At 40.2% G+C, this 72,089-nt stretch overlaps 2 protein-coding genes and 1 long non-coding RNA gene across 4 annotated transcripts in view; all 3 read left to right on the forward strand.

Annotated features, from left to right (window-relative positions):
- Positions 1 to 13,869, forward strand: part of RGS13 (regulator of G protein signaling 13) — a 14,517-nt gene extending 648 nt beyond the window's left edge. The window contains exons 2-7 of the mRNA XM_030032785.2: positions 6,271 to 6,314; positions 6,678 to 6,758; positions 9,381 to 9,431; positions 10,199 to 10,219; positions 11,148 to 11,316; positions 13,675 to 13,869. Coding sequence (XP_029888645.2) covers positions 6,271 to 6,314; positions 6,678 to 6,758; positions 9,381 to 9,431; positions 10,199 to 10,219; positions 11,148 to 11,316; positions 13,675 to 13,869 — 561 coding nt within the window. The remainder of the gene's footprint in view (positions 1 to 6,270; positions 6,315 to 6,677; positions 6,759 to 9,380; positions 9,432 to 10,198; positions 10,220 to 11,147; positions 11,317 to 13,674) is intronic.
- Positions 13,870 to 34,632: 20,763 nt separating this feature from the next.
- LOC115349508 lies at positions 34,633 to 51,926 on the forward strand. The gene is made up of 3 exons (XR_003926124.1): positions 34,633 to 34,769; positions 51,029 to 51,033; positions 51,916 to 51,926. It is a non-coding gene; the product is annotated as an uncharacterized LOC115349508 (long non-coding RNA).
- A 10,537-nt stretch (positions 51,927 to 62,463) lies between these two features.
- On the forward strand, positions 62,464 to 65,709 carry RGS2 (regulator of G protein signaling 2). Of its 2 annotated transcripts, none has more exons than XM_030033881.2 (5): positions 62,464 to 62,592; positions 62,934 to 63,035; positions 63,136 to 63,197; positions 64,084 to 64,250; positions 64,710 to 65,709. In XM_030033881.2, the coding sequence occupies exons 1-5, from the start codon at positions 62,489 to 62,491 to the stop codon at positions 64,902 to 64,904; spliced, it is 630 nt and encodes a 209-aa protein (XP_029889741.1). In that variant the 5' UTR covers positions 62,464 to 62,488; the 3' UTR covers positions 64,905 to 65,709. The 2 variants fall into 2 exon arrangements, with proteins under 2 accessions (XP_029889741.1, XP_029889742.1); XM_030033882.2 differs by lacking the exon at positions 62,464 to 62,592 and adding an exon at positions 62,701 to 62,837.
- The last annotated feature ends 6,380 nt before the right edge of the window (positions 65,710 to 72,089 follow it).

A 72,089-nucleotide genomic window follows, 5' to 3' on the forward strand; every position in this document is an offset into this window, starting at 1 on the left:
CTGAGAAACAGTCACCTCCTTTCTCCCCAGTCCTTTTCCAAAAATTGCACCTGCCCCTGCACCAACAAGTCTCTGCTACTGGGAGCCCGTCTGGGCAGGTGGGGTTTTGGGGTTGGCTGCTGTTGGGCTGTTTTCAAGAGATGGGATTGAAGGCCTGTGGGATAAAACAGCCCCTCCCATGTTACCGAACACTCCCTGCTTTGTGTCACTCTCATGGTAGGAGCAGCACATGCTTCACTGCACTGGTTTTGGCTGGCATGCAGTTAGTTTTCTTCATAGCAGGCCACAGGGTGCTGTGTTTTGGTTTTATGACCAAACCAGTCCTGATAAACCACTCATGTTTCAGCTGTTGCTGAACAGTGCTTGCACAGTGTCAAGGGCTTCTCTGTTCCTCACTCTTTCCCACCAGCAAGTAGGCTGGGGGTGAGCAAGAAGCTGTGAGGGGACATAGCCGGGACAGCTGACCCTAGGAGACCAAAGGGATATTCCATACCTTATGATGTCATGCTTAGCAATAAAAGCTGGGGCAAGAAGGATTAAGGCAGTGGGACAGGTATGTTCCAGGCTGTGGCATTTGTCTTCACAGCTAATTCCCTCAGATACTGGATATGTCCCTCAGCAGTGGTTCACTTGTCCTGGTCATTTGCATGGTCTTCTTTGAAGGGATACCTTTCCTTTAGGCTCAACTGGAGCCGATTATAGAGGTAACTGATATAGCTGGGGGTTGTGTCTCTTGTTTAGCCACAGTGTCTGTGTGTCTTCAGATCCAGAGACCCTCTCTTCTCCCTGAGGGTGCTGAATAGTCATGAATAGTACTCAGTAGGCACAGGCTAGGCCCCAGAACAGTGTGACAACTTCTGTCTCTTTGGCATAGCCAGGGCCAGGACATCCTCTTTTCAAACACATGGCAACGTCAGGAATTCAAAGGAACAAGGCCATATCAGAAGCCATGTTAACCAGCCTGTTCAATGTATGCCTCAGTTACCTGCTCGTCTCGGTGTGTCACCCATCTGGGCAAGGAGTCTCTTTCAGGATAGATGAGACCACTCATTACAATGAAACTGCAGTGTTTCCCCAGAGCCTACACCCACATCCACCCTCATGAGACCACAGTTGCACACAGAACTGATGTACACACGTTATACCTTCTCCTTCAGGGTAATACCAGATGACATCTAGTGGAATATCTATGTAATAAGAGGAAGGGTATGATTTAGGTTCAATCACAGTTTTTCAGTGAAGCAGCATACCTTGTTAATGACTAAACCTTCCACCCCTATGTGCTCTAAATATTCTGGAAAGGGAAGTAGAAAGGTAACATTCTGGGTATCAAGCTATGAAAGAATGGTAGTGGAAAGCAGCTGACTCTGAGAAACAAGTTGTAAAATCGTATTTGCAACAAGTTTAATGAAATAGCAACAAGCTTGAATGCTAGCAGTCCTGTTGAGAGTAAGAAGGTAAGAGTCCTTGCAGTGGCTGGGTGGCATGGTGATGACAGGCAGGAATATATCCATAGCCTTTTGGCATCCCTCAAGTCTTTGAGGGCTTCCCAGCCAGCCACATTCTCTGGTTTTACAGTTCCTCTGCACTGATCCAAGGACAGATTTGCCAGCAAGTCAACCACCCAATGCTAAGGCAATTGGGCAATCCTAAGTACCTGCAGATACCCATTAAATTTCAAACGGTGCTTTAGAGCATGGTCAAGGATACAACAAAACTGCAGACATGAAATTAGCAACAAATCCTGCACCTAAATATCCTCCCACTGTACAAGTCAAGAGGAGGTTTGGAGAAGTATTTTCTTCAGCTTAATAGCAAAAATAATCTTATGGGAAAAAAAAAAAGGTTTATTTCAATTCTAAGCAATATTACAGTATTTTTTAATGTCTGTAATATGTAAAAGAAAATATTTGAACACAAAGTCACTGGTTACTGATACTCAGTCACTGCACAATTTAAATTTACAAAGAGATGGTATGTCATATAATTAACAGCATCCTGATAATGAACATCAGTTGATGACAGTTAATGCCAATAAAATTTACTGCAAAAATAAGATATATTTAAGTTTTTGCAAAAGAACTTGCATATGTACATATGTATTCACATATATGTAAATCAAATAGTTAAATACTGGTTCAAATCACTAGCAGAGACTATCAGCATAATTGGAATTTTCATTATGTAACTTTTCCAGAGTCACACTTATTCATATGGTGCCTTTTTTTTTTTTTTAAATTTAAGTAGTTCTACAAGTAAGATCCTTTAAAGCCATTTTTAGCTTCTCAAGTTCAGGCCAAAGTTAATTCCCTCAGAAGCTTTTAGTATATAACTGCCTGTATGTGCAAGCATTAGAGGTATTATTTTTGAGGAGGTATGTGGGAAAGTTGGATCATCTCACTATTGTGATTATTTGAATAATCAACTCAAGTTACATTACATAGGTATTTGCCTCTGCCTATTCCTATTATAGAAATGGAACAAAATACTCCAAAAACATGTGTGAAGGTACGAAGAATATAAAATAAGATTTAATGAAATAACAATCCACAGAAAATAGAACACATTGTGATATTTGTCCCTCCCTTTCCATAAGCACAGGCCAGGTGCCATGGTGAGTTCCTTACAGGCAGGCTCTTATGCTGTCCTGCTCACACACCAGGTTCTGCTGTAGGTGTGCACACCACACACGTTTCCTCCCTAGCAGAATCATTACTGTTGGAAAATGTATGTACAACCTTCTACACTAGGCCTGTATACCAGTAGGATGAGCTGCAATAAAATAAATGAGTGTACTATATTATTGTAGGCTCAAACTTCAATTTAAGTTCAAATACTACACAGTTCATGCTTTGCCTAGGAGGCATTGTAAGAGAAAAAGAAAGATGAGTCAAAACAGAGAGAGAAGATTGAAAGAATCATCGCACACTGCACACAGCTGGGCTGTCAGATAGAGCAGGGAGAAGACCAACCTTTCCCTCCTGACACAATCAGTACATGCCTTGTAGACACTGGCAAATCCCCAGAGATCACAACTCACAACTACCTCCAAAAAGGACAGAAAGACCTCTAGAAAGATTCTCCCGCCACCCTGTGACTGATTTACAACAACTAGTTGAGCTAGTGCTTCCCAAAGCCCCAGTGTATCACTAAAAAAACCAGTCTACTACTGGCATGAACAGAGCAACTTCAGTACTATCGCACTGCACAGCTGCTTTGAAACACTTGGCTAGAGAAGAATAAGTGAAATGTAGATAACTTGAGTCTCAATTTAAAATGAGGCCATAACCTTTGCAACAGGTATGAGAAAAATGACAGAGGACCTCATACAAGTTTAAAGAAAGTTCCGCTCTAACATCACTCAGATGGTGTGCAACACCAAGTTGACCAGTTAGAAGCACAAAAAAGCCTCACACTAATGGGTCACAGCACAAAATAAAGGCTCTCCCATGGCAATCCAAAGTACTTCATAATGCTACCTGTAAGAGGATGAAACTTGGTTTTAGTGCAAGGGTACTTTTTGCCTTTCATCTCATTTCAGCATGGACTTTAGATTTCATAAAAAGAACTTTGATAAAGGGATGGAAAATATTAGTCACAAAACTTGGACAATACATGCAAAATTTCAGTGAAGTAAAACACAGCTTCATTTCATTACAGCTGATCAGTAGAGATGTCAAGATAATTTTGGAGCAAACAGCCTCTATCAGTGGTGCATCAGAGTCCAGCTGAACTTTTTCTGATAGAAACCACAGCCACTCTTTGCCTATGGTATATATAAGAAAGGAGTTAGGCACTAATATGATCAGCATAGACACAGCCAAAGGGCAGTAAGATCTTCTACGCTAAAAGAAAATAATGAAGCAAAAAAAAAGTCAAGGAATTTGGAAAATTATCCCTACAACTGTAACTACTAAACAAAACTCTTTAACCAAGAGAAACAATCCAAGAAGAGTTTCTGTAAGTATGAAGTTTTGTACTTCAAAATATTAAGAGAAAAGTATAGCATATGCAGGGAAACACCTCTTTTTCTCTTGGCATGTAAAGTTATCTCAGCATAGCAAAGGCATTCATTTTAGAATGTTTCTGATGTATAAACAACTTTATCCCTATTTATATATGAATATTTTGTGTAATACTCTTAGTACAAACTAAGCTGAGTGACATCACAGAAGACAATTAATTAGAACTTTTGTATGGCGGTTTCTCTCTGAAGGCTCTGCTGAAACCTACGCTGTGTACTAAAAACTGTGACATTAGGTAGTTCACAGATTCACTGGCACAGCATAAAGGTGCTGAAAAAATCAAAATGTATGTTGTAGTTTGAAAAATAGAGAGATCGTGTTCTTTGATCTACCAAAGCAGTTTTCCTGATATTTTTCCAATATAAAATATAGTAGCAGTTAAACAGTCATTTCCAGATCAGTACTGCTTATATCTTTTACAGACGTGAATAACTTCAGGACTTAGATTCATTTATTATCAGACAGGCAATTCCTTCTCTGAAAGTGTTGTAACGATGTGACTTTCTTTTTGATTACAAGACCTGCAGGAAGCACAGATCCTACACATTAAGGAACTTGTAGCCTTGTTGCAATAAAGTCTTATAATGAGCAAACAAAAAGGATACTACATGTTATTTATATGTATCAGGTGAAAATAGCTCCCATGATCCAAATCTAGTTAGCTGAACACTGCAAAGCTGTATTAAGTAGTTAAGATGTAGATGGGCTACCATTTACCATAGAAGATAGGACACTAATATAGGTAAAGTCACAGGTTGCACTTGTGAAGATTAGCCAAGTCAAAACTGACACAAATTGCTCAAGGGCATGTTGTAGTTTTGTGATATACCTGTCTTATTTTAGGACTAAGACTATTGCCAGCAGAAACAAGCAACATTAGACTAATGAAGCATAGACTATGCTTCAGTGGAAAGAAGACATTCCAAAGAAGCACTGAAAAAGATAAAATCAGCATGATCTGTTCCTCGGTCTATTAGGAAATATTTCTAATATAAAAAGAAAAGAGAACCACAAAACCCTGGATGTGTGTTTGGCAAATGTGTGTACTGAAAAAGGCCTGGGAAACAATATTTGCTTAAAGTCTCTAACTCAAAATGGTTCCTCAGAACAATAACATTTCCTTATACAAATGTGACTTCATGCAGCAACCACCTGAAGAAAAAAGTTACTGACTGACACTTTTAATTTAGATGGAAGTAGCTGAATTAGATCACTTAATATTGCTTCATCTAATATTGCTTGAGCATTTCTGTATAGTAGGCAACCTACATAAGCTTCTTCAGGTTTCAAAAAAGCCACAAAGGCTGTATTTTGTTTATATTTCAGTGAATAGAAGACTGATGATTGCAACATGAAAACACCCAAAATAGAGGACATTGGGTAAAATAGTCTAAAATCAGATGATAAGTGATAACCGTATGCCAGAATTTAAATGCATTACTTTATCTTAAATAGGGAATATAGCGTAGTTTTAAAAGATTGCTTTTAGGCAGCAGGTGAGATGAGTAAATACTAGTGAAATGAATAGGCAAGTGTAGAGGAAGTCATACAGTTGACAGAAGTCAAGCAGAGAGTGTATTTCAGAGAATTCCACGAAAGTAGGAAACAGGCAATGGCCCCTGGCAGTCCTACAGGGCTGCAGGGAGGGTGAGCAGCAGGAGTTCCAGTATAGCAGTTGGACAGAGTTATGAAGTTTCAATATCGTGTAGGAAATCTTCCAGGTAAGACTCTGGTATAATGCAAATTTGGATATAGATGTCAGGGAAACAAGGAAAATAAGACTAAAGGTAAATGCAATCATTTCACAGATTCAGAATGCTGGGAGACACAGCCTTGTTCTGTGTTTTACTGTGTGTTTCATTTTGAAGGAAAAAATTGGTTGTAGGAATAGTATGTACCAGTCAAATCCAAACCTGAAAGAAATTGTGAGTTTAAATAAATAATGTATGAGACTAATGTTTTGATTTCAGGCAGGTCTATACAAACTTACCCACTGTCCTATGTAAACTTTGCAAAGAATTTAGAATCTCTTGAAAGCCAAAGGGGAAGAAACAAACATACTCCAGGTCACAGGATTATTTTGTTTGGTTTTTTTTTTAGACAAACTTATTCTTGACTGTCTCATTCCTAATAAAAAACTGTACCCTTTCTTATAGAAATTATTTCTTCTCTATACAAAAGCAAGTTTAATACAGATTTTTACTGATTGAGATATTTGCTGGACAAATATCAATGTTAATCTCAGACACTTAAGTTACTCAGCATTGTCCAGTTTACATTGAGCTCTGATCCCTGATCTGGGTCACCCTGAACTTTCAGGGAAAAGATTCCTGGTTTCCTTCTGCTTTGGGTCAGGCTCAAACTTGTAATCTCTTTTCACAATTGGAGATTCAAAGAGGGAGAATTATTAACAATTCTATTTTTCCCTAAGATATATCCACTGGACTGCTTGATTTTTTTAAATTTTTTTTTTTTAAGTTCTTGCATGTTACAAAAATATATGTTGGTCTAATGCTTCAGCCATGACTCAAAGATTAGATGCATAAAATAAGAATATTGCTAGGACTGGTTGCACTGCTATATGGAGACTGAATTATAAGTGGAATTGGAGATAGCCAGAACTGAGCACAGCAAGTTTAAAACTCACATATTTTCCATGTTTAAGAGAATGAGTTCAAATACTTGTTGGCTTTGCAAGATATTCAGAGCAGAAGAAAATGGGATCAGTTCTAAGTAAGTAACGATAAGATTCTCATGTTCTGCAGTACATGCAGCTGTCTGAGTAGGAGACACAAAAATCTCAAAATTCACAGTGGAAGTTTTCTTTGCAAGCTTAAGATCATGCAAAAGAGTGCAAAATCTTCACAACTGCCCCAGCTGACCACCTTCATATAGCCAATTCCTTTACAGTGCATGAAGTGTAAACTGGCACTTCTCTAGTGGAAGGAGGGTATATCCCAGTGGGAACTACTTTTATATTAAATAGGCATAGGCCTAAACTAATCCCTGGGTTAAGTCCAGATTTGGGCCTGTGAAAAATTTGTAAGCCCAATATTTTGGGTCAATCCTTTAACAGAATTCAGACTGCTGGCAAAGGTTGAATACACATGTGGTGGATAAGAGACATGGCCAAGTGCCTCCTGCAAGTCCTCAGCTGCCACCAACCTCGATGGAGGCCAAACATAGCTAGAACTTTGGTCAGCATGTGACATCGAAGTGGTGAAATGCTTCCATCCAACATGCCTGCCAACTGGTATCAGATCATATATGGTATTGATTTATTGATTAGAGAAAAACATGTCCTCTACAGCAATACTGAGGTGTGTCTGATGACTCCTGAAACTGCCATTTGGGTGAGGTTAAGTGGCAGAAATCCAGACAACATTTCCAAAAGTGCCTCCTGGATGAGGACTTCCCTCCCACACAGCAGTGGCCAGGGGAGCCCCTCACACTGGAGATGGTACAATAAGTGAACAATAGCTCCCACAAGACACTACAACAGTATTTTCCAATTTAAACTTTGGAGTCCCAGCTATAAAGCCCTTGTTATTTTTGGAGAATATTCAATTTTTTTTCAGTGTAATATATGTTCTTCAGCAAATTAACCATGTTGCAAATCAGTGCAGCAAGAAGTGTCCTACCAACACAGCAGCTATGAAAGTGGCATCAATACAGATCCTAATAACCCATGTTCATATTTCCCTTACTGCCTTTCGTATTTTACTGATTTTAAAAGGAAAGTTAAAAGGTAAAAAGGTTTTCCTCTGTGTCAGCTGCCCCATCAGGCAGCGTTCTTTCTGCTTCACAGATTAATGTTAAAGACAAATAATCAGAAATGGAAATAAAATGACCCTACTGATGATGCTTAGCGAGACAGACAAGCTTGTCACTCGTTCTATATACAACTGCTATTGCTGACAGAGGTGAAAAATTATCTGCGTCAGTAACAGTGAATATGACTCAGAAGCAGCTCTTAAGGAAAAAAAAACATTCCAAGGGCTAGAGATTCTCACTCCCCATAACCACATGCTTCATGAGTTTACACAGAGAGGAGGCCAGTAGCTCATGAGAAGGAAAAAAAAAAAATCTTTTACTGGCAAGAGTTACTAGAGAATTATCAACACCACAACTTGATAGTGGTAAAATTTCTTTTACTATATATTTCTCTGATCAGGTCAGACTGATCAGGAAAGCTTGACGAAAGAATCAGTGAGTCACAGCATGTACTCTTTCAGAGAAAGAGAGAATTATATCAAGTTAAAAATAAATGGATGATCACCAATTAAAAAAGCTACAAAGCTACTAATGGCTGTTGTGTAGCAGAAATTTATGAAGCATCATGCAGCACTCATACCAAAGCCAATTTTGCTTTTAATTTATATTAAAAAAACATTCTATGATACTAAGTAGCGTTTGTCAAAATTGTAGCTCATACGAAAACAAAATACTCAATGAGAAAGGATCCCCTCCCAGGTTTGGCTCATGCATAATAGAAAGCACCCACTAGAATACATCCCTTGTGTTTTCTTGTACTAATATAAGCATAAGCATTTTTTCAAAGTTACCTGTGATGTGCTGTAACTGCAATGCTTAAAAATCGGTTGGTGTAAATGCAGCTACATGCACTTAACTGGAGCTATTGACCCTCAAACATTTGTTTTTCCTTAAATTGTTTAGTCTCTCACCTCACCACTTCCATACTCTTTCCCAGAATCAGGCAGGAGACTCCTACAAGCTTAAGAAATTATTGCTTAAGAATAGCAAACATGAAAGAAAGAAATCTAATTTTAGTCACCTCCAACAACTGTCTAGATTAGTAATAATGTGTCATGCTGCATTGTAAACAACTGGAGAGAGATCGAAGTCCCTTACAGTTAAGATTGTATTAACCTTTCATTATTTACCTTATGTTCAGAGCTTATATTCAGCTCTCAGCTAATAAGTCAACATAGATGTTAAAGGCCTTCAAATATTACAATAAGATCTTGAGCATTTAATACTTTGCTACTAAATACAAACATCAACATTTCATAACCTATATAATGATTCCTGTCCTAGAAAGCTAGTACTTCCCTTGTGCTTCTTCTAAGCACAATTTAAATAAGTGAACGCCTTTTCTAGAGGAATTACATGGGAGCATCTTGTGATGGAACTGTATTTGTTAGAGCAAGAAGAATATTTGCTTCAGTATAGCAAGCACAAGATCTAGGACACACAGAAAAACCTTTTTAAATATAAGTTTCATACAGATCTTATTTAGATTAGGGGACAGATTTTCAATAATGTAATTTCATTTAATTTTTCATACTTTGAACCACAGCTAATCCTACAATAATCTCCTCCTTTTTTCTAAAGATTGTCTTTGGAGGAAGTGCTACAATGGTCCCAGTCTTTTGCTGGTAACAAGTAAATGTAAGTAATTGTATGTTTGTATCCCAGACGGATTACTGAAAAAAGTTCCCACGAAGCAAAATCAATGTCATGCAGTATAATGTATGCTGTCTTATAAGCAACTAATGAAAAACAACTTTGTGTTACATGCTTAGTATGCATCACGCTGAAAATAAATGTAGCATGCTGTAAATGCTTTCCCAAACTTGCCATATCTGCAAGCACTTAAGGATCCGTGATAAGGGCAGGTTTATCTGCCATATCCCCACTTAAAGCACTGTATAGCAATATATATTAGAAGAAGGTGAAAAAGGTTGACTTGGGAAATCCTGTGTATGGCAAAGACACCATACCTAATGGTACATCTATACAGTGTAATGCCATGGAAAGTAACTCAGACCCTCATCGCAGGTATGGAAGAACTGTAGCTGCAGTAGCAAATCTGAACTTTCCCACTCCAGCATCCCCTGCCTCATTCACGGCTCAGAGCTCTCCCACATTTCTCGTACGACTGGCAGTCTGGAACATCATTGCTGAAATACTTTTTTTAAAATATTGATGAGAAAGTCATGTACAGAGTTACATCACAGCACAAAGCTCTAAAAATTATTCCTAAGGACTGGCATTTTTCAAACTGCAGACAAACTACAAAGAGCAAGAAAATTAACAGGCAGAATTTGTAACAACTATAAAGAAAAAGATTTGTCACTGAAATCTTTAACAGCAAACCACCCAGTATGTTACAGTTTGCAGGGAAAGCACAGGGAGAAAATGCACAACAGAAAAAATTTAAAAGAGACAAAATTATAGCACAAGCAGTAGACATGCATGCTATCACCATTACTGCTTAATGACATCAGAAAATGCAAAGGTGTACTCACATGAAAAGCCAGAAACTCTAAAGCCAATGGATCTGCAGCTCTTTATGAAAGGTAGGCAAAGTATTTGCCTATCTTAGGTTTTACTCTGAAAGTACATCTTACAACTGCAAGCACCATTCCTGTTCAAGTGCTAGCACTGAGTGAAGCCTCATAAATGTTCTCCTGGCTAGAAGCATTTTAGCAACTCTGTCACCTAATTCTGTACAAAGTATGACATGACATGACAAAAGGCAGCCTCAGGAATTTAATCTTTGCCAAGACCCCACCGATTACTGCTGTCAAACTCCATTGACAGGTGTTTCAAAGACATCCTCAGGTGCAGAACCACTTATTTGCTGAAGAGAGTACTCTTAACTGCTTTACTTCTCTTGATTACAGCAGCAAGAAAAAAGTTATTTCCTTTTTTTGCTAATTGCTTTTTTGCCAAATTCTTACACCAAGAAAAGGTGGTCTTATTTTTTCCACTCAGACTATGATTATTTGATAATATTTAGATATCTTCTGTACAAAACTAGAAATGGAATTTAAAAATACTTGTCAGTCTTTGGATATGTTTGATAGTGTTCACAGAGACCAGGAAGAACAAAGTTTTCAGAGCTCTGTCCTCACATAGTGAAATGCCACTGAGGTTAAAGGAAGCTCTGCATGTGCAGGAAAATGCAATATTGAAGTGTAGGGCTCCAGGGTGAGTTAGTGTGTTTAATTCCCCACTTTGACATAATCTAGTAAGAATATTTATAGGTGTACAATCAAGAATTATATTGCCTTGTAAACATCCCTATTGCTTTCAAAGGACTCTAAACGTAATGCATATATACATGGTATATAAATTTGGCTTCTGAAATATTACATATGGGCCTATGATCTACAAGGCCTACTTGAAGACAGAGCACAGCGATGAAAACATAGAATTCTGGCTTGCTTGTGAAGCTTATAAGAAGATCACATCACAGAGGAAAAGGATTTCTGTAGCCAGGAAACTTTTTACAAGTTACATTCAACCCCAGGCTCCCAACGAGGTGACATACAATAACATGAGCTCTTTATTTCCTCTAATAGAAATGCCTGATGTGTAATGTAGCTTACAAAAAGCAACGACGAATGCCTAGCACTTCTTGTATTAAAGTGAGTGAAAACTGTTGCTATTCATCCTCCCCAAACTCTTTTGCACCCAGAATTTTAATACTTGCCTTCACATATTGTTTATAGGCAGATCTTCGAGCTACATCCACCAAGGATATAAACAAAAGGCACAACTAGATTAAGAACCAAGTTTTTTGATCTGTTCTGATCTTTTTAGTGTCTGATCCAGAGGCCATTGGTATCACTTCAATAGATTTTTGGATTATGCCACTGCTACATGTATGTATTACTCTGGTCTCTGCAACAGCAAATATAAATGAACGACACAAAAACTCTACCCAGTGCTGTCCCCTTTCTAAAATGGGCTAAAAGAAATGTTCCAAGACAGATTAATTATTTCCTGCTTCCAGCAGCACAAGATTTAGGGAAAACAGAACAGATTTGTATGTAAAATGTTTCAGAATTTTTTTCTAACAAGTGGCTATACAAAAAAAAAGTCATTCCTGCTCAGCCAGTCGTGCTTTACGACCTTTAACTATTCCTGCTTATTACTCTCCTTGCAAAAATAAACTAATACTGGCTTTTACTGCCACTGCCTCTGGCAGACTGACATAACTGAAAAATCAGGCTAGATTATTTTCTGGTTTATGTATAACAATAAAACTATTATAGTCTCAAAATGCAGCCTCCCTGTTGACACTGAAAGGCAAGCCAAAACCAACTCAGCTGGATTCCCAAGTGTTGGCCAAGAGCATTTGCTGCTTTAAATGACTAAACCACTCCCACTAATCTAAAAGTTGAGGAAATCTGAAAGTTCCCTCTGTTGGTTTTAAACACCAATTGGCAAGACAATGCATTTTTCTGTCTTTTTCTGATTTATTTTATTTTTAGCATGTGCAGCTATAGGAAACTCAGCAAGATATTTGCATTTCCAAAAAAGAAATGTCAGTATTGCCAACCACAAATTCATTAATCAAAAGTAAGGGCTTAAATCAGGAAAGTTAAAAATAGCCATGTAATTTTTTTTTTTCTTTTTCTAAAATAGTATGTATTTGAATCTTGCTCTTGGCTCTCTGGTTTCTAGGTCTTCAGCACACACTGATTTCACATTTTCTTGATATTCACTATTAACACAAGAACTAGGTACCACCCTAAAAATGTAGATGCTCAAGAGGATTTTAAATATAGTTTATATTCAAATTTCAGCAGCATTTTAAAAGGTGCAACTCAAATGACTCCTCTGGAAGAGCAAGATCCCAATCTATGAAAGACATCAGCACTAACTTCACATTTTAGAGCTCTCCTCTCAACACGAACAAAATCAAGGTGAAAAAAAGCAATGTAATTCATCATGAGCTAAGAGATTATCAAAAGTTCCCATTTTATGTGGTATATTTTCCTATCACTAGACCTTTCTACTCTTACACACCCACAGAGCTTCAACTTATCTGCTACAAACCCTGGATTGCAGCAGAAGAGCTCTAGGAATCAAAACTTTTCCTAAACAAGATTGATATATGGGCTCAGTTTTATCTTATCTCAGAGGTCATAATAATTTTAGCAATTGTTTTTCACAAGTACTGTGCACCTCCAGCCACTTGGACTCGTTAGAAATCAAAAGTCAGGCTTCCTCTTCAGGGATCTAATCCTAGTTCTAAGAACAATTCTTAGCAAAAGAAGCAGGGGTGGACGTCAGCACCTTTCATCTACTCCTTCCACTGCAGCCACTCCATGCAAACCATGTCCGCAGGACTTCTTCCTCTGCCTAAATCATACACACGGTCTTATTCTTTCTAAAAATAGCAAGAAAATCAAACATATACCACTTAACCTCTGTAATGCTGGAAGCCTTGGGCCCATGTTCTACATATGGGCCCAGCAATAGTGACTTTACCACTGCTCTTGACCTCCACTGATCACAATATTCAGTATTAAACTGGCTTTTCCATTAAGGATGTGGGGTAGACTGGGAAATGCAGACAGCTCCCAGTCTTCGAGGCTTCTTGTCCCCAAGGGAGCAAGATCCCCATCCAGCCACTAACATACCTCTTACTAAATCAAACACCAAAAGAGGAGCAAATTGGTCAACTAATAAGATGGGTTTTTCTGGCATTATAAGGAGAAATCCACTCTGCTAGAATTGATGTTTTTGTTTAGGTGCTGATTTTAGATTACAGGGTATATAAAAAAATATACATAAAAGGCATTCAGTACAGGTCCCCTAAATTCAATCTTCCTTACCCACCCTTTGCATATATTCAGTAATACTTTAGTAATGCTGTTTTCTCTTTCAGCTTATTGACAATCCTACAAGGAAAGCAATTATAAAGAATATTCAAGAGCCAACACAGTCCTGTTTTGATGAAGCACTGAAAATAATTTACACGCACATGGAAAGAGATTCTTATCCACAATTTCTTGAATCAAAGTTCTATCAAAAACTCAAACACAGCCTTCAAACTAATGGCAATAATTCAATGGTAAATTAAAGAGAAAGGTTGAAAATTTAGAAAGGTTTCTTCTGTCATGCAAGTGTTTAAAGTAGACAGGAGAAATCAGGCAGTAGACAAATATTAGTAATAATCTGCTAAACTGTTCTGTTGATGTTAGAATTGATGAGGCACTATATTCCCCATCCCCTTTCTTTTCCCATGGAAGAGTTCTGGTTTTGTTTTCCTCTCCCCTCAATAAAACCCTAAAAACTAGCAGAAACTAAGCATAAAAAAGTTTCAGCCAAAAATTATAGCCTAAGGTTCTAGTCTTTTATAGATATTTGACAACTCTAACAACAATAACAATATTTTCAGTATTCTTGTTTTGAGAGATCTGAAATAAAAAACCAGTTTTGCTGCTAGGAAATAAATGTATATTTGGCTACACATAACACAGAAGAAAATGTATCTGCATTGCTGCATTTACTCTTTTGTTGTTGTTTTATTCTTATATTCTTTCAAAGTAAAAGAAGATAAATTGTAAGGTACAGCTATTTGCTTAATCTTAAGCTATGAAGAGCAGTATTCATATGGTATAGAGTTGATTTTATGCTGAATTACGATGTACAATATGTGCTATAAAGGTACTTGGTCTACAGTATACTATAATACTACCAGTGTTTCCTGAACTTCTCTCCAGTGATAAAACTCATTAGTATTTTGTCTGTTTTTCTGGGTATAGACACATAAATATATTGCTTTCCCTTTAGATGCCCTAATCATTAGATACAAGCAGACCTGACATTTGAACATCGTACTGTAACACAAACAGGTCTCTTTGTCATGCATAAACTGTAAAAGACAACTTGCTGATTCATTGATCAAGTATCAAAGCACTCTGGTTTACATTCAAAAACCAGTCTGACTTCTCAAGTCTCATTAAAACTGGAATCTCTTAATATTTTTAATAGACTTCAGCATAGACACTAAAAGCCATAGGAAATCAGGGACCTTTCCAGCATCCTCTCAAGCTGCATTATTCTAAGAAATACAAAGAACAAGTCATTCTGACAGCAGCCCCATAAACCCCAATGGTGTCACACTGATCCTATGGGATGATTTCACAGGAGAAACGAAGTATTCAGTTGGATACATTTATTTGGCTGAGGTTACTTCAATCATGTTGCCAGTTCATACTTTTTAAGTTTACTTTAAGCTGTAACTTGGCTGCCTAGTTATAAAAGGCAATTTTTGTGACAATGTAATAAATCATTGTCTAACCTCTGTTGGGAAAGCCTAGTCTTTCTAAGGGAGCCTCACAGCAGTTCATTGTGCTGCTTGCCTAACCACAGTAAGTTTTTGTTCTCACTGACAACCTCCCTTATTTTTTTAACGTGAATGTATAAGCCTTTTCCTTACAAGGCAAGCATGAAAACACAGGTCAGTGCAGACAGTGAACAAACAACTGGGTTTCACTTCTGTGGCATCTATCTTGTAGTGAGGAGAAACTATAGCTGTTCTTTTAAGATCTTCCTCTTGCCAATGTAATAAGATATTATAGGTGAATATACTTTCAGGCAAAGTCTCAATCCCTTCTAAAAAAAAAAAATAATCATTGCTTAGGGCCTCTGAGCTGTGGTATTATTGTGGTGTGCAATATAGGTTACATTTGGGAAGAGGGAGACAGTGATTTATTGATGACAGATAAATATGTTTATCAACAGCTACCAAATGCATAATATGATGTCTGGCTTTGTACAAAGTTATATTGGTAAATTGTAACTGTGTATGTGTGCTCTAATGACAACACATGAATTACAGTATGAGTGATCATGTTGTAACTTATCATCAATTACCTAAGGCTCCATAGATTTTTATTCATCATTGTCATTACATTCTCGAACTAGAATTTATGCACGTCTAAAGCAGAATACAAAGCAAGTCTGAGCGTAATCTACACTAGTACAGAAAGCTTTAAGATTACTTCAGTGTTGTAAGAAAAGAGATTGTTAGTATAGGAGATAATCCTTTCCTTTTGCACTGACCCCATATAAAAGGATTATCATATGAATGTGTGAATATTCAGCTCATAAAACCACTCTCAGCAAGCAAGGACTCCATAGGAAATCCAGCTAGGGATAGTATAGCTTTTGCTGCTGTTAACTTTGGATGTAGGTACAGTGCATTGGACTTTGGCTTGACGGATCCTGCAGATGACACAGCCTCACAGCACAGAAAAACTGTAGGAACTACTAAAAAGCAATTCCTGCAGGGAAGCAGATCTGTGACAAAAGCCAGCCTGAGCAGAGGAAAAAACAAATAAGCAAGTGACTACACTATGAAAAGCCTTCCCATTTCTGTTAGGATTAGAAATTCAGAAGACCTAGATATTGCTCTCTGAGTGAGAGAGGCTTGTAATGACCAAGGATAACAGCTCTCTGTATCCAAATGGGCTTAGCATGCAGTCTTCTGAAGGGGTTACACAAAGAGGCTGGTCAGGTAGTATGTTGACAGACAGAACCTTTCTCCCTGCAGAAAGGAGATTATCCAGAAGGAGGGGAAAAAAAAAAATCATCCACAGAGAATGCTCAGAGAACTCAGAGGGACATTTTTATGGCATGAAACATTTAGCATTTATTTTGCTAACAGGTCATGAGTTAAGCAATCCTTATTGCTGGCAGGCTTATTAACTTTATATTTCCTTCTAGAACTAACTAAAAGGTTGTGGGTTTTGGTGGCTTTGTTTTGGTTTGCTTTTTAAGTCGGAAGAAGAGAGGGTGCTTTTCCCAAAACAGATTTATTAACTGGTAGAGATCTTTCTCTTGCTTTTTCTTTTGTGTTACCAGATGCGTGACAATAACAATATATTTAATCAGATCACATGATTCATAAAACAGTAACTAATGGCAGCAGCAATAACAAATCACTGCTTTTAACATTTTCATTAACAGCACTTGAATGAGCTCAGGTATACTTTCCACTGGTAGACAACACTAAAAGGCATTTGCTCTCATTAATCATTCAAAGCTACTGTTAAGAAAGATAAAAAACTTTACAATAGCTAAATCGGCAGAATTCTCTCTCATTCTTCCCTCATTTATCTAACAAGAATAAAAAAAAATCAAAACAATGGCAATTCTTCAAACACATTAAATTTGGCAAGATAAAAATGTAGATTAATAAAAACACTATAGCAATTAACTGTATCCAACCTTGGAAACTGTTGACCTATTGAGGCTCCCTAAAAAAGCCAACCCATACTGGACAGATGGTCTGGGAGTTTTTTGGTTTGGGGTGGTTTTTTTGTTTTAAAAAGAGCTGACAATTAGATAATTTTTACTTTGTAAATATAAGCTTTGTTGGTCTACTCACTTGATAAAAGTGATGAAATTCATACTCTATTGTTATACTGCTGTTTTCACGAGTTTTAAAACCACTCTTGGTGTCTAGGTGATGATAAGTATAAAATAACAAATGCAGATTACATATCAGGTCTAAAAAACAACGTAAAAATCTGCTTATAATTAAAGTCAGTCGGAACAAACCTGTAAGAATAGCATAGCCTAATCTTTTCTGTACAGATGGGTGGTAAATGAGAATATATAACGTCTCTCCATTGTACAATCAAAAGCCTTCAGAGAATAAGTTGTTAGGAGGCTTTTCTCTCAAGTTCTCTCAATTATTTTGTACTTCCATATTAACTCTAGACATGTCTGCTTTTAAATCCCAAGAAATAAATTATAGGCACTCTCGCTCTAAGCGTAGTAATGAAGTACTATCCAGAACTTGGTACTGTAGACAACTGATTTAAACAAATACTATGAGCAGAGATGTTCATCACCAATTACAGCGCAGATAAGGATGTTTAGGAGCCTACGACCTCAGAGGAAAGGGAAATGACTGTAGCATTTCCAAGTATTGCTAAATATGTGGTACTGTTGCAATCACAGGTCCCTTCAGAAACTGATGTTTGGTCTATTGCTCACTAAACACAGAGGAAAGAGCGCAATGGAAGAAGTCTTCCAAAAAGAACATTTTGCTGCACATGCCAATTAGCTGGATTATGTGGCTACAGACCATAGCCTTTTCTGGGCAAAGTCTGCATTCTAACACAGGCTTGCCTACAGTCTCCTACAACAAAGCTTCACAGAGGTGGTAAACTCTCTCAGTAGAATTATCCATTTAATAATTTGTCAGTAGCACTGAGTAACTCCAGAGCTTTGAGATGCTTTGATTTCAAAAATCTTAAATTTCAAACTCTAAAAAATTTTAGAAAAATAAAAAACTTTTTAAAATTCAAATTTAAAATAGCAGTCCCAATTCAGGGTCTGATTAAAATACACAAAGAATTCTAACTTTAAGTGAAAGAAAAAAGAAATAGGTGCAACAATGTAGAAAGCAAAATAAAAAATACAAGAGGAGCAAATTATATATTGGGGAAGCGAATCACGTAGCCAAGCACTCTTTTAGAAATCATAGGTGCGCAGATTCTAAGAACTATGAATTCTCATCACACCAGCAATAAGATAGCCACTGCAGCCAAATTGTGCAATGGTTCTTTAGCCAGGAATGCAAATTGGTAAGAGCATGATAGCACCATATTATGGATTCCAGGGAGTGTCTTTTCATTGATTTTTATGTGTCTGCATATCCTTATAGAAACAGTGACATGGAATGAGACATCTTGAAGTATGCTGCAAATGGTCAGAATGAAGTACATATACATTCTGCCTTGACTCAGTTGCATAAACACCTTATAGTATGTAGTGCCCTTGGGCTAAGACTTCCCCTGGGGCTGGTAGATCTGACACAGGTAGGTGGACATACTGCCGTTCCCTGCTGCAGTGGCAAATGGACACCACAGGGTATCCTAGAGCATCTCAGTAGGACTAGATGCCTGTGTTTACACAGCTGAATCAAGCCTGCTTTTTTAACTATATTAGTTAAAGGTTTCACATTTGCTAGCTTTTTTTTTACCTACCCCTGGCATCTTAAACCATTTCCTGAAAAGCCATTTTATCTATAACTTTATTTTCCCTCCAAAACTGCTATGACAATTATCTCAAGGTGACCTTGCTTATACAGAAATCTTTGTGTCCTGTACCTCAGCTTTTGCTCAACTAAAAGTACAATGCAACTATCCAGGGACTAAGAGCAGCTCCTTACTGCAAGGACATGCACCTCACAAAATGGGAAATGGGGTAGGTCCACCTTGAGATGTTTATGCGAGTGGGGATTTTTAACCATGGCAAACCCCCACTGATGGGCTACAGACCTCCTTCACAACCCTAGCTCCTCAATGCTATGTCCTCTCTCTGGATTTCTGCATCAAGTGCACACATCTGAGGATAAGGGGAAAAACCTGAGGCTTTATAGCATGAGGGCAGGAGACAGGGCTGCATTTCCTCTTCCGCAACCCCATCTGCCTGTAAGTCATTTTTACAGGACCCCACAGATCCATAGCCTGTACTTCTCAGTGACAAAGAAGTCAGTGAGCCAAAACCTAAAAATCACAGCAAAGCCTTTATATAAGCATTGACTTCCTGTCCAGCTGCAAAGAGCAGAAGCTTTGTAATGGTGGCAAGAGTGTGCTCTGTTAGGCTGGTAATAAGGCCTGAGGTATAATGTGAAACCACAGCTGAAAGACTGCATTTCATAAACATCAGAAGTGCCAATAATCAGAAATGACAAATTGTCACTGTATTTACCAAGTCCTGAAGGAACATGGCATTCATCTAATGACAGATTTAAATTGTTACCTCTGTTTTGTGTCCTGGCTTGCCTATCTTACTAGTCTCAGACTGATAAGTCAAAAATTTCCCAGAACATCCATCACTAGGGCTGTTGCTACATACAGCACCAGCCAAGGCAAATGTTTTTTTCTCCCACACATCTTGTCTGCAAACCATGATTCCAGTAATCACCTCAGTAACAACAGGTGAGTAAATAAGATTTTTTTTTTTTCCTGAAGAAATGGTTACCTATTCAATTGTTTCATGGAGTTACTTCCTTCCTACCGTGCCATGATCCACTTTGCCTTTGCTTAGAGCAAAAGAGTACAGGACTGTAACTTTACTTGCATAAATACACAGGGAAAGAACTTTCCAGTCAAAGTTCTAAAGGCAGTTTTCAGCCATCTGCAGTTATAAAGATTTGTCATTCACAACACATGATCCAATCAGTTATTAATGAGTCATTCAGTACTATGGCAGATTACATCACTTCTCAACAGTGGCAACCATCAATATTTTCTATTAATTACTCTCTACCAATGAAGACATACTTAGTTTTTGGTCTCATAATTCAAGAAGTCCACAATTTAAAAAATTCGAAAGGAAGAAATATCTAGAAAAACTTCTAACCTGTGAATCATTGCCCATGTTGTTCCTTCACTCAATTTAGTCTGCTGCTGAAATAATCTTATAATAACGAAAGAGGACTTTGTAACTAATATTTGTAATCTCATTTCAGTTCAGATACTAATACAAAATTTACTTGTTTATTCCTCATTATGTTCTTTGCTTTCTCACTACTTTTCATTTTAGCTGTGTTTTTGCAGCAGTTTCTGTTGGTGGTCACCCTGCTCTTTTTTTCTAGATCACATTTTTCTATGTATATTTATCTCAGTAGCTCTCCAAATTCCTTCCCTTTCTATCTCCCTCCCATTTCTCTTTACATTCAGTACTGATTTTTTTTTTTTAAAGCATATTTAACACTCACATATTTTAGGATATTTTAAAGGGTCTGTTGTTTATTTGTTTTAAATAACTCAGGACTTAGATCCCATAAATTGTATTGGTTCTAGATTAACATCTATCACTTAGAGCCCTTTTGGACATGTTCATACTCTCTCAGGAGTAACCTTGATGCTACTTTAAAGACCTCTCTCCACTCTATACATACTGAGCCTTCCAGCACGGTCTCCATCACCACCAGTTTGTCACCATAATCAGACCAGATAACATGTCCCAAAGCACCACTTATATGTCAGCACACAACGAAGCCTTCCCAGAAATATGGTTCACAGACAGGTTTCCTACAGGCCCACTCAAACCACAGCAAGGTAAAACTTAGTTTGCTTGTGGCAGCTCTCTGCTGCTCTGAAGGAATGCCACCCATCTAGCCCACAAGTTGAATGGGCCTGTTGATTGACTCAGAGTCTACTCACATGGATTAATTAAAAGACTGAGATGATGAATACCACATTATCAAATGCAATTCCAGAATATAAACACAGAAACAGTTCCACAGAACAAGTTACAGTGGGACAACTCCAGTTAAACTTTTATTGCTGCTACATCAGCATGCCAATTACTTCCTAGCAACATGATTAGTGCTAAAACAGGAAAAAATTGCTCGGAGGATAAGCCCGTATTGTCTTTGCAATTGTAGTACACTGGATGAACAGTTCACTGACATTTAAAACCAGATAGTTATGCATTGCTAAGTATTGAAGAGTGGGAGAAATCCACCTCTAGCATCAGTTATAAAAGTAATATAAGTTGCTGTAAAAATCTGAACAGTTGCTGAGATAATTATGTTCTGTCTAGCTCTGCTTCTCTAATAAATTTGCTAAGGTATAGGATTAGAAAAAGCTTCAGGGACCTTTTTCCAGCATGATCAGAAATGAGATCAAACAGTGAAGATGAAATCTAGCAAACAAATTACCTGTTCTAACAGGTGAAAGTTTAATAGAACATGCTAATCATTTTGCCTCTAGCAACTTAGTCTGGACTTACTGATTACTGTGCAGTGGTACATGAAGCTAATAGTCCAAATAATCCAGTTATTTTTCCACAGCTTTTGAAAGAATTCTTCTACTTTCTGTATCTGCACTGGGTCTGCCAGCCATTTTGGCTATAAAAATAGCTTTTCTACCCAGCATCTAACGGTTTACAAGTAAAGTTGGCTAGCTGGAATACATCTACAGCATTTGTAGAAAGGCGTTAATCTAGTCTGCCTGCACTTCACATCAGCAGAAGGAAGATCAGTTCCAGTGCCAAGAACTACCTGACCTTACTAGCACAAGTTTATAACCATTGCTGAGAAACTGGTTTGATAAAAGCACATCGTGTGACTTTGAGGCAGTTAGGCTTTAGCAAAGATGTAACTTGGAAGGATTTCTGGACAGAGAGGACTAGACTGTCATATATTTACATTATGTTAATACTGGTAGCCCTTATCGAAAGCCCCAGGGCATTAGTGCATGCCGCTTTAGAAAACTAATGAAGGAGTAACAGAGAGCTGAAAAGCCAGCAGGTAAGAAACTTAATGAGACATAGGGGCATACCAGGTTTCCTGGGGAAATATTGCCCCAAATAAACAGCTGAAAGAAGTCTGGAAGAAGGCCAACTCACCCCCAACCTGACCTCTTCCCCTCCACCCTCCTCTTTGGCCAGGGCCCACACCATTAGACAACCCACTGCCAGCAATAACAAGAGCTTGAGAAGAGTCCCTTGAGATATCCCAGGAGTAAGCTGCAGGATAATTTGATCAGTCTCCATCAGCACAGGCTTTGCCTCACAAGGCAGCTGGGAATGGAAAACCACAACAGACCGTGGCACCTTCTTTACCTGCTACAACCGACCAGATAAATGTTGCCCCTGCAAAAAAGGGCAACCTCACCAGTGTTGTACTTAGTGTAATCTATCAGTTACAGGAGCATTTTAGGTGCTATTGCCATGCTGTTAATGGTAATTAAGTGTCCAGAGGAACAAGGTTAAGAATTAAAACACAATATAAATAAAACTCAGCTATTTATTAAGACAGATTCTTCTAAAATTTCAAACTGAAAACAGAATATCCACATCTCCTAGTTTCAGCTGGGATAGAGTTAACTGTCTTCCTAGTAGCTGGTACAGTGCTATGTCTTGAGTTCAGTATGTGAAGAATGTTGATAACACTGATGGTTTCAGTTGTTGCTACGTAGTGTTTAGTCTAAAGTCAAGGATTTTTCAGCTTCTCATGCCCAGCCAGCGAGAAAGCTGGAGGGGCACAAGAAGTTGGCACAGGACACAGCCAGGACACCTGACCCAAAGTGGCCAACAGGGTATTCCATATCATGTGACGTCCCATCTAGTATAGGAACTGGGAAGTGGGGGCGGGGAATCGCTGCGAGGGGACTAGCTGGGTGCCGGTCAGCGGGTGGTGAGCAACTGCACCGCGCATCATTTGTACATTCCAATCCTTTCATTATTGCTGTTGTCATTTTATTAGTGTTATCATTATCATTATTAGTTTCTTCTTTTCTGTTCTATTAAACTGTTCTTATCTCAACCCATGGGTTTTGCTTCTTTTTCCCGATTTTCTCCCCATCCCACTGGGTGGGGGGGTGAGTGAGCGGCTGCGTGGTGCTTAGTTGCTGGCTGGGGGTTAAACCACGACACCACATTACCACATCAAGCTATCTTAAATTACAGCTTCTATTTCAGTAATAGTGCATAATTCTGTATTTTTATATTAGAAAAGTATTTTTAATATGTACAGCTTAAAAAAACACAAAACAATCAGTCTTAATCATTTAGGCATTGTGCTGGTTTTGGCTGGGATAGAGTTAATTTTCTTCATGGTAGCTAGTATGGGGCTATGTTTTGGATTTGTGCTGAAAATGGTGTTAATAAGACAGGGATACTTCAGTTATTGCTGAGCAGTGCTTACACAGAGTCAAGGTCTTTTCTGCTTCTCACCCCACTCCACCAGCAAGGAGGCTGGGGGGGCACAAGAAGCTGGGAGGGGACACAGCTGGGACAGCTGACCCCAACTGACCAAAGGGATATTTCAGACCATATGGTGCTGTGTTCAGCAATCAAAGCTGGAGGAAGATGAAGGAATGGGGGGACTTGAGGAGTTACAGCATTTATCTTCCCAAGTATGCATGATGGAGCCCTGCTTTCCTGGAGATGGCTGAACACCTGCCTGCCAATGGGAAGTGTTGAATGAATTCCCTGTTTTGCTTTGCTTGTGTGCACGGCTTTTGCTTTACCTATTAAACTGTCTTTATCTCAACCCACGAGTTTCCTCACTTTTCCTCTTCCAATTCTCTCCGCCATCCCACTGTGAGGCGAGTGAACAAGCAGCTGTGTGGTGCTTAGTTGCCAGCTAGGGTTAAACCATGATAGGTATACAGAGACATTTAGAGAAGCTAACCGCACCAGTCAAACATCTAAACATAAATCAGAAAATTAAAGCTTCCAACAGACTTTTCTCATTCCATTTTATTTGATTTTTTTTCATTTAAAAATACAACTAACATGTGACCAACAAGCTTCAGAAGGCAGAATGTTTTAATTAGGACATGACTCCTGCAAGTCCAGAAATAACAAGAGCTAAGAAAGAAGAGAAACAAAACTATAAAAAGACTCTGGCTTCCCATTTAGTCTAACACAAAACTCTCTAAAACCCTCACAAACAATTTAAAGTCTACCACATGTGGAAGAGATCAGAAGCTTTCCTCTCCCTCTCGACTTGTGCACAGTCTATTCATGTAAATGCACCAGAATACACTGGAACGGCAAGATCTAAGACTGATCATATTTAGCCCAGATGTGTAATAATGTTACTGAAGCAATGAAAAAAGTATTTATGACCAGTGTTGTAAAGGGGGCAATTTGGATCCCATGGGAAATACCAGTATAGAAACTCAATATTCCTTTGGTTCTCAATGAATTAAAATGGCTTTTGGTCAGTTTTCCACTGTTGCTATTTTTCTTTTGTTTGGAGGTCCACTATTCTCTTTTTTCCTTGGCCAAACAGCTCTGTTGATAGATGTGCAAAGCAGACCTGCCTGGACAGGCATAGCAGAGTCTTGTCTTGTGTGGTAAAGAAAATATGGTCCTCAAACACATTCAGGAAACTAAAATTGTTACTGCTTCTTGTCTGAAGAGCTCTATCAGGAAACAATTGCATTGTTAAGTTTGTCATTTAAATTCAGCTGCTTACCATTAACCTTCTTTTTAATGTGAAGTGAAAGATTTGAAAAGAATTTACATCAACAAATCATTACAGTCTGTGACAATTAATGAGTGATAAAGCTCACTGAAGCTAAAAGCACAAAGCGTACTCTGCTTTACTGCAGCATGACAAATGAAATGACAGATGCGACCACACTATCCAATGCAGAATTAATCCCAGAACAGATTCTCAGATAAGTGAAGAAACAAGAAGTACAGTGTCACAAGAGGGGATGTGTCTATACCTACAACATCCTTCAAAAAAGAACAAGAGAAACAAACACAAAAATGGTGCTTTAAAAGCAAAGACACAAGGTGAACAACTTTCACATAAAGTAGAGCAATTTAAAGTATGTTGTATTTTATTACTGTATCAGTCCTGCACTGGTCATGACCCATACTGATCAGGAAAGGGGATGAACAACAAGTTACACCTGGACATGCATGGGGATAGCAAAAGAAGAATTTCTCTGTGGTAAAGAAGTGAGATTTCAAAGGTAGCTTCACAAAAAGAACAGCATTTAGGGAAAAGATCAGGAAACATACAAGTTACACCCTTTTACGCATCTCCTTTCAAGCCTCTCTAAAGCTGCATTGATTTCAACATGCAAAAAGACTAGTTATATCACTCAGTCACTCTAATACTAAAAGTTCAGTTGGAACCATCCCTTCCAGTTAGCATTGCTGTTCAGCCAAAACTGCCCAGAGAGATGGGAAAGCCAGCAACTGGATATGGCCCACGATTTCTGTCCTGTAGCCATAGGTCTTATGCTTGCCTCCCTTTATAGTTCATGTTTTTAAAAGTAACACCACTATCAAGCATCAGTTTGAAAGCCCCCAAAGGCCTCATCAGCTCCTAGAAAGAAATTTCCCAACACTGCTTAAAGCAGTACTACATTGGTTACAACAGTTTCCAGGGAACATGTGGCTAATCTCACACACATAAAAAACCAGCTGGACTCCAAAATGAGTAAGCTCACCAACATCATTAACAAAAATCCTAGCCTTTTTAGTATAAAAAGATGTAGCTAGCTTAGATGAACAGTTATTTATTTCTTGAACTATTACTTGTTTCTGTACTTTTTTCTACTTAATTTTCTTGTTCCCCTCTTATTCTTTGTTAAAGATCATATTTAAAAATATGCAGGTCTGACTTCCTTGTTTAATTACAACACCCTAATTTAGTTCTTATATGTGTAACCAGCATCTTCCATAGGAGAAGTTTTACTTCAAGTGTAATGGTATCTTTACAACCATACCACATCTGCACAACCTGCTGCTGTAACTCCTTTTTCTTATTCCTGCTAGTAATATAACATCCTAAAGCAACAAAACAATTCTATCTAATGACAGGTGATGTCAAAGGACTCCTAGAACTGCAGATGACAGTGTCCAGAATGGGAATGTATAACAACTACTGTTTGTGGAGAGGAAAAAAAAAACAAAACAAAACAAAAACCCACACGCTTCCTTTACCTTTCAAGTTCTTACTGCATCAGCTTCTCCCTCCACCACTACATTCTTGAGGACCCAGAGCTAGGTTTTTGTTTTCTGTTTGGGTTTTTCTCCTCCCCACCATTAGAAGCATTTGGCTTCCTAAAAAGTCCTGAATAGTCCAGTTAATTCAAGTATACTTTTGTCATGGTTTAACCCCAGCCAGCAACTAAGTACCACACAGCTGCTCACTCACTCCCCACCCACCCCCACAGTGGGATGGGGGAAAAAATTGGGAAAAGAAGTAAAATTCGTGGGTTGAGATAAGAACGGTTTAATAGAACAGAAAAGAAGAAACTAATAATGATAACACTAATAAAATGACAACAGTAATAATATAAGTATTAGAATATACAAGTGATGCACAATGCAATTGGTCACCACCTGCCGATCGACGCCCAGTTAGTCCCTGAGCAGCGATCCCCCCCACCCCCACTCCCCCAGTTATAAACTAGACATGATGTCACACGGTATGGAATACCCTGTTGGCCACTTTGGGTCAGGTGTCCTGGCTGTGTCCCCTCCCAACTTCCTGTGCCCCTCCAGCCTTCTTGCTGGCTGGGCATGAGAAGCTGAAAAAGCCTTGACTTTAGACCAAACATTACTTAGCAACAACTGAAAACATCAGTGTTATCACCATTCTTCTCATACCTAACTCAAAAACTTAGCACTATACCAGCTACTAGGAAGACAATTAACGCTATCCCAGCTGAAACCAGGACAACTTTATATTGGTTAGTTGCTGTGCATGCCCCTCTAGATTCTCAACAAGACAAGTCACATGTTTTGCCTTAATTTTCTTAAGTTATTCCCCCCCCCCCCCCCGCTTAGGGACAAATCTGATATTTTATATAGTGGCTGTGCTTAAATTTCAAGAAAGACCACTTTTTCCTGCCATCCAGTTTTGAAGAGCAATGCAGTTTTATTTACTATTACAAGTACATAGCACATAAGAAGGCCTCTACATGCTAAGATAGTGTTATTTCTGATTAGATAATAGAATATTAACTGTCAATCTTCAAAGAGTTAATAAGAGCTGTTAGGCATTGTTGGAAAGACTAATTTGTAATATGCCCAATATATATACATATATATTATACAGTGACCATACAAATATTTGTGTTAAGCAAGAAAATCATGGGACATTATCTGCCTTTTGTTACAACGACATAATATTCTGCCTTAGGTACAACTCTGTCAGAATTTGAAGGTGAAGAAAATCAATATACAGCTAAGCTTACAAGAGTCAAGGCAGACTCCTTTACGAGCCTATAGCAGAAGTAGGTTGAATTTGCCACTGCTGCTTCTTATCCTTCTCCTGTAAAGGGAAGATAAACCATATCCACCCTTTTCTAGCCCTTCTGAGAATTAACTCCTAAAAGCAGAGTTGAAATTCTGATGCTAGAGAAACAAGCTCCATATCCTTGCTGATGATTTGTACACACATATACTCTGCTATTCAGCCAGCTGCTGGGCTCAGGAGCTCATCTTTTCAGCAACAGCTGGAATTTGAAATGATCTGACATAGGTTCACCCTGGGAGGACCAAACCCCCATGCAGAACAGCAACAAGGAGTTTCTGCTACTCACCTTAACCATGTTCTGTGTAGAAACAGATTTTCATTTTCTTATATACAGGCTATCTAAGCAGAGGCTAGAAAATCTGAGGCAGAAGACTAAGTATTATAGGTGTGTTTGATGTCTCTGCTTTTAATTGAAGTGTCAGGATCGTGCAGGGCTCGGTTAATGAACCAGGCCAAAAAAAGTTTGGAAATACTCTTCAAACAATCATCTAAGTCTAATTCTTTGACTTGCCTATCTTCCATTCATAGACTCCCATTGAAGGCCTAAAATTTGTTAAAATTCAACAACTTCCTTATAAGAATTCTTTACCATAATTGATAAGGGACTCCTAAAAATCACTTAAAAGCTGTGGTTTTTTTGCCTTATTCCAAATTAGACTGGAATACTGCCAAAAGCTACACTTGTCCTTGGTCTTATTGCACTTTCATCCATATGAAGCAGTCTGATCAACCTGTTTACAGTGACGTTCATATTTACCTCCACTTTGTGAAGATTGCAATTTGTTTAACAAGAGGAAGGTGACATAGCTAATAACTGATGTTACTGAAACTGTAATGGGTACATGCACATTGCAGAACGCACACTAGCCAATCAAGCAGCTCATGTTGTTCTAGCATATTAATAAATATTCATTAAGATGCATCACTTGTGTCCCCTTTCAGTAATTCCTAAAAAGCTGCTGCTATCAGAGGTGCAGCTTATTTCTGCTTCCTGCTACTGTAAACAATGCAGCTCTGTGTAAAGTTTCTTCAGATACTTCTAAATTCTGGAAACTGCCAGCTATTACTCATAAATAAATGAATTAGTACTGAGATATAAGCGTAAAAGAAGGCAAAAATCTTTTTAAGTTCAAACATGAAATAAAATAAGCTAAATAAGAGTCTGAGTAATGTTGTGTCAAAATAGCATACTGATGGAATTTTACACAAATACAAATTGGAATTCTGCCCCCCCCATGAAGTATTGATACATTTCTTTGACTTTCTAAAGAAATTAAAAACTCATACAGAAAATGTCAGCGTCAAAAAGAAATAGCATCCCAAACTGATGAGCATACTGAGTCAACTTAGGGCCCCATATCTGAAGGGAGGAATCTGGAAGTGAACTTTCCAAAATTCACATGCAAGTTCTCTAGATGTTTAGGGCCTTCGTTATATGAGCATTATCATTCTTATTAGGAACACTTGCCAGCTGAATATTATGTGGATTTTTTTCCAATAATTACTTGCATGACAGTTGTGCCTAATTCCTCCATGATGAAGATATACCATGTTTCTCACATGGCTATTCCACCCCTTCTCATCTGGTGTTACTGCAAACTTTGACACCCTTAGAGAAAGGTGAATTCCCAACAACTCTGAGCACTCAAACCACTGATTGGGTGCTTTCTCAAGTGCTGCAATTACCAACTACAAAAACCAGCTTGCTCCATCATCATATGGGAAAGAACATTTAGTGCCTAGAACAAAACCTAAAATCCTGGCCTCTTCCCCATCCCATCAATCGTTGCCAATACAAAGGAGAAAAAAAGCACATTTAAATCGCCTGCAAATTAGACTTCAAATTTTGTTATTGGCTGATTATATACTGTGTACAGAAGATCAGCAACTTTTAAAGTTTGTTTGCTGTTCAAAACCTCTACACAAGTCTATGATGCCTATGTATTTGGGGAATATTAACTACCCACTGAGCCCTTCATTCAATATCAATAGATGTTAGAGCTTTATAATTTGCTGCCTTGATGAGATGGAGTGAAAGGTACAGTTCTACAGACCACAGACCCAGCAGGTCTCTACACTTACAGCTTAGGTTCAGCATGAAATTAGCAAACAAAAATAATGGAAGGAAAATCCAATTAATTGTCCTTTGAAAGGTCACTTCTCTTACTCCAGTTAGAGGACACAACATGTAAAGCAGTACATAGTCTCCTTCGCATTAACAAAGCATACTCTGAAACGACAGATGCAAACCTGAGGCTTGATGAGGAGCCAGGAAGCACAGTTCTTTACCAATAGCGGTCTTGGAGGGATTTTTCAGGAATGATCCTTTCCTTCCCAAACGTTACATGTCTTCTGTAAAGTACAAAAGCCTAAAACTAGCCGATCGCAAAACAGTACCTTCCACCACCACAGTTTTCTGGTTATGATTTAAAGAGAGGCATTTAAATGCCTCTTTAAAGGGATATAAAACACAGGGTTTTGTTTCGGCAACAGCTGTTGCCACCAAACAATTCTCATCCGAGAAATTCGCACTCCACAACTTTTTGTATAATCAATCGCCCTTGCATTGTTCCCAGGAAGCAGGGACAGAATACAAAACTAGCCAATATCAGCTCTGTAAAACTAAGAGCACTCATTATGAATCTCTCTACCCATTGCTGGAATTTATGTCAGTAAATATGGTGGACATTTTTATGTTTAAAATGTATAGTTTTTCTTCTAATGTACTATGCATCCACAATTATGTAAATCTCATCTTCCATTTCTACCACCCTCACCTCTATATATGTCACAAACACTGCAGTTTGAAGGGAAGAATAAACTTTGCTGCACTATCAAAACTCCCTTACCTCCTGCAGATTTCTGAAGAAAGCAATTTTTCTACATAGAGCTGTCCAGGGGTGCTTGATAGCACCTCCTGAGTGATGTTCTGATACCACAGGTTTGGGAAATGATATATTTGACTAAAAATTTACCAGGAACAAAAAGCAGCAAAAAGTGTGCTGCCTCTGGTGTCAACTGGAATAAGTTTTAATGAGTAAGAGGACTAGGTCTGCTGAGTAAGAATAAGTCAGAAGTTTGTAACTTCTCAGAATAAACTGTTTTATACAGTATTCCAGGAATATTACCAAATAACTTTAGAGTATCGGGTGACTCAGTGTGCTGGTGACATGGAAGAACAGTCAAAAGGAACAAAACCAAGAAAACCAGAGAGTTCCAAGTGCTAATGTTGCTGAAAAACTCAGCCACCTAACACTTGGCAAATTAACAAAGCACTAAATGGTAATATATCCTCACAATAAATTAGAATTGCATAGTGCTGGCTCAGCAGTCTAAGAAAGAAAATGTGACTATTACAAAGCAGATGTTTCAGTCAATTTGTTATAATACACTAGCTCCAAAGCTGTGGTCTATCAGGAAACAATCAAGACCCAGACCTAGCCTGACACAGATCCAGTAGTATTAGCAGCAGGCAAATAAGCTAGCAGTTACAAAGCAGAGTTTGTCTGTAGTCTCTGAAAATGGCTTTTTCAAAGTCATATAAAATACGCATTGTTCAGGACACTGGCAGTAGCTGAGGCTCTTACTGTGCTTAGTTTTAGCTGCATGATTTCCAGGACTCACGCACAGGCTGATGGAAACATCCCCAATTTCATCCATGCTTGCTGACAGACGTGAGCTCTGCAATCACGATGTCAGTGTCAGAAAGATTTCTCCTGTAGAGCAGAAACTCTTCAGGTCATCTCACAAGGTACAATTATGAATAGCCAGAAGTTTCATTAAGAAAGTGTCAGTGAAGACTCAACCAGTGTTAACTGAGTCTGAGTGCAGGCTAGGAATGACACCCATCAGTTTTCGGCGCGCATTTGTGTTTTCAGGAGGCATACCACATGAAATAACTAGCTACCAGTCCTTGCTGTGCCTCACTGAAAGCCAAAAGCGGATGTTTCAAGTCCCTACAAATAGACAGCTTTAGGTTATGACACAGTGAGTTTCCACATCCTGCCAAAACCTGGTTGAAATGACAATTTGATCAGCACCCTCGGCTGCTGAATGGAAGAAAAACCTCCCGTTAAATTTGATTACAGAAAGTTGAGCAGAAGAGAGTAATACAGCCAGCCATGGCCAGCCAGCAATCTGCTGCTTTAGATAGACATTGGGTTTTTGAGCCAGGTATCCCATACCCCACCTGAGTGTCCAGGCAATATGTTTTGAAGGTGGTTTTCTCTCAACTTTGGAAAATAATTTCATGACAGAGCTAAGAAATCTTTGCGAGCAGCAACTCAGATACCATTGATTTTTATCAAAACTGAAAAGACTAGCAGAAGACATGAGCCTGGGGGCAGCATGCCGATGTTAGGGGTGGATTCGATAACCCAGGTCAAATGCATCTATGCCAATGCACGCAGCATGGGCAATAAACAGGAGGAGCTGGAAGCCATCGTGCAGCAGGATAGATATGACTTAGTCGCCATCACAGAAACGTGGTGGGATGACTCCCATGACTAGAGTGCTGCAATGGATGGCTACAAGCTCTTCAGAAGGGATAGGCAAGGTAGAAGAGGTGGTGGGGTGGCTCTCTATGTTAGGGAATGTTTTGACTGTACAGAGCTACATGATTCTGATGACAAGGTGGAGTGCTTATGGGTGAGGATGAGAGGGAAAGCCTATAAGACAGATATTGTGCTGGGAGTCTGTCACAGACCGCCCGACCAGGTTGAAGAGATGGATGAATCATTCTACAAGCGGCTGGCAGTAGTCTCAGAATCGTGTGCCCTTGTCCTCGGGGGGGACTTTAACTTTCCAGACATCTGCTGGAAATACAACACAGCATTGAGTAAACAATCTAGGAGGTTCCTGGAGTGTGTGGAAGATAACTTCCTGACACAGCTGGTGGGTGAGCCAACCAGGGGAGGAGCCTTGCTAGACCTACTGTTTACAAACAGGGAAGGATTGGTGGGAGGTGTGATGGTCGGAGGCCGTCTTGGGCTTAGCAACCATGAAATGATAGAATTTTCAATTCTTGGTGAGGCAAAGAAGGTGGTCAGCAAAACCACCACTATGGACTTCTGGAGGGCTAACTTTGGCCTCTTCAAGGCACTGGTTGAGAGAGTCCCTTGGGAGATGGTCCTGAAGGGCAGAGGGGTCCAGGAGGGATGGACATTCTTTAAGAAGGAAATCTTAATGGCTCAGGACCAGGCTATTCCCATGTGCCGCAAGTCGAACCGCCGAGGAAAACGACCGGCCTGGCTGAACGGGGAGCTTTTGCTAGGACTCAAGAAAAAAAGGAGAGTTTATCATCTCTGGAGGAAAGGGCGGGCAACTTGGGAGGAGTACAGGGATATTGTTAGATAATACAGAGAGAAAATTAGAAAGGCAAAAGCTCAGCTAGAACTAAACCTGGCCACTATCACAAGGGACAACAAAAAATGTTTTTACAAATATGTTAACAGTAAAAAGAATCCCAAGGAGAATGTCCTTTAATGGATACAGAAGGGAACGTAGCAACCAGTGATGAGGAAAAGGCTGAGGTACTTAATGCCTTCTTTGCCTCAGTCTTTAATAGAGAGTCCAGTCATCCTCAGGGTACTCCACCCCTTGAGCTGGAAGGTGAGGATGAAGAGCATAACATACCCCCCTTAATCCAGGAGGAATTAGTTAGGGACCTACTACGCCATCTGGACACTCAGAAATCTATGGGACCTGATGGGATCCATCCAAGAGTACTGAGGGAACTGGCGGAGGTCCTTGCCAAGCCACTCTCTATCATCTATCAGTGTTCCTGGTCAACAGGGGAGGTCCCAGAGGACTGGAGGCTTGCCAGTGTGACTCCCATTTACAAGAAGGGTCAGAGGGAGGATCCGGGGAACTACAGGCCTGTTAGCCTGACCTTAGTACCAGGGAAGATTATGGAACAGTTTGTCTTGAGAGCACTCACATGGCAAGTCCAGGACAAGCAGGGGATCAGGCCCAGTCAGCATGGGTTTACGAAAGGCAGGTCCTGCTTGACCAACCTGATCTCCTTCTATGACCAGGTGACCTGCCTAGTGGATGAGGGAAAGGCTGTGGATGTTATCTACCTGGACTTCAGCAAGGCCTTTGACACTGTCTCTCATGGCATACTCCTTGAGAAACTGGTGTCTCATGGCTTGGACAAGTGTACTCTTCACTGGGTGAAAACCTGGCTGGATGGCCGAGCCCAGAGGGTAGTGGTGAATGGGGTGAAATCCAGTTGGCGGCAGGTCACAAGTGGTATTCCCCAGGGCTCAGTGTTAGGCCCCGTTCTGTTTAATAGCTTTATCAATGATTTGGACGAGGGGATCGAGTGCACCCTCAGCAAGTTTGCAGATGACACCAAGTTGGGAGGCAGGGTCGATCTGCTTCAGGGTAGGAAGGCTTTACAGAGAGATCTGGACAGGCTGGATCGATGGGCTGAGGCCAATCGTATGAAGTTCAACAAGGCCAAGTGCTGGGTCCTGCACTTCGGTCATGGCAACCCCATGCAGTGCTACAGGCTTGGGAAGAGTGGCTAGAAAGCTGCCTGGCAGAAAAAGACCTGGGGGTGCTGGTTGACAGCCGGCTGAATATGAGCCAGCAGTGTGCCCAGGTGGCCAAGGTGGCCAACGGCATCCTAGCATGTATCAGAAATAGTGTGGCCAGCACATGCAGGGAGGTGATTGTTCCCTTGTACTCGGCACTGGTGAGGCCACACCTCGAGTACTGTGTTCAGTTTTGGGCCCCTCACTACAGGAAAGACATTGAGGTGCTGGAGTGTGTCCAGAGAAGGGCAACCAAGTTGGTGAGGGGCCTGCAGCACAAGTCTTATGAGGAGCAGCTGAGGGAGCTGAGGCTGTTTAGTTTAGAGCAGGGGAGGCTGAGGGAAGACCTTATAGCTCTCTACAACTACCTGAAGGGGGGTTGTAGTGAGGTGGATGCTGGTGTCTTCTGTCAGGTGGCTGGACATAGGACGAGAGGAAATGGCCTCAAGTTGTGGCAAATGAGATTTAGGTTAGATATTAGGAAAAATTTCTTTACTGAGAGGGTTGTCAGACATTGGAATGGGCTACCCAGGGAAGTGATTGAGTCACCATCCCTGGAGATATTCAAAAAGCGAGTGGACAGGGTACTTCAGGACATGGTTTAGTGGGCATGGGTGATGATTGGACTCGATGATTTTGAAGGTCTTTTCCAACCTAAATGATTCTATGATTGTCATTTTCTTGTTCCATAGAAAGGTACTGGCAAGTTCTGATAAGGAGAAAACATTAATACACAAAGTACTTGTAGCCAGGGCAACTGAAGTGTTTGGCTGAGCAAAAACTTTCATTTCTGAAAAGAATGCAAGTATGCAACTAAGACATCCATATGAATTTTGCCTTTAGTTTGCGGATGTGTTTATGCAAGAGAATTGGAATAAGAAAGGAAACCAAACATACTATGCTTGTTTTTAAAAGCTTATTAGCAGGTTTAGAGACCAAGAAGGGAAGGAAAGACAAGAAAGTTGAAGTTCATCAGCTACATCTCTAACTGCCACATATCTCCAAGTGATATTTGCTGTAAGTAAAATGTTCTATTATTTATCATATGGATCTGCTGAATGGTTGTATATTAAGCTTCAACTCCTCTATGTCATTAAGTCTTTCCATGAAAATAAAAGGAAAGTGATGCCATAAGTGGGGAAAAAAAAGAGCACCATTACTACACAGATATAGCATACTCTGGAAGTGATCCAACAGCACAGATCAGATTAGAAGTGTAATTGAAAAAAGTCCGTCCTCATGCTTAAGTGCACAAGTTTGAAGAAACAGACAGGCATGCTGAAGTACAAGAATCCTCTGCCAGATGCTTAGATGAGATGTAACGATTGCCCTACTCATTTCCTCATCACACAGCACACCACTGTGCTGTTCTTTCTCTTCCATCAGATATGGGCCAAAACCCTACTCAAAAGCAACTGACAGCAATGAATTTACATCAAGAACAAACTTAGCATTTCCAGGCAATCCTACATGGACTACAATCCTTGGAACAGAAAACCCAACAACAAAAGTGAAATGGGCAACATGTACTTGCCACTATAATTGGAATCAGAGAGATTAAAATGACTACCTACTGTGCAAATAAAGGATCAAAGCAAACAGCATTGCTTCTGGTACGCAGGAGGTGATCTTTTTGCTTTTTTTCTTTTTGTCTGTTTAAATAAGTGTTCTGTTTATTCATTCTTCCATCTCTCGATAGAACCAGGAATGTCCCCAGTCAACGAGGCACACTTCCTCCTGGTATGCTTGGAAAGAGCACACCACATTTAGAGAAGTACCTCTATCACAAACATTTATTCAGTTGCATCTTCAGAAGACCATCCATGTGATCCCTCTCAGGTTTTCTGTTTGGCATTTTTATTGTCCCCCCTGAAGCCTGGGCTACAGAAGAAAGAGCGCTTTCTACCTGGTGAGATACAAAAGCCTGGCTCATACAGATAACTTTTTATCAAGGAAAGGAACCAGAAGCTAACAGCAGGCAAACAAAACAGAAGCCTCCACAATAAACTGTAAAGCAATACAGGAGTAACGATGTAAAATTACACCCCATGTTCCACCAACATTGCTACCTCAGGAAATACTCTGCTGTGGAAACTTTTGTCTACCTTCCCCAGTGTAACAGGCCCCAGCAGCACAGCTGTCTCCACTCAGATCATGGGCCTGAGCAGCAAAACATGACAGCACACCTTACCTTCCCCTGCCTAGGAATCCCCTTAGGAGGAATAAGTGGTGGGAAAGGTTAGTCCTTTCTTACTATGCCCAAGCTACAATATGTGTCCTATTAGTACACCAAACCCATAGTAAAACTGAAATAAGGCAAGTGGTTTTTTTCTAAATGATTGATTTTTTTGTTACATTTTAAACTACATGTTTTCTTTCTAGCTTCTGGAAAGAAAGTGTGAAAAAATTTTGAAGATATTTTAGAAAAGGAAGATTTGTTTTAAAAAGGTGAATGATCCCATCTCTCAAAAAGAGAGAAATTCAGAAAGACATATTTAGAGATGGATAGGTTTTAGCCACCTTGACCCAAGACACAGTACTAACAGTTACTAGTCATCTAAATCTGGATTCCTTGTAGATTAAGTATATTTTGGGATTATGTTATAAATTAAGAAATTAAAGGCAGTTCATGAAACAAACTTTGCACAAATTCACGCATACAAGACAGGATGGGAATATCAAGCCTGATCTCCAACATAACATTAAAGCCAACAATTAGCTCCACATTAGCCTGGTCCTGATCAGCAAAGCTGTACTGACTTCAGACCACATAGAGATCTGGCCAGATTTAAAATGCACAAACCCCCCACACACCATACACACAAACACATAACTTCCTCCAGCTTAACAATACAGGTTTTCTGTCTTTCCATGCCAGAAGTACAACATATTTTAGAACAGACTGTTCAAATTTGCTTGCAGATTTATAACTGGACCATTAATTCTCTGTGACACTCACGTTTTTGCCCTGTTTTTCTTTTCAGATACTATCTTCTCTGACATAGTAGCAATATAACAAAAACCTTAATTATGCAAAACCTTAACTAATAAAACAAGTGCCAAATTACTTCAAGGAAGGTTAGCAAGAAAGGGTAATTCATTAAGCCTGGGTAGGTTTCTGTGACATAAAATGAATACGTAACATTCTTTTGAATACATTTGCAATATCAAAAACATTTATTCTACACCCACTTTCTATAACTGTTTTCAAGAGAATATTTCAGATGGAAGTAAGGAAACATGCTCTGATATTCACTTTCTTCAAGAAACACACAGTGACAATCTCAGCATTTTCACCAGTGATTTTTCATTACTAAAAGCCCTCATACTTCTAAATAGCATATCCCAGTGACTCTTTTTTAACCCATTAATTTGTAAAAGGATTTTTAAAGTCCTTCACAGCCTAATTTTATGCAAGGAAACCTGTGATGTAACCTGCTCTTTCTCTCTTCCCTCTCTCTTTATGGCTACAAAATGAAAACATTAAACAAGAAGGAGGAAAGAAAGAAACTCTACTGGTTTGTAAAGAACACATAACATCACTTGTACAAATTTACAGGTATCACACTTTTCATATACATGTGACATTTTTCAGTGGAAACACCAACTTGTTGTGATGCACAAATTTGAAGATAATCAAGTATGGAAAGCAGAGCTGCAAATGTAAGGAACAGGTATATTAATGGCATTCTTCACACAGGCAGACACTTGCATAGCTATATCATGCAAAGTAGTTGCAGAAATAACAGATCATACAACAAAATAACTTTCCCACTTCCTTTTGATGCATTTAGCATTGTTGGTAGCAAAACCATCCCTAATTCATTCTAAAGTACGTGTTGTATTTTACATGTTGGACATCACTTCATATAGACTATGATGTGATCAAAATGCTACAGTTCTTAAATGAGAAACTTTCAGGCTCTGCATTGGATTTCAAAAGCAAATTAGATGAAAAAAAATGAAGCACCAACTTTTTGCCTATTTTTTCTATTATTATTATTTCTAACAGGGTCACATACCTGTCCAAGGAAACAGCTGCAGTGACATAAGGTATTTCATAGATAAGCAGCCATTGCCGCTCACTAAGTGCCAAAGAGCAAAGGAAATGCTTATGGAAGCTACCAGAGCAGGTCTGGGCTCAGATCTAGTAGCATTGCTCTCTGCTGAATATCCCTGGGTGCAGGGCACACAGATAGCAGAAGGCAACAAATGTAGAAATTGGCTAAAAAGTCTTTCCCCAGAAAAAGCACAAAGTTGAGTTTAAAACAGAAAAAAAGAACAGAAGAGTACATACACACATCCCTGTGTAGTGCTGGGAAATCCTGCTAGTCATACTCTAAGCATCAGCTCCATGAGCGCTGCTGAGCTTACTAGCTTTAATAAGTTACTGAACAGTGAGTACATTCTGTCTCCCTGGTAGCAGTTCAAATCTACACCCCTGCTCCCCAAGTTTATTTCCCAGCAGTTATGGGAATTATTACAATCAAATCCTAAAAGAAATTACAAAGAAGAAACAGAATTAATAAGAGACATAATAGCTTTTGCATACTCTGCCTGGACATACCTTCGCCTTGTATTGAACCTACAGGTTGTCCTTAGAGTACTTTGCAAGCAGAAACAAGCTTGACAGGCTCATTACTAAAGCAGACACAAGCTCTTGCCTGTGCTACAAGATACTCACAAGTTGTACAGCAAATACCCTGAAAACAGACTCCTGGCCTTGCGGGCAGGTCTAGCACACCACTGAGCTCAAGGCAGCTACAGTAACGTCCCTTCCAAACAGCTTGGCATATAGGCAGACCAAGGTGATTCCTGCCTGCAAACAAAAGTACAAACTTCTGAGAAGCAGTGCTTCTAGTCACTGTAATACCTCCAACATCATCACAGTGTTCATTTAGACTTTACTGCTCTGAACCATGTCCCTTTAATGGGCTGAACAGAGTTCACAATCTTCTTTTTAAAATACAGCTACTGTCAAAGGTAAGTGAGGTGACATTTACCCAGGATGTAAGGAACCCAGGTTCTGGTCTTTCCTCTCCCTGAAGGGGTTCAAGCCCACGTTGCAGTGAACTTCTGATAAAATGAGTGATCATTTGATTATTTAATCAACATATTTACTTAAAACATACTTTTATTACTCAACATTTTTTTTAAAACATATTTTATTACTCAACATATTCACTTAAAACTGTGGGTCTAGAATCCCACTAAACTCACTTGCAAGTTGTATATCCAGCCATCTGTACTGGAGGAACTTGCTATAGGAATGTTCTAGCCTCAGCTGCTCAGATGACTTGGTGCAAGTATCCTGTTAGTGAATTAGAAGGGTAATTCAGCATAGCTTTCACTTCATAAATCACTCATCTATATATTTTACATAAGTACCTTTAACAAAATAAAGTCTTCACATTAAAATGTACAAAACACCTCCACCCACCCCTCCCTCCCCAACTGTATGCCCAACCTCCACTCAAAGCCTCCTGAAACTTTAACATCTCTATATAATAGCAGTTAATTGCTCAATTAGCAGTTACCACATCACCTGTTTACCATTTAGGACAACCCCAAACCAGTAAGGATTCAAGATTGGAATCAGCAGCAGCAGCTGCTAAATGAGCTGTTAAACCCTATCTGCATTGGAGCAGGAACTGCTACTTGTTCCAAGTTAGGCTACCCTTATTCAAACTACCTATATGGCTAATTTCAGATGTGAGTATCTCCCTCCAAAAGTATGGCATAATTTTCCTGGTATTTCTTCTCTATAGTGTTCTCTAAACCATCATTTTGTCTAGTTTGAAGCTCTGCATTTCGTTTGCAAGTACTTATCGTTCGCATGCAAAGAAAACATGGTGTTAAACTTGAATTTGCAAAACCCCTTGATATAACACCATAATTAGAGAACTAGAGAAACCTGAAACAGCCATTCCATTAAGGATCATTAACAAAAACAGAACTTTCTGCTTGCAGTCTATATGCCCAGGAGAACAGCTATTCTTTTTAAGCAACTGAGCAGTTGTCATCTCCAGGTTGCTATTGCACTGATTTGTAATCACTATTGGCAAAAGTAGAAAAACATTACAGAGTCTGCCAATTAATTCAGCACAAATTTCCAGTAAAGATGGACCAGTGGAGAGCCCTGGCCAAATTCCTTCTGAGTTCAGAGGAAATACAGAGGAGGAGATTAAAATGTGATGATCTGAGCCTGTCCTTGTTTTCTTAATAGAAGGTGCATCACAGGACAGATATAACAGTTACTTTCTGGAGAAGCTGTCAAGTAGCAATGGCTTATGCACTGCACCTCAGAAAAATCTGTGCCAAACTTCTTCAAAAACCAGGTGCCAAAAGTTAGATTCTTGTCTGTGTTTATGCACATAGTTGTATGACCTGCATTTTATTAGCTCCCATGAACTTTAGTTTAGAAGCCTGAATCACAACTGCACAAGGATTTAATTAAATATTTGGAACTCTTAAGTTCCAGCCATTTATTTGCATGCTTACACACAAAGCTGGAAGCTTAGGTCTGGGAGGCAAAGTGAAAAATATAAACCTTCCCAAACTAGTAACAGATAACTAACCTCACAAGGTAGCATAAGAAATCATTTCACCAGGAGAAGCCCATTGCTGAAAGATTGGAGTTTAGCAATTAACTAACCATCGTGCACAATGCTATGTTAGTATTGACTGGTAATGAAGTCATTTTCTCATTACATGTAACTGCTACAATATGTCTTGCTGAAGAGTAGGATACTTTTGTCCAAAAATGGTGTATTAAGTTTCAGTAATAGTGGCACATCCTCAATATCAATTTAAGAAAGAGAAAGGAACAAAAAGCGCATCTGATGCCTATGCAAATATTTTCTTTCCAAATTCTATTAGTCCTTAAAAAACACCTTGATGACTAAATTCTGGCAGCAGGCTAGGAAACAGTCTGAACCTACAATAGAACATGAGATAAGACTGTTTTTCATAAATTTTGTGGTTTAGTACATTCAGTTTGTACTGCAGCTTTTTCAGATTTATTGCAGTTTCAGCTCAGTTCAATGTATTGTATGCAGAGGAACTATCTCACATACAGTGTGAGTTGTCCAAGCCATACAAAATGGGCAAGCAGAATTTTGTATACCTTTTCCTGCTTATCTTTTACATAAGTCAGTATTAGTCCCAACTTCAGTAGTATTTGGTGCAGTTCACAAGCACTGCACCTATTCCTTAAGTTTTCTTTTCACTACCAAAAGGAAGGAAAAATACTCCTGTCAAGAGAAAAAAGAAATTGCTTTGCAAGGTCATACTAATCCCTACAGCCCTCCTTCTACAATGTACATTTCAGTACTATGTAGCAAATCCCAGCCGTAAGCATAGGCATTATAAAACTAACCAATTCATCCTCAAAGGAACTGCTTGCCAAATTTAACAGTCCAAAAGCCTCCTGTTTGCTATTCCTCTCTAAATATACACATACTTGAAAACAAGAAGTCATGGCATCCTGCAAGCTATGTGATACCCAGTATCTTTCCTGACCTTCTCAATGCCTCTTTTCCTTCTTCTCCCTCCCACGTTTCTCTATTACCATTCTTGTGTTTTGCAGTTATGTTCTCAAATTGAATTATCTCCAATTTTAATCTTTCCCCTAGTACAGGAAGGGACAGTTTTTATCCAGCTACCTACCCTATTCTTTGAGGTTTCCTTTCCTATTGCAGGAATGATTCAGCTGATAATGAAATAACTGCTGAGACTCCACAGCATAAAACAGCAATTTTAGTTTATCTTAATAGGATACGCTGCAAAACTTGATAGGGTCTTAGGTTCTGGCAGCTGAGCTCTCCTCCCTGCAGCAGGCAGACAGCTGAAGGCAGGAACCACTGCAGCCATCCAGAGAATGAATTCCCTGTTCTTCAGCTAGATTTCATGGACTTTTTTCACAGACTTTTATAGGACTGCAGTAGTTCCATGTTTTTGTCATGAGTTTGCTAGTAAAGCTAGTCATAAGTTAACATTCATGCTAGAGGAAGTCACTCAAACCCTGACTGTGTCTTTCTGTGAAAGACTTTCACCCTCATTCCTATGAATTGAGGATTAAATAAATATTTTGGTCAATAATGTAAAATACTATTTTATGTAATATAAGACTTATCATATAAGTTTGCCTGGAAATATGTCAAATGTTTACACCTTGATTAGTAAGGTAAAGCCAGGAAACCACAAACAGGAAAAAAAAATGTTATATTGTATGGGTTAAACAAGTCCGCTGACGCATTCTCTGAAAGCTAAAAGAGTAAGCACATTTCTTTTCTAGCTACACAAATAATATAACTGCAATTAGACAGCAAGTAGAGGGTTGTACTAAGATGGCCTATGCAGAATAAATTCACTACAGTCATCAAAAGTATCTGTGAATGGCTTGCATTTAGCAGCTCAATACCCCTACAGCAATGATCATTTGTTAGGGCTCTATGTTCAATCCACAAGCATTAAGGTAACGTTAATATATATTGGCAAATAAGAGTAACCTCCCTGAAGATATTTCAGCAGGAGAGTAGCCCCTCCAGTAGAGGCCTGGCAATGGAGCCTGTACCTGTGCAGTACCCCATGCACTCTGTTTTTGACTTCTCATGCAGGAATAAATTGTACTTCTTCCTGCCCAAAATGCACATTCCTATCCTTCCCCGTGTTGTTCGTCTGTAGAAGTTTTAAATGGCTAAAGTCGGAATATTATTACAGCTACAAATTTTTCCCCCCCTGATGCAGGCCTTCCCCCACAGCCTGCATAGGGGGACAAGCCGGGGCAGCAGCAGGGCCCTACCCTCTGCAGCCATCCCTGTCCCAGGAGGGAAGCAAGCTGGGAGGGCTGGGATGGCCAGGGGGTCAGCTGCAGTGAGGGGCCAGGCCTCAGAGGCCTGTTGGCCTACCTCCACAGCCTCAGACATGAGAGGAAGTTAGGCAGCTGTGCCCGCACGCAGGTGGGCAGAGCCCCAGCTGGCCCTGCCCAGCACAGTGGGGACGTTCCTGGGAGGTTGTTCTCCCAGAAATGGCAAAGCCCACCTAGTTCCTCAATATGCTTTTATTTGTCATTAGGAGTACAAATGATTCTCACCCTAGACAATGCTGAACTGTGAGTATTTACTCTCATTAAGACAGAAGAATTTCCACCACATCCACCCTTGCCAGCCTCCTCCTGTACAGAAAAGCACCTCCTGCCTGGAAAGCATTGTGTCCTTTTCTTGGGGTTTTTTGTTTGTTTTTTTTCTTTTTTTAAAATCCATTTCCTTGGTGGCCAGTTCCTTGAATGTGGCTTATTGCTATTTTTTTTGAATGCAGCCTAAAAATGTCTCCTTCTTCCCTTGCCCACCTGATGCTTCTGAATTTCTGAGCTCACACACCAAAAGCAAAGAATTCTTTTTTCTCTCAAAACAGCCACCATCATGCACTTCATGTCCAAGAACGCTTTACTGGGTTTTGGGTAGGAAGACCTCTCTGGCACTGAGCCTAGAGTTGCATGAAGAAAACAAGCCAATGCCTCCTAATAATTCTTCATTTGCTTCCCCTGTTTACAGATAAACTATACAGATATTAAGTGGGATCATCTAATTCTTCTGGTGAACATGATGATTTTGCACAAAAGTGTATTAACTTACCATCTTAAATAACTATCCAAAAAATAAACTAGGCTAAACAACGCATTTAGTCTTCAAAATTGTTCCAGTATTAGAGGGCTGTTATTCAAACAATATCACACTGAAAGAGACTTTTATAAAGCCTATTCTGTCTAGTTATGAGAAGAGATGAGATTCAGGACACAGAATGTCTTCTGAAAGTACTGTGCAATTATGAGGGAAATGGAAGACAAATGTTTTGGAAATGAGACAACACATATACTTTTCTGAGAACTGGAAGCCTGGTTCTTGAGACTGGCTCCTGTTAGGAGAAGGTCCTTTCTAGGCTCCTTAAGCAACTTCAGCACTAATATATAATAACTCTAAGTAGCAAAGCTATACAATAAAATAGGTTTGGTTGTTAGCTATCTTACACAATGAGAAGAAAATAACACATGACAGAAATAATGCATCTTTGAATTCTCAGCATCCCCATGACATCTATTTACAGCAAACCAACCAAAACCCCAGTGTTTATACTACCAAAGCCAAGTCAAAATATATAATCAGTGGAAACCAAATTATATAGCACTGTTTACATTCTTGTAGGCACTGAAAACTTTCCTTGTGGGAATGGCTGCAAATAGTTGTTGAGATTATTTACCTTCTGAGGCACATCTTTCCTTTTTAAAATTAGTAAGCAAAAATTCTAGAGGATTGAGCATATTCTTACAACATTCAGACACACACATACCCCACCAAGCTGGCATTTCTACAAAATCTTGGGCAGCAAATATGGTCTTGAGTTGTTCTTTTAACAATCTATTTCTAGTAAAAAAAATTCCAGATAAGGAGTTGATCTTATTCCTGTTCCAGCAACTCTTTCATTGCCAGAGAGAGCCTGGAGAAGCAATAGCACATGCATTGCAAGGTTAGAGAAGCAATATTTTTCAGGTCATTCTTAGAATTTATTTGGAGAGTAGGAAGGTAGATCAACACTCCTGTTATTATTCCTTGCTTCTTCCCCAGTGAACTTGCAAAAAGCACCTTTGCTGGAAAAGGAGCTCTGGCAGCCATCCTTTCTCTGCTTTTTTAAATCTACCTCTGGTCCTGAGAAGGTTGATTCTTTTGATATTGCACTGCAAGAGATAGGATCATTTAATACAAGCAGCCTTCAGAGCTTTTAAATATCATACTGGGAAGTTTGTTTTCCACTTTTGCAATATGAGATTGGATTATTTTAACATCTTCCTGTAGTGAAACTGCTTATCTCTCTTTTAACTTTGGAATGCATGTAACCAAAATGCTAATGCATTCTCCAAAGTACCTTCTAAAAATGTAAGATGTGCTTGCCTCTTGGAGCTCGTGCATCTCCTGTCCCTTCCCAGGGACTAAAGGAATATGAGAACTTCAGAACTGGAATGTCACTGCAGAAATGGATTGCTTATATTTTTAACAAACAACTCCAAAACAAAAACTTGCTGTGCCTTGTGTATAATAATACATACTAGTACTAAAACTAAGCCACTGTCACTGAAACTTGACCACGGCAGGCCTCATTGCAACCACAAACCCTGTGCCATTGACAAGATGTAATGTTAAAGCACCTATTTTTTTGAAACATCTCCACAATCTTGACTGTAGTATTCAGCCCATCAAGACAGCCCATAAAATATATATATACAAAAACATTCATACCTTATTGGACCAAGTTTTTGGGCCATGCAAAGTTCAGCAATAATATTTACAGACCTTAGCACTATCCCCAACTAAAATGCAGCATAAGTCATCACCAACACCTGCCGCTATTGCAGCTTTGCTGGCCAGCAGTGATCCATTTAAAAGCACTATCAGCCTTCCTTACTGAGCCCTCTCCTTAACTTAAGCTTAAGGCTGACAGCCTTTCTTTGAGCATCTGTATAGGCTGCACTGCACTGGGATTCCTGCCATGGTATTCCTCATTTGTTGCTTTATTTTTGAGAAGTAGTTTGTTATCTTAAAAAAAGTCTCAATAAATAGGACAAATAAATTGGAAAGCACAGGCATATTTTTATTTGAAGATTAAAACCTGGCCATCTCACAAATACTCTGAACTATGCAAGTATATTTTGCTAGTGCATATAATGTAATGTAAAAAAACAAAAAGAGTATTTTATGTCATGTATATCCTTGGTGAAATCTGCTGATCAGAAATAGGGAAAGACTGGTGTGTTCTCCTTGTAAAGGAAAGGAATAATAACTTGCTTCTCCAATGCCCATCAGTTCAGGGTTAAAAGGAAGTGTTTCACGGGGCGGGAGGGGGGAAGTTTTTTTAAATGTCTTGCTTCATCTAGCTGCTGTGCTGGACTTTTTTTTTTTTTTTTAAATAGTTACAGTCCCAAGGGAAAAAAGGGAAAAGGCATGATTCCAGATGCAGATTAAACATTGTGCCATGGGACCATCTCCAATCTTTCAACCCAACCCTGTTTTTTATATTGTTACAACACACACTTCTAAAAACTGGCTTCATTCTTATTTCATCAAATATCACTAAAAAGGAGAAGTCATTTCATCCACGAAATACCTATTTTTCCTCCTAAACTTCTATCCCTCAGATAATCCTTTTGCAGGTGTCCCAAACTCCAGGCACGGGATTTGCAAAGGAGTAATCTACACGTTCCTTAGGGTATAATGCCATGCAGCCTCGCCAGTGTAACAAACACACAAAGAAGCACTGACAGGAGTTTTACCCTGCAGCCTCTTCCTGTTATTTCTCTTATGTCAGATATAGTGACAGGGCGAGTGAAAAAAAACACTAGTTCTGCACTGGAATAGCTAGCTGAATTGCACCCAAAGGTCACATGAGGGCTAGACCCAGAACATGGGGAAACAGCAAGACCGTTCCCTGCAGAAGCAAATCACCATTTGATCTGTTTAAGGGTAAGGTGAAACCACATCACTCCATATCCCTTTTAAGGATGCAGAAGTGGTAGGGCTGAGGGACAGCCGGCATCTGCCAGTAGGGACATCTGGGAGTTAACAGAGACTGAGATGGCTCATGTTTAAAGTCACTAATGGTTGTTCTGTCCCACAACATAAACATTCTTCTGTAAACATATTTTTTTCTCTTTTGCAAGAATTAATTGTCTAGCAATTGCCTCATTTTTCTTCTTCCTTCCTTATTAGTACAGCAGTTTTCATACAGAAAAGACAAAGATGAATACAAACTTCTCACCATCAGGGTAAGTTAGTCCTTGCACTGTGATAAAAAAACATAAGTGACTTCTCTGTTTCTCCTTGAGGTAATATCTTGTCTTGACTGCCAGGAAGGACAAGTCCATGGCTGACATTTCTTCCTGGAATATGACTTGCTGAGCTCGACATTTTTATTGCCTTGTCAACATCCATGACACAAAGATATAAATTGCCAAGCACAGAATAAATCTCTCTGATGGAGAACCTGTACACCTCAGAGCCAAGAAAAGATACAAATACTATAACTGAAATAAAGAAATGTTTTCTGATTAAGAGGAACACACAGTTTTTGTTCCTGCTCTGTCACTCCAGCTATACTCACAGCTGCAAAACTGGGAAAATAGCTAAAGTGATATTTTTGATTGAGGAACTACCAAACTGTTACAAAATCATCCAAACTTATGACATGCCTTTAGGCAGGCACAATCCTGTGAATTTTAAAGGGAGTGCTTGATAACAAATGAGATACTGAAAGAGATGAACAGACCTCCAACTACTTGGCAAAGAGAAAATGTAGCAAGCAGTCTGTTGCAAGGTGCCTTACTGCTTGTAAGGCTAAGGACCTCCATTTGCAATGCTGTAGCCTACACCGCACTTGCAGCTCTTGAGACCTCTAACCTGAGGTGCTGTGGCAGTGCTTTTTCCTCTTCTCAGATGGCTACTGAGACTTTTCCCTTTCCCTTTTCTGCCTCTGTCTCTCCAAAAGTAACATGCATCATTAGATTTTTAGGTATGCCATAAGCTATGAAACCTACTATAAATTTTCATGTGTATGAACCTGTCTCAGCATCCTTTGTGCAACAAATGCCATTTCATAAACAAATCAAAGGTGAAGCTTAGCATATGCCATTAGATTTTATTTCATTGCTAAGGAGAGGAATAGCCCAGTGTCAGCTGGAAAGAATTTAGAAAAATACTGAAGATCCTTCCTGATTTAAAAATCAATAATCAGGAAGCTATTGAAGTTTTTCTTGCAGAAGAAAAAAATGCATCTGTGGTATTTTCTCTAAGGGATCCTCTTGCCTCCAGTGTCTTTGTGTATTAATGGAGCTGCCTGGAAGACTTTCTATCCAACCTGTAAAATATTTCAAACATATGAAAAAATATCATCTGGAATCGTAGACTTGGACAGCCAACATGGTCAGCTGACGAGGCTGTAAGAATGGATGTGGTCACTGGCTGCATGCCCCCAGGGTGGGAGAGCTCAACGAGCCAGGTGCCAAGACTAGCCAGGAGGCACTGCAAATCCAGCAGAGGAAGAGGCAGAGAGCTGACCTCTATACCATCTGCCCAGCCAACTGCCAAAGAGCCTGGAAAAGTGAGAACAGTCCAGATGGAGCACAAATTACAGTCTCATTGAGACTACATATTCTAGCAAAATGTTTTCATTCGGAAGAATCAGCATTTTCTACCAGAAAACCAGTCAGCTGGAACATGTCCAAACAGCTCCAGTACTCAGTTTAGTCATTCATGTTTTTCTACCCATCTTCCAGCTAATTAGCTACAGCTAAGACAACACATGGAGATTCGCTACCTCTGCAGGTAGCATCTCTTCGTGAAGTATGCACAAACTGCCAAAAACAGGATGTCTGTCAACAGCCAGTGTGGACCATTTGTAATCATCTCTTGTCACTTATTAAACATAGGCTCCTAATCCAGCCATTAGATGTGGTTTTGTTTCTTGTAAAAGATTAACTTATTTTTCTCACTTCTTTTATTTTTAACTGATAAACATTTTACAAGTGACAGAATACTAAATAATTTTGCTTATCTGATTTTATCTATACCTCATCTTCTAAACATACTTTGAGCCAGGGTAAAATTAGAAAGAGATGTTCTGCGTCCTTGGCACTTAAAATCTCTACTTTGACTCAGCTGACAGCACTAACTGGATGTGATTATTAATATAGCTGTGTAAATGTTCATGGCACTATTTAACCAAATAAAGTATAGGGTCTAAGTCTAGCAAAATCTTGTGCACATACAAGGTCCTTACTTGTAGGCTTTTCAGGGGTAAATGCTTTAAATCCCAATTGTGCAGTGGTCTGAGCAATAAATAAAATTTATAAGGACATACAAAATGCCACAGTGGGTCCAAGCAATGCCTCATCTAGCCCGGTAGTCTGTCTCCAGTGGTGGCAGAAATAGCTAAGTAGGGAAAGCACAAGAAACCAACAGCTTTCATGCTCCATTCCCCTCATGGTTACTCAGCATTCACAACTGCTACATTAGGGATGTTAGAGGATATTCATCCTTTTCAGCATCTATTTGTGGATCTGTTGTCCATGAATTTGTTTAATGTCTTTTTGAACTCAGTGACTGCCCCATCTCCATAGCCTTCTGTGGAAGCAAGTTCCAGATATTCACCACCTGCTTGCTTCTATTCTGTTTTAACTGGTCTCCTATTGCTTTTATCAAGCGACCCCCTAGTTCTAGTTTCATCCCTTTGATCATTGACTGTTCCCTTCTTTGCACTATATCTCCTTGCTCCTGCTAGATAAGCCCAAAACAACTGTCCTTTAGTATCCATTTACAGACCTATTGCCCATGAACATCCCAGCCTGCTCCCAACAAGACCTAACATTGTGTGCCATAAGGCCTCATGCATCAAGAAACAAAATAACACGGAAGGCTTACCATCACTACATTTTTCAAGTGGTTCTCAACATGGTATTGCAAAAAGGGCAACAATTAAGCATCAAAGAGTAATTGCTTAGTAATGTTTTTGTCTTACCTCTTGAGTACTTGCAACATTTCTTGAGAGCATCAGCATTTAACTACTGCCTAAAATCTGGTTAGGAAAAATGGATAAAGAAAACAGGAGCAAAAGTAATGTCTCAGTATTTCACAAAATGTGTGCCTAGAAAATGAAGGATGTCTTTTGTGGCCATGAAAATGGTATTGTAGTAACTAATGAACTAGCAGAGAAGAAGTTCAATTTATCCAGGAGCTGATGAAAAAACAGCCTCGTAATGACTGAGCAAAGGGTCACTGCGGCAAAGTAAACAACCCAAATGGAAGTCTCTATCTAGAGAGGATCTAACCTCAAAATGGTTTCAGAAAAAGAATCGCTGGAGCTCTCAATCTGTCTCTCTAAAATGATCCTAAATTCCAAAGAGCACAAAACGCTGTTATCACACTCTGAGAGCATTCCAGTCCAAATTGAGTTTGGCTGTAGATGAGGATAATTTCACGTGCATCTGAGTCTGCTTCACAAAAGATTTGTTTAAAAAATGTGTATTTTTAAAACCAGCAACTTGATTAATCAGGAAGCTCTGCATATTACATCGATGGTTGAAAATATTCAAAGGTTACATGCATGTTAAGGAAAAGAAGTCCCTGAGCATGTAAACTCTTGCTAATCAATCACAAAGACATGAGAAAACAGAGAGAGTAACCACTACTCCTCTAAAAGATGATAGCCTATTCATGCAAAAGACAATGCAGCTGCATGATTTAGTACCCAGATGCCTATGATTTAAAAATCTTGTGGTACCAACTAAACTGATCTAAAAATCTTGTCGCATCCTCTTCACAGCAAGTGTAGTCTTCCATACAGATTTTCTTCTGCACTGTTCTGACTGGTTTTAAAGCTTCATCACATTTCTCAAATGCAACCCAGAATAATGATTCTTGCTTTTAAGTCAAAGTTAATCACTACCCTCTATAAAGATAGTGACTAACAACAGGGCAAAATAAAGGCTAATATAGGAACTTTTGAGATTCCAAAATCTAAAAATCCTCTGTTACCGTAAAAATAACAGGATGCTTTCCAGGTAACAATTTCTTCTAGATTTCTGCAAACAAGTAAGTAGAAATCTGACCAAACCCTCCTCTATATCCTCCAGGAGAGGCTAGGTTCCAGACAGAGCTATTTTAGCTCAGAGTGTCCAAAGCAGAACATTTTTATAGTTAATTTTGTTACAAAAAAGAATGTCTGCTGGCACTTTTGTTATCTACTTTTCATACTGTTGCTAAATAGTACATAATTTGTTAATATAATTAAAACTCAATTACTATTTGATCATACTGATCCAGTCCTTGGACCAGGCTTTCAGCTACACACAGCTTATGCAGAGCAAAGTAGGTGAGGATAAATGTCAGCTCTGGTGCAGGGTAGAGCAACCAATATAGACACCCACAAAGTTTCAGGATGCTTCATACTTTCCCATTTCCCCCATGTATTTGCTGGCACAAGGGAAAACTAGGAGCTGCTCATTGACAGCTTCCTTACCTAGGAGAACTCACAGAGCTGGAAAATTGCTGTAAATTCACTACATGGTACTACCTGATCAGGTCAGTATAGGATATTGGGGAAAACATCCCCAGTTTCTTGTTTCTTTATCCTTTGGGTAAATATTTATAAATAAATATGCTCTTAAACTTAAGCAACTGTAAATGGTAATGACCTGCTGCTTTTAAAAGCTTAAAACATTGGAGCAGAATTGCTGTTTCGCTGAGAATTTGAAAAAAAAGAAAAAAATAATTACAATCACAGCAGCACTGAATACACAGTTCTCAGAGTAGAAATAAAACATGAAAAATAAAATAATAAAAATAAGAATATACAGAAAGGGAAACCTTCAGCCTCATTATTCAGAGGGTTACTTCCCAACTGCCAGCATCACTTTAAAGGGCTTGCTAAGCATGAGATTTTCATATACAGGAAGAAGGAAGCCACAGACAGATTTTTTTTTTATAGAACAGCAGTAAGTTCTCTGCCCCAGCACACACCTGTCTGGAAGTGAGATGGGGCCCAGAGTGAGCTCCCAGCCTTGCAGGACTGGAGATGCCCAGCTCTCCCCTCTGGTCGGCCTGAGGATGCCTCAGCCTGTGCAGGGGCGAGAGCCAGCTGCAACCAGAGAACCGGGGTGAGTGCACTTTCAGGTCAAGTCACCGGCTGGTGTAACTCATCATAGCTACGTGGGAAATTGGCAGAGTGCTGTTTCACACAAAATGTGATCTCGTGTTGAATGTTGTTTCAGGAGCAGATTAATAGTGATCAGCACAGACGCAGAATGGCAAATGCTAGTTTCTCACCCCTTGATAAAATCTCTTCCCTTTCCAGGCATAAATGCATTTGAATACGCATTTGCAGTAGGTGAATACATAGGTATTCAATCATGCCAGGGAAAATGGAGGCTTATGGAGAACAAGGAACAACGTGTCCACTTCTGAAGGCTGCTTTACTCAGAGAGGGTCCAGCCAGACTTACAGTGGCTTTCTCTGTGCTGTCAGCTGGGTGGCTGTCAGCCAGATCTAGCAGGAAAGCCACACTGCCATGTTAGCATGAGGCTGCATTCCAGCTGAGAAATGCTGCTTTTCAGCACTACAGCCATCATGGTAACACAGCTCCATTGCCAAGAGAACCAGCCCAAACTACAGGCAGATGTGCTGTAGGTCTGACTGCACCTATTCAAGAAGACTTTCCCTAACTAGTTTCTCCAGTTCAGAAAGGACTCACTGCAGTAATGTCATACATATGTTGATTCTTCAGCCAGAAACTTAAAAAGCAAGCAGATAATCAAGCAAAACCAAATCTTGCTAGATTTCCCTCCATGAGTGAAAAAAAAATGGGGATGTAGTTTAATAAAAAGCTGCTGATTTCTCAGCTGTAATTATAACTGAAAATAAAGTCCATCAGAAGAGAAAATGAGCTGGCTAGTAATGCCATTGTAAATGTAAATGCAAACTGGCAAAGAAAACAAAAGTAGGTCAGTTGTTTGGGGTTGTAACAAAATAACCTTTTGTTTCAATACCACATTTGCTAGTTTTAATAAATGCAAATTAAATAATATGGGGCAGACAGAAGATTTAGTAAAAAATATTCAAAGTAGTAGGCCTGTATGATGCATACAGAGTAGTTGTGTAATACCCCCCAAAAAAACAGGAACTACAGCAGAGGAAACCACCACATCCTTCTTTACTCTCCATTTACTTGCAAACTATCTATATAGAAACTGTCAATGCAAAAATATCCTCTTGTCTCAAGAGGCTTTTCATGTGTTGATTCTGTGCCCAGTTCCAAATGTCCATCCCTTCTTTATTAAATACGTAAGGAAAATACGATTAAGATGCATTCCATATATAAAGGGAAGTCAGGAAAACCAGATATAATGAACATTTTTTCTTTTAAATGTCAAGCCTTTATGTTACAGGCCATTAATAAAGTCAGCTAGGCAAAGTCTCAGTAGTGACTGAAGCCGTATTCTTACCACTTACCAGCAACAACAGAAGTATGGTACTAAGAAATTCATGCCAAACACTATGTCAACATCAGTCACTAATGACAGTAACATAAAAAAGCAGTTACTTATTAAACACAATGATAACAAAGTTAATATTCAATTTACACAGTATTTTCTGCACATCTACACTCATTTTTTTCCAATATTTTGAAAAACACATTTAAAAATAGTTGAGCGGTTACAGCTCTGATTACAAATATATCTTAATTCACCCCCAAGAGCTGGCATTTAAACATGCAGCATGTTATGAACCAGGGAGATTAAGCATGTTCATCTTTGTTCCACTTGCTATTTTCCCCATACAAGCAATCTCTGAATTTCTCAGTAAATATATGTCATTTTCCCTATGCACATCAAGACGTCACCCTCATATTCACTGCGCACATTAGCCCTTCAGCTGAAGTTAATAGTAAGGTGCACAAATCCCATAACCACATCACTAGTTTGCTGATGTCCAGCAGAAGAGGATTGGACAATTGTTCAGAAAGAAATTCCTTTGTGCGTTACAACACGCACATTTTATCATTGACAGGAGCTCTCCACTATCAGAGCAGCTTCTGCAAAACCGGGGAACAAGCAGTCGCCAGCAGCGCTGAACATCCTCTCTGCTGTTGAGTCCCATCATTGCTCCAGTCTTTGAGTAGTTACAGAAGTTTTGGTATTTCACACTCAAGCATCTCTTGTGATTTCTTTTGTTGCCTAACCTTCTTCCCCATTGGAGTAAACACAGTGCCTTGAATAAACTTGGGGCTACTTCTGAATGACTTATGGAAAGAATGAGAAGATAATGGTTGTTTGATCTGAGTGTCCACCTCAGTCTGATTTAAAAGCTGAAGTCCTGGGAGTTTTTAGTGGCTGCTCTTTCTTTCATAAGTTAATGTGCTTGTACAACTGTTCTAATCTGGCTTTTAGGCATATATGATATTTTAAAATGAAATCTCTTGCTAGAACTAACAGCTCCTGTTACTCCTATGGTGCACTGTATTTCTCAGAGGCTTGTCCACAGATGTGAAATTAATCTCTCTTAACTGCTTACTGTATACGGATTAGAGTATTTGTCTGAAATAAAGAAAATACACTATGCAAAGGAGGAATAATTCTATAATACATGGAATAAATTGTCCTCACTTCTCCTGTAGCCAAAGCCAGCCGAAGATAGTCAATGTAGTGGGCATTAGTTATTCAGTGGATATTGGTATAGGACACGGCATAATTTCCTCAGGATAATTTTTATTCTTCTTTCCATTCCTCCTTGTAATTTACCTACACCTCCTATGATTCCTGATATGTTCAAGTATATCCCAGAGAGTTGATCTAAGCCAAGTTGTCCTCTGATTTCTTTCTAAGTTCCAGACTTGCCAGGAATGTTGTCTCAGTCTTCAAATAACAGTTTTTGTTGGAAAGCTACCAGAAAAACAAACTTATTTAAAACAAAGAGATTAAGTAAACAACTTGATTTTAAAAAAAAAATCCACAGCAACAAAACACTAGTTTTGCATTAGCTGTAAAATAAGTTCACCATTCCAGAACTTGAACTGCAGCTCACATGTCACACCTCAGAGCAATACGTATCAGAAAAAGTCCTGAAGGATCCTATTTCGAAGTGTATGTTTAGAAACTGCCACACAGTCGGTTTCACTTTTAAAAGAGTTTGGTGTTAAGGAAAGCTTACTGGAAGGATCAGGTAAAATCACAGCTAACATCACAGAGCATGCACCTCAGCTGCAGTAGCTGTTCATCTCTGAAAAGAAGCTACCAGCCAGGATATAAATGCTGATCTGCAAGGTCTCACCTGAGGAAGGCGAAGAAAGCATCCACAGTTGGACTTGGGCAACATTTGACCACTGGTGTGCAACTGGGGACATGTTCTGGTTCTGCCTCCCTTTTCCTCTAGATGCATGCTGGTAGATCACTCTTTTGCCGAACTTTATTACTGACTTTCATCCTAGCTTGGGGATAATAAATGTCATGATTTATGGTGCCTTTTGAGGTTCCAAATGAGCTGACCAACATCCTTGGATGGCTCTGCAGCTTGCCAGCCTTTCTACATCTTTACCAAACTTACAGATACAGGTCTGTCCACAGGCATATTCGACTCTCCTCTTTACACCTCTTTGATTAACCTGTGCCATCCTTTAAAAGAACTTGCAAGACTTCCTTTTCCCCTTTTAAATTATCTATTTGGTACATTTCAGTATTTATGGTTGGTGAAGAAATTTTAAATTATTTGTCTGTTCTTTCGTTAATTAAGGTTTCTTGCTCTCATTTCTCAATGGTGCTTCAAGCAATCCTTGAGAAGCATCTTTTTGCAACCAGAAAAATACTGAGTACGTTAATGTAGAGGTCTCATCACAGCTCCTAACTGAAGGCTGTGACACAGTGTGGAACCAATTACCATCTATTTAAAATAGAGCTTGCCAAAACGTAGTCAGGAAATTATATACAGCCTCTTAGACCTCTAAGTACAATCTGTGGTAACGTATGGTCCTGCACTGCCATTTCCTAGCACTGTAAACATCCCAGAAAGTGTTTCTGTAATGCAAAATTACCTGTCACTGTTGTCCGCCATGACAGTAAGTGCTCTGAGTAAGTCTAACGCTGGAATAACAGCGGAGCATATTTCTACTAATTTCTGTGGAGTTTTACCTGTTTAACACACATTCAAATACAAGAAGTGACATTATTATTCTATATACGTATTTTAGAAGTTTAGATCATCATTTTCCAGATGGAATGATTCACCTAATGTCAGCTATGAATCGCTTTGCTCTGAAGACCTGTTTGAATGCTGAACTAATAGCTGATGAGAAAAATGTTCTAGGGGAAAAATGTACCTGCCTACAACTAATGCACTTGGAGGACTGAGACATTATTTTGCAACACTTGGCATTAAGGGAATGACTAACCTGTCAAGCTACCCAGCTATGTCTCTCTCCAAGGCTACCTACAAGACGGTCTGCACCCTCAGTCCAATCCTGGCTATGGTCTGACTGCTTCAGTGTACTCTTTAACCAGCCAGGAGGGAATTTCCACAGTTTGATGAAGCCAGACAAATATCACCCTATCCTTCATTTATCTCACAGCTTTCACTTTGGGAGTAGAACAGGGTGCCACTGGATAATTGTGGGTTTAATAATATTGCACAGGAAACCTTCATTCTGGCCTTTTCTAACTCCAGAGAGCTTAACTTTACAAATTTTGGAATAGTTTTTATCAATATGATAAGTAGAAAGGGTATAAGGCTGTCCTTACTCAGCTGAAATGTCCTCTGACTTTAATAAGTGGGTTTGCTCAGACAATGCTCTCTCTCCTCTCCATTACCATACATCCTTTACCACATCTGACATTCATTACGTTCCTACTTTCCACAGAAAAGCCTATACTACAACACTGAAAGCGATAAAAAGAAAATACCACCCTAAAATAGTTTTAAGAAAATGAAAAAATTTCCACTGACAAATTTGATATTTTGCTAGCGGTTTCATTTTCCACTAAGATAGTCTAATTAAACCTCTGCTAGTTCCACCCAGCATGGAGATCAGGTTGTTCCAAGAAAAGGTTTTGTTTAAAATTTTCTGTCCATCATGAAATAGGAAAAACTGACATTTTTATCTCCATTTCAAAGGAAAGGCTTATTTTCAAAAATTTGAACTTTTTAGATGGTGTAAAAATTTTTGTACTCTTCTCCAATCTTCAGCTTTCTCACTGCTGTGGTCCTGAGAGTATTCACCTGCAGGAGTTGTAAAAGGGATTGATGTTGTAAGCCATGGAGACTTTCTAGAGCAATATCTGATTAATACCATTTAGGCATTTACAAAGAGGTTCATTAACGTGGATTAAATAGTCATCAAAAGGACTGTGTGTTGACTGTGTTATATGCAAATAATATGATAAAGATCGTGCCCACATCCAGATTTAACAAATATATTTGATTGTTTAATGTCCCTCTGCACACCTGGTTTAACAAATATGACCTTTGCAGGGGGAAATAAGAGACTGCAATTTGAGCAGAACAGGGAGCCAGTGTTCTGTATCACCTAGTTAACCTCAGACAAGATTAATCAGATCTCTACCCGAGATGGTGTAACCCAGCTAGTATCTGCTAAGAAAATTTCATTGTTCAAAATACACTGCTTCTTGCTAAGCTGTTTGCTTTCTGTATTGACAAAAGACATAAGGAATATGAGAATGTCCTTTGCTTTAAAATGCAGACTTTATTAACGGGTCTTCTTTCAATTTGTCTTTGCAGAAGGGATAAAGCAGATCCTACATGAGCAGGACAGCCACCCCAGGGTCCTCAGGGAACCCGCTGTTCTGACTCCCGCCTGCCGTTATTGAGTATGTCCCTTTAAAAACTAACATTTCCAAATGTTTATAGGTAGAGGTGGAATCACAGTCAACTGCTCAACACCTATTCATATTCTTTTTACAGTGTCACTGTAACAGAGACATATGCATCCACATAACAGCAACACTGCAAGTAGACATATAGTCCCAGTTTATCTACTTTTTGATAAATTCCAGCTCTATTTTTAGAACTTTTATAAACTGATGTGGGTGTTTATGTAAAACAAGACGGCCGAGGGCTGGGAATGTTGAGTTCTCTGAGAGCTCCATCTAGTTTATACATTACTCGGAGGATTTTGCTGTTAAGTGAAATGAGATCCATTTGTAATGCGATATATTTTATTTTCTACTTAGGAAAGAATGAACTTTTAATTGGTCCAGTCTTAATGTTAATCCACAGTAGTGCTAAATTTAGATCCAGAAATGGCTTCTTATAATTTGCATGTTTTCAGCTTTATGACTGGAAAATAGTACTGGGGAAGCACAACAGCCAGTCAGGCACAGCCTGCAGGGCCAAAGTCAGAGAATGCAACAACCTGACCTCAGTAAGTTTCAAGCAATTAGAAAAAAAAACCAACCCCAAACCCAAAAAACCAACACCCACACGAACTACCTGCCATTGAAACAGTAAAAGGGACTACAAAGGCAGAATGCAATGAACAGATTTAGAATCAGACTAAGGCTTTGAGTAAACATCTTCATTTATACAAAAATATCAGAAAGAATGACCATTATAATATTCATCTAGAAAATAGCACCCTACCATATATACCATGCATTACTGCTATTATTTAACAATGCACAGCACAGAAGCATATTGCTTCCACTCATAGCTGGGCACCTTTGTGCTCTTTTGTACAAATATCAGTCCCCTGTGCCTCAGAGAAGACACAGCCTAAAAGAGAGGTAAGAACAGAGGCTCAGTTGATGCTATTATAAACAGCATGGTGGCATTCCTTGTTGCTCTCCTGTTCTGAACCATCTCACAGACACAGCACCCGGATTGTACAGCTGTAAATTAAAAAAGAACAATAACACTACTGGAAAGTGCACCTGTGCAATTTGCAATTTGTATTACAAAACAAAAAGACATAGCCCAACATCTTATTCCTTCTTTTGAATATGATTTTTCAGCTAGTCAAAGACACCAAGGTTTCAATGAGGCATCCCTCAAATAACTCTAATACATGGTTTGAACTACCATGCAAAAACATATTCTCTCCTCTTGGCTTTATGAAACTCAGCTATAAAATCTCTGGACCATTTTTCATATGTTCTTTCCTATCATCCAAGCCTTCTCTATAAAAAGAAGAATCAAGGACTGGCATTTCAGGAAATGCAGACATGGATTTAAGTATTACACAGTGAGAAAAACTACTCACCGGGGACTTGGAAAAGATCAGCATAGCTATTGCACCATACAATGTAACCGAGATGAAAAAAACCCCTCATCTTCCATCCTGGATGCTTATCGCATATGTTACAGTACATCCAGCCATCACTGATGCTCATAGGAATCGTACAAGCAGAAAAAGAATAGAACATTCTAAAGAAAGCCTCTGCAAAGAGAATTGTGATCTCAAGGGTGAGAACTTGTGTCATTAAATGTCTGACATCAGATTTCATTGCAGGCAATAGTGAAATTCTCACTGACTTCAACAGCAAAGTTTGGCTATAGTCTCCACACACACACCCCATCACTTTCCATTGGCCTTGCTCCTTGACAATGAGATTAGTGCTACAGAAATAGACCGAAGCTTTAAGAAGCACGTAAAAGAAACAGATTTGGCACTCTGTTTGTATTTGTCCTCAACTACCAAGAGCTTCACTGTTTTGAAAGAGCAGAGGTCAGCGGACACACAGACAAAACTGGAGTGCTGGTCTGGATGCTGGTCTGAGTCACACAGGCTGGGTCACAAACCCCACAGCCCTGTTCCCACCAAGAGGCATCACGAGATGGAGGAACTTATTTTTCAGCAGCATAATGCACTGTACTACTCTAACACACCTGAGCCTGTGCTGTAATTGCAAGCCAGGGCTTTTCTGGAAAGCAGTAATACCTAATTTTCCTGAAATTTTCAAAATACCGTTGCAAGAGACAGTGTAGGACACGGTTAAGATGCCAAATCTCACCTTGCCAAGTCAGTGTATGGCACCATTTGTGTGAAACCAGACCCACCTTCAGAAAGGCGGGCTAATGAACTGAGCCGTTTTGCCATCCTTCTCTGAAAAAGTAGAAATTGGTAAAACAAAGTAATACTTAGTTTGCTGTTTCTAAAACTGCTCAGCAAGCCCAAACGCTCTTGCAGGCAGTGCCCAGCGGTGTGGCTGGCCAGCCAGGGTTGCACACCTCCAGCTCCCGGGGCAGGTGGCTCAAGGGGAGCCAGCGGCCCCCCTCTCAGAAGCATCCCCCCCTGCCATCCTGGGCCTGACGGGGTCATTGTACAGTACACTGACAATACTGATTGAGGTCAGATGCTTTTTTTTGTTTTTTAAATGTAAATGGAAAATATCTTTTATCATGCAGGTGTGTAATTGACCTCCTGGCAAAGGTTACCATTGTAGCCAGAAAACACATGGCACAGCATGGTGAAGCAAGAAAGTATTTTGTAAAGTTTCTCTTTTACTGAAAAAACAGTGATATCCATGCTTTAAAAGTATAATAAAAATGTAAACTAAAAATACACCTTAATGCAGCCAATAAAATTCAATTTTAATCTAAATAGTTTTTAAGCCAAATGTTACAGTAAGTATGTTTTATAAGGCCATCTAACCTCGCAATTCCATATTCAGCTTATTTTTTTACCTGGAACACTTTTTATTTTTTCCACTGTTGAAAGATATTACAGATGTTGCAACTACCTTTCTTAACTGGCACTTCCATTTTTATGGGTATCTGAAAGAAGCAATTAAAAAGTTTAAAATAAAAAGTGTCAGGCAAATACATGATTCATGCTGCAATTTTCCATATCCTGACTACTGCCAACTTTACAACTTGGCAGATGCTGGGAATATCCCAGCACTACCCTTGCAAGTCTCCTCCAGGACCATCAAGAAAACATTTTGCTAGGCTTCAAACATCAGCAGGATCTCTGGTGTGCTATGGGTAAGGCCCCAAAACAAATGCTTGACCAAACCTTACTGTAGCTTACTAGACTTTGAAGTTTTCCAGTTCCCAGTATTCTTGGGCACATCTCTCCCCCAATCAACTTTGAGAATCATGTGAAAGAAACTTGAAACCAGCATCAAAAATGGGGAAACCTGCAAGTCAGGTGGAAGGTGAGGAAGTACCATTCTCCATGCAGAGCATTCGATCCTTTACAGAGGCTCTCCTTTGGGTAATGCTCAGGGCTGAGTTTTGATCTAAGGCAAGGCAGCCTGCCCCCCCAACCAGGAGGCTGCGTGCCGCGAGTTTCACATGTGCAGAAGTGTTCCCATCCTCGCACGTGTTACAGGCTGTTCAGCAGCTCCTGGCAAACTCCTGCCCAAATCATTTGCAGCTGCACAGCTTGGCTGACCCTGGCACTCAGAGTGAGTGATGATGGAAGCTCCTGGAAGCGAGTCAGCACAGCTCCACCCACCACAGAGGCACTGCCTGCCCTGGTCTTTTCTTTGGCAAGTTCCCCCCTACAAATTTCGGGAACTGATGCTTTTACAGCACTTAGAGCCTTACCTCTGTTAGTGTTTCCACATTTCCTCCCTCCATGGTAACACCCTCGTAATAATTTCCCATTAAAAAAATGTATGTACTATACACAAGACTAAGAGCTACCTGTTGCAAAAAATCATTTAAAGCGATTTGGTAAAATTTAGAGTATGGAACTTTATTTTCCTGTCAGATCATCCACATATACTGCAAAGGACTTGCAACAGGCAGCACTGAAAAGCATCCTTGTTTAAATGCTTTCACATATTAAGTGGCACTCATTTTCTCAATACATCTCATTTAAATCAAAATGCCTTTGCACAGCTTTGTGCATGTTTGGCGAAAGGATCAGACATTTGATGCTACGCGATTGTGTTGAAGTCAGCCAGTGTTTTGGGAATCAGTCTCTCTGAACGCTGCTTTTTATGGCAGAAAAATACATGCCGTAGGGTACTGTGGAAAGGAAGATGCATGCACAGAAAAGAGCAGAAAAGCAGGGTAGGTTAAAGAGAAACTCACATGATTCCTACATCCAAGTTCTTTGGACATGATACCCTTCAGCTGGACACTCCTGAGAAGGACCACATGGCCTTTTCAACAAGCCGAAGGCTGGCATGTAAGTCACTGCCCTTTCAGCTTCTTGTACTGGGAGTAATTTGCACGATTCACTGGTAGGTGGCAACACTATACAGACATAAAACACATGTGCAGATGGCTTATTAAAGTGTTAAATAGCCTGTGTTAGCAGAGAGGTGGACACCAAAAATACCATATATGCAAATTTATGGTTACTTCATTTTTGAAGAAATGTGGCCAAGACCTTCCTTATCCTTTTTCGTGTACTGGCCACACTCAAAAGTCCGTATTTCCTTTAAAAAAAAAAAAAAAACTGTAGAGATGCAGGGTACATTTCTGATTGACAGAACAGAAAGGACAGCCACCCCTCTGCCAGCACAGCAGGGATGGGCACCCTTCCTGAGGGATGTCAGTGTGACTGGCTAAAAGCTTTCCAAGAAGGCACTAGCAAGGGAAAAAAAAGGAGAAAAAAGGAAAAAATAAAGAAAAGGGGGGGGGGAACAAAACAAAGGAAAGCCGAGACGTAATCCTGGGGAAGGCAGCACTTTCTCACACTGGCTCGCCCCGAAGGCCAGAACCGCCTCCGTTGGCAGCGTGGCCCCCACACCCAGCCCCACGCTGCCGCCCTCCCGCCCGCCGAGGAGGGCCGGAGCCCGGGGAGGTGGGGCGGCCCCGCCCACTCGCCGGGCTATAAGTGCGGGCGGCGGCGGGCGCGAGGGGAGAGTGTGGCGGCGCGAGGGGAGCGCTATGCAGAGCGCCGTGTTCCTGGCGCTGCAGCACGACGGCGGGCGGATGGAGCGGGGCGGCAGCGACGGGGAGGAGGCGGAGAAGGGCAGGATGAAGAGGACGATGTGAGTCCCGTCGTCGTCGTCCCCCGCACACACACGCGCCCGGGGCAGAGCCGGGGGGACCAAGGGCGGAGCGGGTTCCTGCCGGGAGAGGCTCCCAGCCGGGAGCTGAGCAGCTTGCCTACCGCTGCCACCCGGAGCCGCACAGGGGCTAACATTAGTCATTGGCTAGTGGGCGAGTCTGTTGATTTCAGCGAGAGGAAAATAGTGTTCTTGCCCTCAGACGGGTGCTCTGGGTGACTCTCTAGGTACGGAACTGGCAAAACAACGTCAGGAAAACTTTTAAGGGGCTGGTGTCTAGACCTTTTTTGAGTTGTTTTTAACGTGCATCTTCCGTCTTCCAGCATTAAAGACTGGAAAACAAGACTGAGCTACTTCCTGCAGAACTCTTCCAGTTCTTCTAAGATGAAATCTAAGAAAGTGGGGAAACACCACACCTACTTCAGGTAAGTTATGAGAAAGAGACTTTGTTTAAATAACTCAAGTGTTCCACAAAAAAAATAAACCTGAGCAATGGAGTCTAATGTTCTCCATCTCTTTATGCAGACCTTCCCCCAAAGAAGCCCAGCTGTGGTCAGAAGCCTTTGATGAGCTTCTTGCTAATAAATGTAAGTGTCTTCAAAAAGTAACATTCATGAGCAAAGGGCTGGTGAAGTTTATATGTCTGTAAGAGATTGCTTCCTTGCATGTTAGCATTGTACCTTTCTAGTGTAAATAGCTTGGATTCTGGTCCTGAAAGATAAATGCTTTAAACTGTTTGAAGCCAAAATTCATAGAAGTGTTCTTTAAAAAATTGTAAACCATCATTAAAACATCAAGAATGCTTCACTGTAGTGGATTTTTTTTTTTCTGTAACCCTTGTAGTTAAAATTGTACCTATCAGCTTGGCTTTGGCAAATGTGAAGAGAGCACTTGTTCACTGAGCTCATGGCTTAGGCAAGACAAATGCATTCAGATAACTAACTTGGAAAAGATTCTGCAATGCAGAAGTGCAATGATCTTGGGATTTTACTGTAGCTCTACAAGGAAAAGCACTCTGTAGCAGAGCAAAAAGACTAAGACATAATATTACCACTTGCTCTTTGAACTTGAGTCATCCTTTCCATTGCAAAAAACATTCCAGAGGTTTGTAGTACAGGCATAAATATTTGCTCCAGTGTAAAGGTTAACACAGCAGATCCCATCTAGGGAGGGTTTTTTTTTAACATATATGCAGGCATCACAAAAGGGAACACATGGACTAGAAATGGCATTCATTTTTTGTGTTTACCTAAAAAATCACTAACTCAAAGTGAAGCCTGCCAAGCTGCTAGAGCATTAATTTGTTTGCATACATAAATGTGGAAGTCTTTTTTATTGCTATGATGTCCCTGAAAGAACCAGACCAGAACTACAGCAAAATGCTTTGCTAGAAAGAGGTGCAACCAGTGGGTAAATTCAAGATTCCTGAAATAGTTTAATTCATGTGGGGTTTTTTTTTTTTTCTTTCCCTAGATGGTCTTGCTGCTTTTCGAGCTTTTCTGAAGTCTGAGTTCTGTGAAGAGAACATCGAGTTCTGGTTGGCCTGTGAGGACTTAAAGAAAACCAAGTCACCCCAGAAGCTGACATCGAAAGCAAAAAAAATCTACAATGACTTCATTGAAAAGGAAGCTCCTAAAGAGGTAAAGAAAACCTATTTAAACATAAGTGACCTGCTCTATGAGTTCTTACAGCCTTTCTTTATTTCTCTGAGCTCACTTTAAGGTACAAATGCCAAACTGCATTGAACATACCTTACTGTTAATATCTGCATCTGAACGTAACTGTCTCCGTAGCTGCCTTTTCACCAAGCTGGAAAATGGCATAAGCAGTATTTCAGAGAGTTTCCACCTTAACAGGGAAAAGTCAACAGCTGCATTTAACACCTGTAACATTTGAGTTCAGCACTGAAAGATAGTATAGCTGAATTACTTTAGGTTTTATATAAATGAAGAAGTTTCTTAAAGGAAACTTAATTAACTGGACCCTGTAGTAATGGGGTCTCGCCTTTTTCACCTCTTCAGAAATTTTATGGTGTATTACATGTGCTTGAATTCAGTTCTTAGAAGTAAATGTCCTTTTTTTTTTTTTTTGTATTTCAGATAAACATAGACTTCCAAACCAAGAACATGATTGCACAGAATATTCAAGAAGCCACACGTACCTGCTTCAGTGCAGCACAAAAGAGAGTTTACAGCTTAATGGAGAATAACTCATACCCACGGTTTTTGGAATCTGAATTCTATCAGGAGCTGTGCAAGAAGACGCCCATTGCCAGAGCAGCCCAGGGGACATGAGCAATAAAGAAGAGTGAAAAGAAGCCTCTCAGCTAGTGAGGGAGCAAGCCACAGCTCATGGCAGTATCCTGACCTGAAAGACTGAGATACCGAGTGCTCAGTCTGTTTGCCATGGTGCAAGGACAAATACTGACTTTGGTGCAAAGCCGATGGCAAAGAGCGATCGTGTTGGAGGGCATTCAGAGGTGATGGCAGAAGTGTGCCAGCCAGATGCTGGTGCTGTGCTTCTCTGAGTGCTGCTGCAGCGAATGGTGACTCCATGCATTAGACCAAACCATGCAGTCTAAGAGTCCTGTCACAGCTGAGGCAGTGATGCAGCAGGTCAGAACAGAGCTTCCTTCTTGTAAACAGAAGCTGCTCTGTACAGTTGCACAGTGCTGGGAACTTGAGTAATTAGTTGCCTATTTATTTTTCCTAAACAACAACCTGTGTTGCTGTCATCAGTCACTCAGTGTGTTCGCACTGGTTCTGTAAACTGCCTCTAGCTGCAAAGAGATGTGTTGGGTTTCTGTGTGACTTCCAGACAGTAACAGCACTGTACAGCATGAAGTGAGGGTGGGATATAACTGTTCCCAGAGGAACAGGTTCTGCAACTAAAGCACGCAGGGCTGGGTTGTGTTAGTGGGGCCGCATGAAGCCAGACTGAGGGCAAAACTTGTGCAAGGCGAACAGGAGCTGTATAGTATTATATTTATATGTGCATTAAGATTGTGTTGAAAGCTGCAATAATGTCATAATTCTGTCTTGAGGACAGCAAGCTTCAATGAAGTCTTTTACTGTTTTTAATAAACTATTTTGATACAAAGCTTCTTTTGTTGCTTAACTTGTTTTGCACACGCACAGAGATATACTATCTGGCACTAAACTCCAGAGTATTGGGACTGCATGTCCTGAGTGTGATCTTAAGAGGGCTAATTTTTAAAGCAGTTAAGGCAAGTGTTTGGTTTGGTTTTGTTGTTTTTTTTAACAGAATAAAAATAAAAAGCTTAACAGGGGAGACCTATTCCATTGCATCCTCTGTCTTAACCACCTCCCCATGAAATAAATCTCTAAGACAGTGTGAGGCACATGTACACATGACAGATCAACTAAAATGCAGCAGTAGGCCAGTGAAGCACCCACAAGCAGCAGTATTGCTGCTGGAGGGGTCACAGGATGCCATTTGGAATACAGGCACCAGTAGTACAGTTGCTCCTGCTCAAGACTTCTGCTTCAAACAGGGCTTAGGAGGGCTTTAGTGTCAGGCTGTAAAACCCATGCAGAACTAGTGGAGGTCATACTGCAGTAAAAGCATTTGGTCCCTGCTAGGTGAGTGCTTCTAAGGGAAAAGTTATTGGTCATCACTATTCCATGTCAATTTTTCTAACTGACAACATCCCACAACAGTACTTCCAAAACACTCCCTAATTTGTTAGTTTTGTGACTTGTCTGAATTCTACTTCTGTTTAGGTCCTGGCTCCAGCTATTTTGACTCCAGTCCTCTGGTTACAGCTCTAATTGCTTAGTTCACATATATCCACAGCAATCACTTCTGTAATGGTCCACTTCTCCAAGCATCAAGAAAACTCTAACTACAGGATTTTCCACTTCAATTACACATCCAAAGATTGTTCAAAAGCAGCTACTTCATGCAGGTATACAGATATTGTAGGATATATAGCAGTGTGTATATATACATACACACAGATATGTATATCTATTATGCTGCCTCTATGTGGAAAGAAGCAAATTTGGTACAGCCCTCATTTTGCTATAGCCCCATTTCTGGGGCTGTGAGAGCTAGCTCTCATACAGCTAAACTTGCTGATCAGTTAAGTCCACATAAAACAAGCACAAGTAAAACTCAGGCTAATAAAGTTTTTTTCCAACCATGAAAAACAGATTTGGGCTGACAATTGCTTTTGTAATCTAACAGAACAATTAGAAGAGCATAATAATAGCCAGAACTATACCTATTAATGACTCAAAGCCAAGGCAGGAATAATTCCATGAAGCTTCATTGGCTTCAGTGAAGCTGCATTATTAATCTGTGCCAATTTGGGATGTGGTAATTAACAACTACTGGTGTCTGGTTTCAGGGAAAGAAACATTTCTAGTCTCAGTAGGTGCCAGAACTACTTATAGTGCACTGTATAGTACAGAGGGGAAATTAGGTGGGGCTGTTAGGCAGGGTATCACTGCCTAAGGGCTGTTGTTGTATATTTTTAAGATTTGAATCATGAACATTGGTCTTTATGAAGGCTCTGCAGGCAGCTCCGTAGCTTCTATGAAGCGTGCCACCAGGGTAGCAAACCAGCTAAGCCATGCTGAGTCCCCAGCATGGTCTGTCTGCAGGGTCCAAGAGCCCTGGTTTTAAGGCTAAGCTTTGCAGCAAAACAGTTTGGTGTATCAACAGAAAAAACAAACAAACAAAAAAACCCCCTTATTTTTATAAAATATAACGGATCTGTGCACACAACATTCCTTCCACTTGTTGCTTTTCCAGTTTCTGATAAGAGCCCTTTTTTCCCAACTCCCAGGGGTAAAATTCACCAGAAAAAAGGGCACTACAGGCATGTTGGGAGTGCTGCAACCCAAAAGATTGCTATGAACCATTCCTGGAGAAATACAAAACCACTGATTGCTTTAAGAGATGCTGGTTCCGTACTCTGGGCAGCCTTACAGCTGCAGTTAAAATTGGTACTCTGGTATCAGTATCCAATGACAACCAATAATAAACTGCTGGTTCCTCCATAGCCCAGTAGAACAGTTCACCCTCCAGCCCTGGTTCTGCTGGGCTGCACACAGCCAAACTCGCTGCAGTGGCAGAGAAAAGATCCATCTGGGAATAGCCAAAAGAAGGCAGCAGAGCTGGGCTCCTGCAGGTCAAGGCAAGGGCGCGGCTAAGCAGCTGGCCAGAGCACAGTCCTTTTTTTAGCTTCCACCAGGTTATAAAACTGCTCCAGCCTGTATCCCCATTGACAGCCACCCAGGCAGGAAAATAAGGAGAAGGGATCCTGATGGGTAACTATGGTCCACAAACCATAGCTACAAAGGAGCACAGGTCCTGCACAAGTCTGTAAACAAGCTTAGCACTTTTAGAGAAAGAACCTTGCTGCAAAAAGCTGAGGACAGTGAGAAGAGGCCATCTCTGGAGGGTGGTGGGTTGCAAGGCACCCCGGCTCTGGTGGTACAGCCTTTAGCTGCACAGCAAACCCTGGCTAAGCCCAAAAAAAGTCAATGCCAGCTCATGTGCTACTGACATGACTGACCTTGGCATGTAGAGTCTGAGGATCTAGACTGCTGAAAGACACCAGCAAGTGTGGACTAAAGGCAACTTTTAACTATCCATGTATCACTGTTTTTAAACCACAATCTCACAATATTTGGTGCTTTCCTTAGTTGCTAGAGGCAAGCGATTCCCCTGATTTCATATCACAAAAAATATATCTCACCCTAATGATTATGAAGAAAAATTTGAAAGTGAAACTGGAGTATCCCTAGTAATTCCCGAGAACCAGAACTTAATGCAAGACTATGCAGTCATTTAAAAGAAAAAAAAGATACCTAATTTTCTAAGCCAATCTCATGATTTTGGGAAACTGGTTCATGAGTTTCAACTATCTGGATCCAGCAACAGCTCGGTTTTTTTAAGGGCTTGGGCTGAGACTGCAGCATAGGGCAATCTGAAGGAGCATCCTCCATGCTATCAAGAAGGCAACATGTAATCTCCTACAATACAACACCAAAGCAGCTGACCCTCAGCAAGTGCCCTCTGGCCCAAAGGCTAGAGAGGACCTCTGAGAACAGGATGAGCTCAACAGCCATGCTGACTCACTGCTCCAGTCAAATGGGAAAGTGATGCAAACAAATGGCAACGCAGTGCTCTTGCTCCACGTGTTTATGTATTGTGGCTGAAAAACGTACCAAGACTATAAATAAAATCTGCATTTCCACTTGAAATTCCAGATCTCCATTTGGAGAAGGGGACGCTAATGATGGTTTAAAGGGCTTTATAGGCACGTGTGTATGTTTATGGAAGGGTTTCTTGGATGAGACTTCATAACTTGGCAACTTGCACGGAGCAGAACAGTGACCTTTAGAAGTAGTTTTAGGATCTTAATGGATTTTCTCTTTTTTTTTTTTTCAAATTTGATTTACTGTGATTCAAGAGGGAAAAACCAGTCAGAACCTGGGACAGCATCCCAAATCCATCTTCCTTCAGGTGGCAAAACATTACCAATGGCTCCACCTCCTCCCACAAGCACAGCAATACCTGGTGTCCCTCCTGGCTCATGACTGCCAGGAACAAACTACCAGGGAGCAGCAGGAGATGGGACTGGCAGCAAGGCTACTACATCATCCTAAGTTCGATCCCAGAGACAGGCTAGAAACAGGGTTCATGACAGACCTACCTGCAATGTCAGTCCTCAGTCCATCCAGGAAAGAGAGCTAGATATGAGGTTGTACCTACAGCAAAGCTCAGGGGAAACCTATGGCCCTCAAGGCTGAACTTAAATGGAGCCCCCGGCCAATGGGCAGCAGGTGTGGGTGAGGGCCCCGGGTGGGGGTGGGGCTGCTCAGGGCAATTAAAGCTATTAGTGCCCTCAAGGCCTTGACACAAATCTGAAGGAGCCCTTTTCTGAGGGTTACTGTGCTAGCCATATGTCAGCTCATGACTCCAAAGCAGTCTGAATTTTTGAGGAGGGTCTGCAGTTGGATTTGTGGTGAACACCCCCAGCAATTAGCCTTGGATGGTTCTGTAGATGTGTTAATTGGCATTACCCTAGGCGCTGTAACTGGGAATTGATGGCTGGCCAGCACAGAAACCCAGGGAAAATAGTCCTACTGTTACCCTATGTAGGAGTTTAAAATGTGAGTCCTTTGGCAATCTTTCATTAAAATAATCATTTAGATCAGAGTTTCCAACAGCTACAAAGTACCCATGAGCAGCAATTAAATGATGTTCCATGAAAAATATTAAATGTTCCATTCAAGAGAATCTAATTGACAGAAATTAGTACTTATGTTCCCCAGCCAGTTTTCCCACTTGGGATCTCATGGAATAAGTTGTGTTTCTGCGTTACAGCTTTAGACCAGAGAGCAGCTCTGTGGCTTCTTGGATGGGAGCCTGACTTTGGGCTTTCAGGGGACGTGGTACTAATCTAGTATTTATAGGGCTCGGAAAGTCAGCTGTCCAATATGGAAAAGGCACTCAGGAGCAGAGTGGGCTGTTTGTTTTGCTGGTGTGTTCCTTCGCCATTGTGGATGTCCAAGGGAAATCAAAATAACTGGAGCATGGCAGGGTACATGCATTGCAGAGGGGCAGCGAGGAGCTGTGCTAGCACCCTCCTGTTTCACCTATTGCTTTTAAAGGCTCACAGGATTAACCCTTTTCCTGGGACCAGCCAGAGCTGATGGGGCTGAGCTCAGGAGGCAAAGGGATGCCAGTGGGGAGCCATTCCTGCCGTCCCGGGGCCATCACAGCTGTGGCATGTGCAGATGTCGGAGGCTTCCCCTGCTCTCAGCAGACTTCGTACTGCGTCAGAGAGATTATCTGTAGCGTGTGGCTGCCCTCCCTGGCGGCCGCCCAGGCTGAATACGTCTGTTTGCAAAGTCGAGCTGTCTCCTGACTTGGCTGCGGTTGGTTCCTGCTGTTTACTTTCCCTGATAACCACTGCAGGCTGGGACCAGGCGTCCCAGCAAGGGGAGGAATGACTGCCAGGCAGGCCAGGGCTCCTCCAGCCACCTTCGGTGCCATCAGCAGACTGAAATGTCATTTTTGCCACTTGTCCTCCCTGCAGGCTGCTAGGTTTCAGCGCAGCGTCCTTCCATTTTCAAAAGGAGAAGTCAGCTTGCTCGGCAGCAGTGGCCCTTTGAGATGAAAATACCAGATAAATACACAGCATAAATGGGTCACAGTTGAAAGCTGAGGAAAAGATCAGCTGTTGCCTTAGGATCAGATAGTTACAGAGCTTTATGGAGGGCAGGGTGCAATGACATGGTTACATGATTCCACTGGCTGCATTTTTATGATGCTATGGAGATCACACTTGTTTCAACAGGCTAATGTCTGCATGAACTCATAGGTAGCTATTGAAAATGTACAGAATTTTCCCAGTAAATCCTCTCAGCTTCATCTGTTTAGAGGAAGAAACAAGGTGCTCTACAGAGCTGGCTGTGGGAAGAGCTGCATTAGCCTAACACAAAGGGACCAATTTCATTTTCATCTGGGATTCTGACAACTAGTTTATGTCTCTAGAGAGACGCTTACAAATTAGGGCCAAATCTGTCATTTTGAGGAACTCACTAAACCGGGAGTCAGCTCAGCATCCTTACCGCTCTTTCCATAAGTCAGCAAGGAAGGAACAGTGGATGTGTTTTTTGCAAGCACTAAAGCAACGATATAATACATCGCCCTCTCGATTTACCTACAACTAACATTTGCTACCTATTCATTGGGCCCAGACTCACGATCCTGATAGAAGCTATCATCACACCTGCGGGCTGCTGTAGAAAGGCTTAGGTTACCCCCAAGACTCACTGCTGTATATATGCTTTATTAATGCTGAGAAGCTCAAATTCTTGGCAGTCACTTGCCATAGTCTGGCAAGTGAAATGTTCCCAACACCTGGAAAAGTCCACATGGCAGAGTTTTTTTTTTATGAGCAATTTCCCGAAGGTTCAGAGGCCTCTGTGGGTCTCTCACTAGGCTAAGTGTGCTCTGTGCCTTGGAGCTGCCTGGGGAGACTGTTGGTGCTGTAAAATATCATGGACTGTGATAATTCAGCTCTGGAGCAGCACAGTCTGGCAGCAGACAGATTTGGAAGGAGGTGAATACAAGTGTGAGAACAGTACTTAGCATCAGCCTTCACATCTTTGAAAATGGGATCCTAGGACAGTTCCCAGCTAAACTGAGCTTCACTCAGCCACAGAAACCCTTCTGACGCTGGCAGTGGTCACCAAGCACAGGCCTTCACACTATGAAAGTTCATGTCCAGAATGGAGCAGTGGAATTTGGACATTTAATACCTAGGAGACAAATGGATCATCTTCCTGGAGATCAACATTTAAGCTAAGTGTTTAGATACAAAATCTGAAAAGACTTGAAGAGCACCAGCCCTCCCTTCTAGCCAGCCTCCCTTCTCCTTTTCACTCCCCCCATCCAGGTATTTCTTTCCCACAGTCTAAAACTTGCATAATAAT

The sequence above is a fragment of the Aquila chrysaetos genome, chromosome 12 (assembly GCF_900496995.4).
Source record: "Aquila chrysaetos chrysaetos chromosome 12, bAquChr1.4, whole genome shotgun sequence".
Taxonomy (NCBI): domain Eukaryota; kingdom Metazoa; phylum Chordata; class Aves; order Accipitriformes; family Accipitridae; genus Aquila; species Aquila chrysaetos.

Excerpts from the sequence above, each read along its gene's own strand:
- RGS2 (XM_030033881.2), top strand. The coding sequence starts at position 62,489 with ATGCAGAGCGCCGTGTTCCTGGCGCTGCAGCACGACGGCGGGCGGATG. Across the intron at positions 62,593-62,933 it reads GGCAGGATGAAGAGGACGAT|CATTAAAGACTGGAAAACAA; the intron begins GTGAGTCCCGTC and ends TCCGTCTTCCAG. Across the intron at positions 64,251-64,709 it reads AAAAGGAAGCTCCTAAAGAG|ATAAACATAGACTTCCAAAC; the intron begins GTAAAGAAAACC and ends TTTGTATTTCAG.